The sequence below is a fragment of the Myotis yumanensis genome, unplaced genomic scaffold (assembly GCF_028538775.1).
Source record: "Myotis yumanensis isolate MYYU_CA2020_CCGP unplaced genomic scaffold, mMyoYum1.0.hap1 SCAF_12, whole genome shotgun sequence".
NCBI lineage: Eukaryota > Metazoa > Chordata > Mammalia > Chiroptera > Vespertilionidae > Myotis > Myotis yumanensis.
The window spans coordinates 54,490,102-54,562,190 of NW_027223763.1; the positions used below are offsets into that span (position 1 = coordinate 54,490,102).

General features: G+C 38.2%; 1 protein-coding gene across 1 annotated transcript; it reads left to right on the forward strand.

The window, feature by feature from the left end:
- Nucleotides 1–13,663: 13,663 nt before the first annotated feature.
- Nucleotides 13,664–56,322, forward strand: LURAP1L (leucine rich adaptor protein 1 like). Its single transcript, XM_070431677.1, has 2 exons — nt 13,664–14,667; nt 54,174–56,322. Exons 1-2 carry the CDS (start codon nt 14,362–14,364, stop codon nt 54,546–54,548), a joined length of 681 nt encoding a protein of 226 aa, XP_070287778.1. The 5' UTR covers nt 13,664–14,361; the 3' UTR covers nt 54,549–56,322.
- Nucleotides 56,323–72,089: the final 15,767 nt, after the last annotated feature.

A 72,089-nucleotide genomic window follows, 5' to 3' on the forward strand; every position in this document is an offset into this window, starting at 1 on the left:
GCTATTCTAACTGCAATGAGAAATTTTATTTATGATGACTTGGCACATCTGTAGAATAGGTAAGATATTTTTCATGCTGTGGAGATCAGAATAATTTAGAACTCGGGCCAGAAGTAATGGAGCCATTATAGGATCTTAAGAGGGTGAAAAGCATTTTTTTTAGGAAAACTACTTGGAAACAGCATTATGCAAGGTGGAGGAGAAAGAAAACAGTAAAGAAGGGAAATCAGTTTCGATCCAATTGTGATCATGTAATCATGAGGTGATGAGCCTAATCACCAGATAAAAAATGTTTTTTTTTAAAGTCAGTGGGGTTTAATGATTAATTGACTGTAAGAGTAAAAGGGACAGAGACACAGTAAATATCCCCAAACTCCTAAATGTGTGAGAGAGGTTGAGCTCATAAATTGTGGTGCCATAAATTAAGGAAGTACAGAAAGTAGTTGGCTTAAGGAAAATGACAATTTAATTTTGTACATGATGATTTTGCATAGCATGAGGTAGTAGAAAGAACATATTATTATTATTCTAAAAATTTTTTTATTGATTTCAGAGTGGAAGGGAGAGGGAGAAAGAGATAGAAAATCAATGATGAGAGAGAATCATCCATCTGCTGCCTCCTGCATGCCCCCCACTGGGGACTGAGCCTGCAATCTGGGCATGTGCCCTGACCAGGAATCTAACCAGTGACCTCTTGGTTCTGGATTCATGCTCAACCACTGAGCCACACCCAGCTAGGCTGCAAGAACATACTATTAATGATAGAATAAGCGAAGCCTCTAGTTCTGTGCAGAGCATGACAAAGGTACTTGGATGTTCAATTTTTATTTTTATTAAATCAATTGACATATCTGGGTATTTATGTTTCCTAAACTATTAAAAGGGCACATGAATTCCTGCTATAATTATCACACTATGTGCATAAAATAAGATGGTGATTGTTAGAACTGTTATTGTCAAATCACAATTGTCAAATCTTTTCCTAAGTTATAAATCAGAGACCAGGGGCAAAGGAATACATTTTTGCCTGATGCATAAAAAGGTAATTTTTCTCCTCTTTTTAGGCTCTTACAGAAGGTTGCTCTCCCATATTCACTTTCAAAGGAATAAAAGACAATAAAACTATAGAGAACACCGAATTTATTTTCTGGGGGGAAAAACAGAAACCCTAGGATAGGCTGAGCTTTCTTCTGTCAACCTATTACCTCTATTTTCCTAACTACAAAATAAGAACAAGACATCCCCTAACCATGAACATACCTGTTCTACAAGCTTCAGCAAACATGAGAATAGGGATGCTTAACAGGTAGAAGAGGGAGAAAGTGATGCTGGCCTACAAGGACATATGGCTTTCTAAATTAGAGCAGATCTACAAGGAGCTAAAACCAAGAACCAAGGAGAAGGAAGGAGCCTAGTCACAGGGAATTTTTATTAAAAGGGGAGAAAGCACTCAATAATGGTGAAGTGCAAGGACTCTGGAATCAGAGAGAAAAGTGTTCATCTTGAGACAAAACACAGCTCCTAGCTGTGGTGGCCACAGGAAAACTACTGAATTTAGCTAAGTCCACAAACTGAACATGGGTTTCATAAGAGAATCTACCTTCTCTAATTGTAGAAAGTAAGTACTCAATAAATGCTAGCTAACATTATTTAAAAGGAAACACTGTGAAATCTACTTTAATCAGCATGAGAACACCACTAATTTCTAGCCTTTAAATATAGGAACAGAAAAAGAAAACACAGGCGGGGGGGCAAGGTAAGGAAGGGGAGGAAAGGTAAGAAAGGAGATGAGACAAGACAGCAGCAAGGATAGGTAAAGAAGGAGAAATGTGATAAAAATGAGAAAATGTGGGAGAAAAGTGACAGGAAACATTGGAAAGAAGAGTGGTAAAAGAGAAATAGGAAAGGATTCTTAAAATTAATACTTACAATTCGAAATTTTCATATATAATTTCTTTGTTATTTAAATAGAAGCAGGACCAAATAAAATACAATTCTGAATGAAACTGGAAAGAAATGTGAATGGAAAGCTTAATTGGGGAGTGGGGGATAGGGGCGGAAAGGGCCTGGGTGTTGGCCATATGAGAATTGATTAATAGGGTGAAATATGACTTCATCTCATTCTTTCCTATGCCTTTTTTCATATTTCTATAGCTATATAAAAATGCTTGTTTAAATAATGTGCATTGCAAGCTTTCTTAGACAAATACGGTTTGCCCTTTATACACTATTTTAAATAAAGTACACTTATATAATTAGGAATGGTATATAATACAAAGTAAAGATATTATATTACACCAGGAAACTTAAGTTCTATAAAACAGAGGCCACATTCCAGCAAACTAAAAAATCTTTCTTTATAATCCCTATTCAGACACAATTTAGAATGAGGTAATGCCAGGTTATATGTCAACTAAACCATTCTTTCAATGAATCTCTGACCCAAATGCCTAAAGAAATCTGTCTGAAGTTAATGGCATGCTGCAGAAATGAATACACTCTGTGGTCTATTTATTACAGATTACTACAGTTCTCACACAGGAACCAAAAATAATTTAAGTTACTCACATTATGCTTAGAAAATAAATATTAATGAATGATGATGGTTCATTGAGTTAGGGCTTAATGCAATTTTCTTGTGAGCTGAGAATATCTTCATACAGATTGAGATTTACACGTTTAGTGACCAGAGACTTTTGCAAACTTTTAATGTGTAAGACATGAACATTCAGGGTTGGCCAGAGGGAAACTGTGTGGTACCTGTGTTATATTTGATGACTCATCACCTCTCAACCCTCTCTACATCCCACACACCCAGAGGTACTGACCCAGGGACTCATAGTTTTGGCTTCATCCTTTTCTATAATATTATCTTTTATCTCAATCCCTCCTTTGCAATTATTTGCTACCCAACATGGTATAACACAAACCAGACTAAAGAGTTCCTGAACATTCATGGATTGAATTTCTGGGTAATATATTTAAAATTGAAAGGTATTGTTCTTTTTATTTTTAAATAAAGTTCAGTGGTAGTGCTGTGAGGAAGATAATTTCGCTAGATCATGTATTAAATATATAGAGAACTAGTTTTTTATGTCACATGTAGCCTGCTTTTGACTATTTTACTCCATGTTGCATCAGGTAATAATCCTGGCCAATTTCTAGAGTTATCTTCTGCTCCCTACTTGAAGGAGTTATTCCAAAGTCAGATCCAGAGTAGGGAGCCTACTTCATTATGGGAGAAGTGGAACACATATTTGCCATGAGGTAGCCAGAGATCGATATTATTGGCACTCTATAGCATTAGGGTTTTAATAGTTATATTAGCAAAGCTACTTGGAAAATTAAGATATTAAGTTATTAAATGACATTTGCACTTATTAAAACACCCAGGATTCCCCTTAAAAATATTCCACTTAATTTCTTTCTTTAGGGTTAAAAAAACCCAACTGTTATAAAAGGCATTCATAAACATTTAATAATAAAATGGGAAGCACTAAAAAAAGATTTTATTTTATTTTATTTTTTTGTTACTTTTTTTTTTATTGCTTAAAGCATTACAAAGGGTATTACATATGTGTCCTTTTTTTTCCCCGCCCTTGACAATACCCTGGCTTCCCCTACCCGCCAGTGTCTTATGTCCATTGGTTATGCTCATATGCATGCATACAAGTCCTTCGGTTGATCTCTTACCCCCTTCCCTCCTGCCCCCCAACCCTCCCCGGCCTTCCCACTGCAGTTTGACAATCTGTGTGAGGCAGCTCTGCCTCTGTATCTATTATTGTTCAAAAGTTTATAATGGTCTCTATTATCCATGAATGAGTGAGATCATGTGGTATTTTTCCTTCATTGACTGGCTTATTTCACTTAGCATAATGCTCTCCAGCTCCATCCATGCCCTTGCAAATTGTAAGAGTTCCTTCTTTTAAAAAAAGATTTTAAAGCAATGTTCTGAGAACCTTCCCATAATTTCACCACAAAGTGAAAGCTTCTTCATTATTTGATAACTATGCATATATATTTGAAATGAATTTAGGTGACTATTTTATACCTCCATGTATATGTGTTGAATATGTGGGCATGTGTGTGTATGTGTGTGTGTGTGTGTGTGTGTGTGTATTTGAACATGTGGACACCAACTTTTTTTTTTAGTTTTTTAAAGATTAAACAACATACTAGCAATATTTCTCATCTTACTGGTAAGTAAAGTACTATTAAGTATTTCTATCAATGGTTGCAGAGTTGTCCAAACTAGGGCTATACACTATACATAATTTATTTACCTAATTGCTTATGACCATTTATATAGCTGCTTTTGCTTGCTTGGTTGTTTTTCTTTGTGATTTGTATTGAACAGATTTATAAATAAATCTCCCCACATATTGCTGATCATCTTTTTAGAGATAAATTTCTAGAAAAGAAATTGCTGAGTCTAATGGCATGCCTGATTTAAAAATGTGATCATTGGTCCTCTAAAAATGTTACCAGTTTACATGCACACCAATAATATATTTAATTCACCCAGGATATAATCACAACTCAGGTGTTTTTAAATGTTAGAAAGTAAATAAATAAATAAGTAAATACTTTGCTTTCTGTTTTTTTTTCCTTGCAAAGGAACTGTAACAACCTACTTACAAGTAATCAAAAGGTGTCTTTTCAGAATCCCACTATTCACCCAAAATCATCTCTAGCAAAAACAAACAAAGAAACAAACAGAACTGAGAGAGAAAATGAGGATGAGAGGTGTTTCTGCTGCAAATTTTTACACAGCTGTCAAATGAGATTGGTTGCTATTGTAGCAAGAGTGACCATACCTGTCTGTGTGAAACTGGTGGGTTTTCACCTGTCAGGAGAGCTCTCCCATTCTCTCCCACACTTGCTCTCCCTCCCCTCTCCCTTTTCTTTCCTCCTTTCCTCCCTCCCTCTCCCTGTCTCCTTCTGAGGCCATATCTTGTGCTATGGCACCTCCAATATTTATGATCACATCTCTTTAATTGACCTCTAAGAACCGGCATTGACTCACACACTCAATCGAAATGTGAAGTGGTTCTGGTAGAACATAATGAAGTTTAAATAACTCCAGCAACGTTCTTAAAACAAACGTCAAAGTGTTTGAACTACCAAAGTATAGCCTAGGATTATAAGCCAAAGGTTACTATGGAATTGAGGGTCAGCTCCCACAAAATCAGCTACAACACATGGGTAAGCAATTACACCCTCACTGCCTTTTAGTTTCTGAAATGGCAGGGTGCCTTGGGTTCCCCCCACCCCTGTGACTTTGCCATGCCCTTGGCATTTGCCACATCAGACTGGCAAGGGAAGTTTCCCTGGTCAAAAGGTCATGAAACCTTCTGCTGAGCCAAGATTATTGCACAAGCTCCCATACAGCACCCTTTCATGACTGCTTTGCTCCTCCAACTCTTTCATTTCCTTTAGGGCCATCCCCTTATAAACCAAAGAGTTAACCCCCACACCTATTCAGATCTGGGGTCCACTAAGTGCCACATTCAGTCTCAAGTCCTGGCCCTGTGCTAGAAGAGGAAAGGATGATCCATATGAAATCAGAGGTGGAACATGGGAACAGCTTCAGAGAATATCCTAATATCCCTTAATGACTCATTATATATAAACCTTCCATGAGTGCACTTATTTTTAAAATCCATTTTAATTTTTATCTCTACCTCACTTAGAATATGAATTCTCCCAAAACATCAGAAGCAGTAACTTGATATTGGCTTCTTAAAATTTAAGTTTGGCCCAGCTGGTGTGGCTCAGTGGTTGAGCATCAACCCATGAACCGAGGTCACCAGTTTGATTCCTGGTCAGGGCACATGCCCAGGTTTCAGACTCAGGGGCATATAGGAGGTAACCTATCGATGTTTCTATCTCTCTATCTCTCTCCCTTCCTCTCTCTCTAAAAAATATTTTTTAAAATGTTCAGCAGTAGACACCCTTAAATATTCTGAAGGAGGGCTAACACCCATCTGTAAGTAATGGAAACAACATGAGTTGGGGAGTAAAATATAACTTGAGACAAATCCCGGCTTCCCCACTTGATGCCAGTGAACACTGGGCCAGTATGTTCATCTTCTGGGGCTTCACATTACTCTTATGAGAGCAAGTTAATATCCCTTGTTTCTCTGGGTTGGTATGAGGATTAAATGATACAAAATCTGTGATTTGTGCTGCTCTGATTTAAACGTGTTTTTCTACTTCAAAAAATGTTCTTGCTGATGCATCAAATGAATATAATAACCAGTAACTATCTGCCTTAATATTTCAAAGACATAATTACAGTATTTATCTTTTATATAAGGTACATAGACTCAAAAATAACTCATTATGGTCACAAAAGTATTCATATTGAGTCATACCTACTTCTGGAAGAAAAATGACATTCATATTCTCTCTCTCTTCTCTCTCTCTCCTCCCCCTCTTCATGCATCCAGCAAGGCTAGTTAATAGCTTAAGAAGACTAACTTTCAGCTGTAGAGTAATACTCTTAACTCAGAAGACTACAATCTGAAATTCTAATATGGGGACTTGCTGAGTTTTAACTCCCAAATAATGCTAACTCACTCATGTGTGTCTTTACATAGAATCTCTTGTGATGTTTATAAAGTTTAAAAAATGCATACAAACTTGTAGTCCTTATTCTCAAGACTACCGAAAAGCATGTCTGCCTTGCCTTCCACAACTGTAACACTCCGGATAATGAGAAGCTAGAAGCCTCAACTATGGAGAAGAACTGAGCTCTTCACAAGACACTGCCAGAAATGGGCATTGAACACGAAGCCATGGCCTCCATGGGAATTCTGTGGCATGTGCCACATCTACAGGTCAGACCCTTCTGTGGGAAATCGTAGGTCTCTCTGAACTTCTCAGACACCGTCCTCTCTGCGCGTGGTCACCCTGCTTTTCTCTGCCCTCACTGGGGCTCTAGTCCAGCATGCTTACCTCCATGCTGTGTAAAATCAAACACTTGTAATAAAATCTGTGAAGTCTTTTTTATATCAAATCCAAAAGGATGTCTCTAAGCTAGGACATGGAAATAGGAGATTTCTTTAGGCCCTTTATGTTTGTTTTCATATTTACACTATCTGTTGTTAGACCCCACCTCATATTTGATTTTAGAAATCATCAAGGTGTTTGGTAAAATATATCAAAGGTGGATTCTATAAATCATGTCCATAACTATGCCACTGGATTACAGGATAAGAATGTTTCTGTGATCAAAGTTTTCTAGCTTATAAAAGAGCATACTTTAATAAAAAGCTGACAGTTGTTCTATCTAACCGTAGGTGATTATGACTATAGGGGTAAACTAGCCTGTCATTTTTAATACCTTTTTTCCCTGGTTAGGAAAAAGCCTGTTATCTATTTCTTTCCTGTGGCTTTAAGCATTCAAGGCTGCATCCGTAGTTTGAAATCAGCCACAGTGGAATAGGTATGCCATGAAAATTGTCAAAAGCTACAAATCAGTTCTTTATATATTTTCAGAGAGATAGTTATAAGCATTTACCAGCATGCCATTGAAATACAACCTATAGTCTATTTTATAAGCCAAACTGGGACGGCTACGAAGGAACGCACCCAGGTTAGCTTCACTGAAGAGGTCTTTTTCCTGGGTCCCGCTTTGCACATTTCAGAAGGAATTCAGAGCTCAGCAAAACAAGTAAAAGCAAATAAAGGACTCTTTACACATAACGAAGGCAGAGAGATTTGACAGGGATTGCGAAGAGGGGATAAGGCTGACTTAGATACTGGTGACCTACTTTTAGTATTGTCTACTAAATCTCGCAGAGAAGTGTTTAGCTCTGATTATAAATATTAATTAGATTCCAATCAGAGTACTATTTAAAGGATCTGTGCTTCTTAGGGAGAGGCATTTCAGATGATAGATAGATAGATAGATAGATAGATAGATAGATAGATAGATGCAGTGATATATATATATATATATGGCATACACGTGCATAAGTAGCTCAGGTATGTAATAAACTAGATGATTCTATATGCTCTAAGAGACCCAGCTATAAAACAGGTGAATGAAATCACCCTATAAATAGACAGGATAAAATCTTTGCAACTTTACTATGAATGGAAAGGATCAACATTCTTTAAGGGTTTTTTTGTTGTTGTTGTTTTTGTTTGTTTGTTTGTTTTAATATATTTTTATTGATTTCAGAGAAGAAGGGAGAGGGAGAGAGAGATAGAAACATCAATGATGATGGAGAATCTTTGATCAGCTCTCTCTTGCACACCCCTACTGGGGATCGAGCCCACAACCTGGGCATGTGCCCTTGACTGGAATCAAACCCGGAACCCTTCAGTCTGCAGGCCGACGCTCTGTCCACTGAGCCAAACCAGGTAGGGCCAACATTCTTTACTTTTGTATGACATCTTCTTTGTTAAGCACATCATCAGCTAAACAAAAATATTTATAGAAACAGCATCCCTACACATTTAAAACAAAGTTCCAAAGAAGCTGATACCCATTAAATAGTTACTTCTTAAAAGTCTTAAGAGTAATTTGACGCAGTAAGCTGCTTGCTATTATTCTGCACTGTGGGGAATGGAGTCTCAGGTTAGAGAATCTGCCCTAGTCCTTGAACTTGGTGCCAGCAAGATCTGGGAATGCTGAAAACCTTGAATCAGTGCCTGGGAGAAGGTGGAAGGTCTTTTTTCTTTTAACCACAATGCCAGCAGAGTAAGGAGTGGCATTACTCACACCATACAGTCTTGCTGAATCTACTATTGCTATAAGTCTCATACCAGAAAATGTTCTAAGCATGGAATGTGTGAAGCATATACCACACCACTCTGTTTTGGGAGGAATGAGACATTCTTTTAAAATCTGTCATCTCAGTCCAACAATGTTCCTATTAAATTAGCCACTGGATTGTGTTGTATTGTGCGAGTCTTTTGGAATGATAAATAAGAGGCTTCCTTTCCTTCTCTGGAAACACAATTCAACAGGGGAAGAAATTCAGTTTCTTAAAGTTCTCCATAGTTTAATACCCATACTTAGATTCTTTAGTCTAAATAGAAACAAAGGCAAATCTAGTTCACATATAAGGCAGTTAGAAAAGGAAGCACATGTAAGGTAGTTCTGGGTCTAAAAAATGTACCACAAACACAAAAACTATAACTACTTTCATAATTTTATTTTTCAACATATCAGTCTTGGAGAAACACCCTGAGTGTAGGTTGTTGCTGGCAGGTGCTCTTAATTAAGGAAATAAGAACTGATTAGAGATGGACAAGAAAGGTTGAATCAGAAACGAAGTGCTTTTAAGATTGACTTTATATATATATACAAGGCTAAGTGTCCATCCTTCCCTCTGACATGCACTGATCACCAGGGGCCAGATGCTAAACGCAGGAGCTGCCATGATGCCCACTGGCCATTAAAAAATAAACAGCACCACGGACCTGGCACCAACAAACCAACACTCAGCTTCCCCTAGTGGGACACAAGCCCCACCACTGCCCCGGAGCAACACCTCACCAAATCGCAGCCGAAGCTGCCAAGACCCCATGACACAAAATGTGGCCCACAGCCCAGCCCAGCTCAAATGTGGTTGCTGTGGGCGCCAGGTAATGACGTCATGTACAACACCCAGCTTCCTCTCCCTAGTGACTAGCCTCCTTGCAGTTTCTTCAGCCCAGGAACCTGACTTGCTTTATAGACAGGTGCAAACATTTTATAGTTTAACCAAATGTTTGTGAAGCATTTTCATGTGCCTCATCTCCTTTGATCCTCACAGAAGACCTGGAGAAGGTAGATAGGAGACTCAGAATCCTGATCGTGAATTTGGTTGACACTTCTATTATAGGGAAAGGGCGAATAGTGATATTAAAATATTTCTTCTAATTAATTTCCTTTCAATGTGCATGAATCCGTGCACTGGGACACTCATTAAAATATAAAATGGGCCCTAACTGGTTTGGCTCAGTGGATAGGGCGTCAGCCTGTGGACTGAAGGGTCCCGGGTTCGATTCCAGTCAAGGGCATGTACCTTGGTTGCGGGTACATCCCTAGTGGGGGGTGTACAAGAGGCAGCTGATCGATATTTCTCTCTCATCAATGTTTCTAACTCTCTATCCCTTTCCTTTCCTCTCTATAAAAAATCAAATATAATGGTTGCTCTGGTGCCCTAGCTGGTTTGGCTCACTGGATAGAGCATCAGCCTGCAGACTGAAGGGTCCCAGGCTCGATTCTGGTCAAGGGCACGTGTAGGGAGCGGCTAGAGGGTTAAGCCTTGAACTGACCTGTTGGCAAAGCCACAAACAAGTCCCAGTTTAGAGGGCACAGCCCTCTTAGCATAATTAGGCTTGACCTTATGGCTCCCTAGATCCTTCCTAGGTAGCTAATGGGCTGTGGAAGATGCAGCAAGTACTACCAAAACAAGTGAGACTCACAAGAACATTATAACTATGGTGACCACTACTTTGTTTACCTCTGGCTCTCAAATAAAGGCTCAGCTTCCTGTCTGGACCTCTCTCTGAGGCCTCAGCCAGGCACAGGAAGATCCACCTACCCAGCTTATTCTCTCTGTCTGTGTTTTCTACATCCTTCGCCGCCTGCCCTGAAGCTCACCTAACCCTTGGCTGAGCTGGCCTGGCACAGGCACGTACCTAGGTTGAAGGCTTGATCCCTGGCCCTGGTCTGGGTGCCTGGGGAGGCAACCAACCAATGTGTCTCTCCATTCAATGGAAAAATATCCTTGAGATTAACAAAAAATAAAAATATAGCCCTGGCTGGTTTGGCTCAGATAGAGCGTTGGCCTGTGGACTAAAGGGTCCCGAGTTCGATTCCCCCGTCAGGGGCACATGCCCAGGTTGCAGGCTTGATCCCCAGTAGGGTGTGCAGGAGGCAGCTGTTCAATGATTCTCTCTCATCACTGATGTTTCTATCTCTCTCTCTCCCTTCCTCTCTGAAATCAATAAAAATATATTTTTTAAGAATATAATATAAATAAATGGTTGCTCTGAAGTGCTTTTCCTTATTTTTTCTCAGTTCTTCCTGTGTGTCCACTTCATCTCATTAATACCCTCAATCACTCCTACCCCTACTCCCCATCCTGGACCAAGTTCTTGCAACTAATTCCTCTAGTCAAGATGTGCAATTAACATACCAGGATAACAGCAATGGGTTAAACTCCTCACACATTTTCTTTTCTTAATCATGGAAGAATCCTAAAAAGAAGCAACAATAGTCTCAAGATCCAAAGGTAAAAAGACCCTTATTTTTTTTAACATTTTGGAAAGGAATGTTCTGGGATCAGACTATATAAAGCAGTAATGACAGGGTTAACACAATCTATTAGAGGCCTAATAAGAGTTCTCTGATTCTAGTATGTGTTTTATCCAAATCTATATCTATATCTATATATTTCTTGATTTCAGAGAGGAAGGGAGAGGGAGAGAGAGAGAGAAAGAGACATCAATGATGAGAGAGAATCACTGATTGGCTGCCTCTTGCGTGCCCCCTATTGGAGATTAAGCATAAAACCCAGGCATGTGCCCTGATAGGGAACTGAATCATGTCATGACCTCCTGGTTTATGGGTTGATGCTCAACCACTATGCCAGTGGTCGGCAAACTGCGGCTCGTGAGCCACATGCAGCACTTTGGCCCCTTGAGTGTGGCTCTTCCACAAAATACCACGTGCGGGTGTGCATGTACAGTGTGATTGAAACTTTGTGGCCCATGCGCAGAAGTCGGTATTTTGTGGAAGAGCCACACTCAAGGGGCTAAAGAGCCACATGTGGCTCGTGAGCCGCAGTTTGCCGACCACTGCACTAAGCCATACCAGCTGGATTGATTCTAAAATGTTTTGAAAATTAGCATTTCAGCATTCAAAATGTCTGTTTTTTTAAAATATATTTTTATTGATTTCAGGGAGGAAGGGAGAGGGAGAGAGAGAAACATCAATGATGAGAGAGAATTATTGATCAGCTGCCTCCAGCACGCCCCCTACTGGGGATTGAGCCTGCAACCTGGGCATGTGCCCTTGACTGGAATCGAACCCAGAACCCTTGAGTCCTCAGGTTGATGCTCCAACCACTGAGCAAAACCACCTAGGGCAAAATGTCTCTATTTTAAACAAAATGTCATAAAGCATTAAACTGAGAAAATGTAAAAGTCTTAACATTTGTTTTATATTGTACTGGCACAAAGTATTACTTTCAATATAGGTCATATTTTTAATTTCAGAGGAATTTTCTCTGCTGACCTTTAAAAGGCAAAATTTTTTTTTTCTATTTTTGAGTTTTCACCAGTATCAAATACTAATTTTATTGTCTGTGACTCACAGCAAAGGAAGTGTTCCTTTTTTGTAGATTATATTGATGATAACTTGACAATAAACTTTTTAAATTGACCAAGTTCAAGGTAGATATTGTATTTGTAAGTTACTCTTCTCAGCCAACTCTATTATGAACTTTGTAAGGGTTTTATAATTTTTTAAAAACCTGTTCTTGACTGAGATGCAAGCCTTCCATAATTACATGTCACAGTGCAACTCTTACGCAATGGGCCTGTGGTTTTCCAAATTTAGTACAAAGCATGTAGTTTTATCAGTGAGTTGAGATTTAGTCTTGTTCTCCTTTGATTCCATAAATGGTTGTTCCAACTTTAAAAAGGGCCACCTAATTTACAACTATTCTCTATTTTTTTTAAGAGTGAGAAATAACACAAATATTTGACATGCTGACAAGAGAACTTCAGCAACTTTCTCCCTGCCCTGAAATACGTCACTCAGAAGCCTCGTTTCCTATCCCTAGACTTTCTAGATGAGTCTAGAAACAAACTCTCAGAAATGTCCATGAAGTTACAAGTGTTGACAAAACCTGAATGATGCCTCTGGGAATGGAGGGTCAGAAGGACTGATACCACAAATACTTATTCGTCCCGGAAATAGGAGGGCCATATTTCCAAATATTCCAATGGAGCCCTAGAATTAGACTTTACTGTGTTGAAAATGGTATCCTCCACTTGAAGATATTAGCATAAATTTCATGTTGAATCAAACCTATAATCCATAATAACTTCCCTGGTAGAAGTATCTCAGATCAACAGACTGGCATGCTCTTAACTAGTTGAAAATAAAAACGATTAAAGACAGCTTTTTGACTAGTTATGCTCAATATTTTCCCTCCATAATTAAAGTTAAAAGCATCTCAGCAACTTCCCCCTTTTAAAATCCATAGCTGTCTTCAATAATCACATGCATTATTCTGGCTATTTAATTCTTCACTTCTGCTTGTAGTGACATACTGTTGCATTAGGTAAGACCATTAATTTTGGTTGTACAGTCTCACTTGGTTACTTTTCATTCGTCTAAAATTATCAGGAAAGGCTTTTAAAGTTATATTTTTGCCTTGGGAAGGTGGGATGGGGTAGGACACCACCCTTAAAGTCATTATTCTGCCTCTAATATTCGCTAACTGTTGTAAAGGTTGTAGGTGCCAGGCAATTCCGCCCGGAAAACTGAAATCTAATACTCCTATTAGGAACTCCCAACTAAAACAGGGCGCTGAAACTGTTGCCGGCAGCAGGGGTGCGGAACCGTGCTGCTCTTCTTGCCTAGGATATACGGTACAGGGGTACAGGGGTTGGCCCTGGCTCGGTCCACCTGCCAGCGCCGTTTAAAGTTTCTGAGGCTCTCAAGAACACAATGACTTGGATCAAACGGCCTAAATGGCAAGAAGGGTATTTCTACTGCATCCAGGAAGCCCTTAAACTCCTGCGGACTACCTCCTTGCAGGCGTCCATGCACTCGCCCGCCCTCTATCACTGACCAGAGATGATTTCTGAGGATCCCTTGAAAGCCTGGAGCTTTATGGCTGGAAAATGAAACGACGCTGGAGTGTGGCCACATCATTATTTTGTGTCGCGCGGGACCAGATGGGCAGTCAGTGAATGGCGCAGGGATGTGATGGACAGTTTTATAATGTGATTTCCCCCCAGAAAGCTAAAGCCGGCTTCCTTTCCCTCTATTTCCTCTCGGTCTGTAGTACTTGCGTTCTCCCCCGCTCTGCAAGATCAATTAACTCAACTTCGCCGTGGAGTGGCCAAGAGGGAAGAGGGTGAATTGGTCTCTCTCTCTAATCTTGGTAAGAGTCGGAGGAGTGACGGCGACCAGGGGACTGCGGCGGGGACCCGGAGCGCCCTGTGCAGATTGCAGGGTGGATACGCGCAGGCGGTTATGGAGCGGACGGTGCTCTGGACCCGCCGCGGATAGACACCCTGGCGGCTGGAGGGGCCCTCTGACCTCGGGGCCGACTTAGCAGCCGCTGCCACCTCGCAGCCGCAGCATTTTCCTGCCATTATCGCCGCTCTTGAGAAGTCATGGAAGACGCGACAGTGCCAGACCTCAGAGACATCGAGCTGAAGCTGGGGCGCAAAGTGCCGGAGAGCCTAGTGCGCTCGCTGCGCGGGGAGGAGCCGGTTCCCCTGGAAAGGATCAGGGACCCCTGTGGGGGGAGCAGCGGCGGCGGGGGCGGCTGTAGCAGCAGCAGCAGCTGCTGCAGCCTCCCTCCCTCCTTGTCGTCCTCCTCTTCGTCCTCCCCAACCTCGGGCTCCCCGGGAAGACGGAGCCACTCCAGCACCCTGGAGAGGCTGGAAACCAAGCTGCACCTCCTCAGGCAAGAGATGGTGAGTGCGGTGCGCCGCCGGTGGGCATGGGGGCCTCCCCGGCAAAATGCAGAGATCGGAGCTGGGAAGGTAGGGCCTGGGAAAGAGGGTGGCGAGGGCTGCAGGGGTGGGTTCAGGTGCGTGGGAGAAGAGGGGGAGAGGAGCGCACAGGGGGTGCAGGTCTGGAGGCAGCCGCTGTAAGGCTTGTTTACCCCGGACTTTGCTCGGTTCACGGTTTGCCAAGACAGCAGAGCCTGCTCTGTTCTGTGCATTTTGATTGCAAGGACTTGGTGCTCCCTGGCTGCGTCCATCATTTAGCGGCCAGAGCGCAGTCCCCCGGCACCAATCCCCCCCCCCCCCCCCCCCCCCCCCCCCCCCCCCCCGGGTTTGCGGTTACTACCGAAGCATCTGGGGCCTGCTGCGAGCCATTCACACTTTAGGTTCAAAAAGGTGGCTCAGGCCATTGCGCTTATTACGGAAACACTTCCGGGTTTGCCGAGAGGTGGCGCCGCGGGGTCCCTGCAGCCTGGCTGCCTGACTTGCTCGCTCACTCCTCTCCCACCTCCATGGCCTCCGCCCCTTGGTGCAGCTGCTGTTCCGAGGCCACTGTTGAGCTGATTCTCCACAGCTGGTTCGGAAAACAATGGCCCACTCCTCCTGTCCTTGATGTTCTCATGAATAGCTTGCTACACTGTTTTGATCCAAGAGAGCAGGTGATCTCCAGGCCCAGGGATTTGCTAATAACCACTTCCTCCCCTTCCCCCTCAGTCCTCAATCTGCAATTGTTTTCTGTGCTGTTTGCAAATGTTAGCCCAAGAAAGGGAGGGTGGGAGGAGGAGGGGGACAGGGAACACTCCTTATTCCGGATGGATTTAGATAAAGGCACTTGCCATAAGCTCTTGTGCAAGTCACTTCTCTGCGGCCTCAGTGTATTTGTACAACGAAGTGGTTGGAGGAAATGACTCCTTCCTGAATATTTTGAGTAAAATGACAACAAATCAACAGCATTTTCTACCAGGTTGGGGAGAAGGACAGTTGCAACAGGGGCCTCCTTGAAGGATGATTGGAAGGATTTTCTACGTAAATGATGCTGTCTGCTGGAACTTTGCATTAAAAAGAAGTAACCAGAGGTGTTTCCCTCCTCTCTTTCTGCAATTGGAACACTCTGGAGGGAATGGATTCCACAGCCTAGAGTAATCTTGGCAATCATATGAGCACAAAAAGCCAGTCTTCAAGATCTGTCCCATGTTCAGAATTTTCACCACATGAAGGCTCTAGGAAACACTAAAAACCTCTCTCAAGTTCTTTAAAGCCATTCTATAGCTTGTATGTCTCAAGTATTCATTTTTTCCCTACATGGAGTGCCCAGGTGTTTAAAAATATATATAGTTATAGCCCAAGCCCCATGCCTCAGTTGGTTGGAGCATCCTCTGGTGAACCAGGAGGTTGTGGGTTCAATTCCCTGTCAGGGCACATACCTAGGTTGCGGGTTTGATCCACAGTGGGGGCCCATTTGGGAGGCAACTGATCAATGTTTCTCTCATATCTAGGTTCCCCTCTCTCTTTTTCTGTCCTTCCCGCTCTCTTTAAAAATAAATAAAAACAGTCCTAGCTAGTTTGGCTCAGTGGATAGAGCATCAGCCTGTGGACTAAGGTCCAGATTTGATTCCGGTCAAGGGCACATGCCCGGGTTGCAGGCTCAATCCCCAGTAGGAGGTGTGCAGGAGGCAGCCAATGATTCTCATCATTGATGTTTCTATCTCTTTCTCTCTCCCTCTTTCTTCCCTCTGAAATCAATAAAATATATATTTAAAAATAAATAAAATAAAAATAAATAAAAACATATCCTCAGGTGAGAAATATATATATATATGTGTGTGTGCATGCACGCATATGAATAGGTAGTTGTATGTGTATATATTCATGCATCATGTGTAATGCAAATGATTTTATACTATACTTATGTTTCACTGTCCAGATACACAGGTTATACATATTATTCAACAAGTATTTATTAAGCATTTATTATACCTGTTAAGTAACTGGCTGCTGAAAGTACAAAATGAAAAAGTCAAGGAGCCTCTCTATTAAGGCTCTCCAATTTCTTGTACTCATTTGCCATTTATTATTTTTAGTTTATTAAGCCAAATGTGTTCTGTAACTCCGTAGGTTAAAAAAAAAGCATCTGGTTATTAACAACTAAAGACACTACTAAGGAGGAAAATTTCCTCCTATTCTTCTCGGTTCTTTGGCTGGTCTAACAAGTAAATTGACATAAGACAGATTAACAGGGGAAAAACAAATTTAATTTCTTATGTAAGGTAACCCCAATAAAATGTGAGACACAGGGTCAAGTGAGGCAGTTGAGGCGTACTTGCCTCTCTGAGAAAAGTAATGGAATAGGGCACTAGGGCTTCAAAGGGGAGAAAGGTAGTTCTCAGGCCAAGAAGAAGAGCAGATGTTTGGAAATTAGATGTTTGCCTGGCTAACAGACCGGCTGTTCAGATAAAAGTTATCTCTGGTAATAGCTCTCTTTCTGAACCAGGCCCCTATCTACATTCTTTTAGGTAGTTAAGGGAGAAGTAAATTTTTTTCTCCAGCCTGCTGGGTCTTGATTGTCTTCAGCTCAAAATAATCCAAATTCCAAAGTGGTATATATAGAGGTCATGTATTCTCTTCCTCTTCAACACTTTCCAGATATATCTGTTTTTCCTAATGAAAATGTTATAGAGTTAATAAAAATCTATTTCCCCAAGCCAGATCTTGCTATGTGCAATGATTATGGTATCTTAATAAATAAACTTTAAAAAGCAAAGAGAACAGTAACAGCAGAGGCACATTGCTAAATTGACTATTCATTATATTTTCTATGTGAAGCATCTATGCACTTAGGAGAATTCATGCCAGAACAGATGTCTTGTGTTCCATTATGTACTCTAATAAAGGTCTCCATTGAGCACATGATAACACTGGCTATGAGACGTGAGAGAGAAGGTATATTTCCTGGCCAATGAGAGAGTTTCCCCCCAATTTGCATACCTCTCTGGGTGCTCAGCTTTAGCATAGTTGCAAAGCAACAGATTTGTTTTCATGTAGACTTGGCAGTTTTCTCATAAACATGAAACAGATGCAATTCTTCCTATCTTCCCCTAGTGTCTCCATGTAGAGAAGCTGAGCTATGATCTCTTAATCATGATTTTTATGTCCTTGTCTATCCTCTACCATGAGCATTGGGTTAACCTTCTTGGTATTATGTATGACCCCATATTTCATGCTCATTATTTTGAGTTGTTCACAGATTTTTCTTCTGGATAGTCTAGAATTGTCAGGCTTTGATCTTGCCTTCATAACTCCTACCTAAGATGTACCTTAGCCATGCACACACCTTTCTAGAGACTTCCAGGAATTAGCCTCCTTTTCCTATTAGAATGGATGTGTATACCTTGGACACAATACAGCATAGCCTTGCAGGGAAATAGTCTTAAGATTCTTTACATACACATGACTTTATCATTGTCTCTCTCATCTCCTTTTATGCTTTTATGCATAATTTCCTTAACTCTTATTAGTTAATGTTATAATCCATGCTCATAGAGGCCTGTGAAATGCATTGTAATGGAAGAAAGTTGAAAAAGATTGAACAGGGGGGAGAATCTGTTTCTGTGATCAAATTTCTTAATGTCGAAACTCTTATTAACAACAGAAATAGCACTATACATAATAGAGGTGTAGGAAGGAAAATATTGCAAAAGAAATTTTTCAGGAATATATTTGATACGACAGGCCAATTCAAGGTAACCATCAGGATGTTTGGGGGAGGGAGAAAATTTTCCCTTGTGTAAAGTATTTTGATTTTTAATTTAAAGATGAGGAAATTTGACAATACAATAAAAAATGAAGAGATACACATAGGAAATATATGATAAAATTGGAAATAGATTTCAGACCTCTTGTACAAATTATGTCCAATAATATTTGTTCACCACTTTTCAGTTCACAGAGTGTTTTAATATCTATCATATCATTTGCATAAGACCATACTGGGAAAGGAATTCTTTTACAAATGTGATCATTGTGGCTTAGAGAAGGTTGAGAAAGCAGGCCAAGGTCACACAGCTAATTAGTGGACAGAATCACAACTTAACTCATATCATCTGAATCCATGTACTGTGTTTTTATGAACATTCTGGTCTGTATCCCAATAATTTCCCTTCAAAATATAGTTTTTTATACATCTGTAATATGTTACCACTCCCTAAAATACTAAGAGACCAATCTAAAGAATCCCTCAGGATGCATGCCAGGGGTTGTTTCATACAGGAGTTCATTCAATAATCAACAAATATTTATTGAGTGCCTACTATGTACTAGGTCTGCCTCAAGGCCTTGGGAATATAGAACAAAAGGCCTACTTTAAAAAGCCAGTCATCCAAGGTCTATGAAATTATTTGAAATTTTCTTCCTACTCTCTATGCAAAGACTCCTTTTTTTGGAGGGGGGTGGCACCAATACATTGTTATGAGTATTATACTTCTTTCAGTGCATAAAGATTCCTTTTGCAAAATTTTCTTAAAAGTGGAACTTTAAGCATTACTTATCAAATACTATTACTCTAAGTTCTAGAATATCTCAGAATATCCAAATATTTTCCAATAATTATAAACAATCTTGGTCAGAACCTGCATTTGATTTCTTAGTGATTAATTTTATATTGCACTTTTACAGTATGTGTAAAGAGTTTTAGTGCTACTTCAATGCATCCATTTCATACATCTAGCTTGAGCGTGAAAATTATCTACATCAATTTACTCTGGAAGAAATTTGAAATGCAGGAGATTATAAAAGCAATTACTAAAGAACGAGAACCTGGAATTAGAAGGAGTCTAATACACCTTCCCACATTTGCCTTCCTACATAATTACTGTTTACAGAATCAAAGTAGAGTTTGTAAAGAAGTACGTATTACTTGTAGATGCCATATTCTGGATTTTAGTCAACTCTTTATTATGTTGGGATGGTTATTGCAGTGCCATTATAAAAACTAATTTGAAAATATTGTGTCCTGATTTCCATATTTTTGCCAATTATTTGCATACCAGCTATGTAGTAGTGAGGTAAAAACAATCTCAAGTTAGTTATTTTTTTTCCTACTATTAAAGCATTTAAACACCTCACCCAATTCATCAACTCTTGCTTTAATAAAGTTTTCTAGGCAAATACAGTAGTAGACACAAATGCAGATACATCAAGTGATACTGGAACATAAATCAAAATGTTATTTTTCAGAGGGAAGGTGGGGTGCGAGGGTGGGGAGTGATTAGCAGGAAACTCATATGCATATATGCATAGCCCTTGGACAGACAATCCTGTGGCGAAGGCCTGGGAGGGGCAGGTGTGGGGTGGAGGGGGTCAATGGGAAAAACAAAAAAAAACAAAAACAAAGGGGATATCTGTAATACTTTCAACTATACATTTAAAATAATAATAATAATAGTAAAAAAATGTTACTGATACTTTTTCTCACTGATCTTTTTCATGTGTGTACCCTGTGTTAAATGGCTTACTTATTTTGTAGTAAAACGAAAAATTATTGCCCCAACTGGTTTGGCTCAGTGGATAGAGCCTCGGCCTGCAGACTGAAGGGTCCCAGGTTCAATTCTGGTCAAGAGCATGTACCTTGATTGCGGGCACATCCCCAGTAGGAGGCGTGCAGGAGGCAGCTGATCTATGTTTCTAACTCTCTCTCTCCCTTCCTCTCTGTAAAATCAATAAAACTTATTTTTATTGAAAAAAAAGAAAAATTATCTTAAATGTCCTCAAAAAGAATTTTACTACACGAACTTCACACTTGCATCAGCAATACTTCAACTTAAGTAGGCAACAAGATTTATATCATGGTTTCTAAAATTTAGTTATTTTTTTAAGTTGGACAAAAAACTTAAGGAAAACCCTTTGATATATAATTGAGAAGCTTAAAGTAGAAGGCAACTTCTTTGATGAGTTCACAAGAGAGATGAAAAGATAAAAAGGGAATATAATTTGGCCAGAGAAAGATTACAAACAAATACATCAGCAGGTGTGTGATGCGATGGTGGAGATTACACATAAACGTTGAGACTAACAGATAAAGCTGAGGAGATTTCTCACAGCAAATGTGCCTTGTACAAGGAATTAAAAGTGCTAATAACTACATAAATTATAGGCTTAATATTAGGGATAAAGACATAAAAGAGATCAGGAAATCTGATTCCTAACAGTAGTTTCTTCTGTCATGTTGTGCATGGAGTATTATTAAACTTCCTTACTCTAGTAAACAAATCTTGTTGAAACATGTTTCCTTACACAGTGGCTCAAAATTAATGGCAGTGCAGGCAGAGATAGTAATGTTACACAGACAGAATGCCGAGGATTTATACATAACGTGAAAACAGTGACATTTCCAAAAAATGGATGAGCCCGGCCCTGTCCCAAGGAATGTATGTTGAATGATTGGTACACTCATGAGGAACATATTCTGACCAAAAAGAATTACCTTTCATTTTTATTCTAGTTACACAACCATACTGCCCCGACCTTGAGAGACCACATTTTACGCCAATTTTAAAACTGGTTGTGTTCACTGGGGTGATTGCATGCATAAAAACACCTTTTACCGTCCACTTTGTAGTGGTGAGTCACAATGAAAAGGCTTTTTCACACACTAAGGCTTTAGCTTTTAAGATACGACTTCTGAAACTGGGCTTTATGTCTGGAGTTCTCTGGGGTCCCTGAGAATGTGTTTCTATTTCTTTGAAGGACATTTTTTTGTTGTTCTTCTTTAAAGGTTAATATTCACTACTCATGTGGTGGACCTCCGGTTGGCTGGAACCTTCAGCGGCTTTGGAATCAGACAAGCTAGGATTCCAGTCACGTCTAGAACAAGACAGGACACAAACCAACAGGGCCCAGCAGGCTGTCTCGGCCCAACACTCTATCCCTGCAGAGACTTTAGCTCATCTTCCATGGTCCCTCATGCTAGCCTTGGCTCTTTCACTCACTGGTATGTGGCACTGCGCAAGTTATAATACCATTTCTGAGCAAGTTATAATACAGTTTCTTTTTCACATAGGGATAAAGGCATCTCTACCAAGGCGCCGTATGAACTCAATGAAATGAGAAAATCAGTTATTACATAGGCATTCAAAAACAGTGAGAATGATGACAGTTAACAGCTACTGTATTATGTCAATTACATGGCTGTTCTGTTGACTTTAGACAAGAAGCCCTAGATGGGCAATGCTGCTTTGCGACACATGAAAGCTTAAGCACCGCTTCTACCAAACTGACTATCATAGCTTCAACCATGTCACTAGATCTTCCATAGGGACCGAATTTCTATACAAAAGCAAAAAAGAAATGTGGGTAGCCTTTCCCCAGCTCCAGTGCAAGCAGAGTACAGTAGCATAGGTTAATGAACCTAATTTCCAGTATCCTAGGTAGTCTGAGGAACTGGAGACTACTTAGAATGAGACCTTTCATTCATTCATTCATTCATTGTGAATTTATTTGGGTGACATAGGTTAATAAAATTGTATAGGTTCCAGGTGTGCAATTATAATACATCATCTATATATTGTCTGGTGTTCAGCACCCCAAGTCAGGTCTTCCATCACCATATAATGAGATCTTTCTGTGTGCCAGGTACTCTGTTAAACATGTTATATGTATCATCTCATTGAAACCTTATAGTTATCGTAACTAAACATAATTTTCACAGTTATCTTATAGATGAAGTACTAAGGTTTATTGTTAATGCTTAAGATTACCAAGATAGTAAGGAGATGAGCTAGGTTGTAGTCAGTATCTGAGCTTTTTTTTTTTTTTTAATTTACCTTTATTGTTGAAAGTAATATAGATGTACCCTTTCTTTCCCCATTGACCCCTTCTAGCCTCCCTCCTCCCCACAGGATCTGAACTTTTAACCATGACTGTAGTATTACATTTCATGCTTGAGAGTACCTCTATGCTTTTGTTGACACCCAGAATTAAATGTATATATCTGCTTTCCTTTCAGAATTTCAAAATATTAAATAGTTTAAATTATATCCTTATTTACCATAAGCTCTCCCAGGAGGAATAACTAAAGACATGGATGTTTATATGTAGCTATTTTTTATTATTATGTCTATTTAGTATCCAATTTCTATGTATGTTAAAATGGCTATACCAACATGTACTTTTTTTTTTTTTTTTTTACCAAAGTTAGACATAGTTTATCTGTCTTAGGAAAAAACTGGTGCTACCAGCCCAACCACTCTTTTAAAAAAAATTATCTTTATTGTTAAAAGTATTAGAGATGTCCTCCTTCCCCCCCCCCCCCCCTGCCATTGACTCCCTCCACCCCACTGCCGCCCTCCACTACAGGCCTTTACTGTACTAGTCTGTGTCCATGGGTTACACATATATGCATATGTTCATTTTACAGATAAGGAAACTGGCTTACAGAGGTTAAGTAACTTGACTAAGTCACTAGAATTGGTTTCTCAGCCATTTATTCAAACAAGGGCCACTGTGAGCCTGGCTACATGGCGGATCCAAATTACTCACAAATCATACTATATGTGAGTACCATGAAGTATGCTCATTTGCTGTGAATGCACATTTTTACAATAATTTCATCACACATCTACCAATGGATCCATTGTTATTTCTTCAAAAACATTATTGTTTCCTTTTTTTAAATTAAAGATATGCTTTTTCATTATAAAACTTCCAGAAATTGCCGAAACCAGTTTGGCTCAGTGGACAGAGCGTTGGCCTGCGGACTGAAAGGTCCCGGGTTCGATTCCGGTCAAGGGCATGTACCTGGGTTGCGGGCACATCCCCAGTAGGAGATGTGCAGGAGGCGGCTGATCGATGTTTCTCTCCCATCGATGTTTCTAACTCTCTATCCCTCTCCCTTCCTCTCTGTAAAAAATCAACAAAATATATTAAAAAAAAAAACTTCCAGAAATATAGACATTGAAAAAGGAAAACAAAAGTCTCCCTTCACTTATTCTCAATACTTTAGCTCCCCCATATTACTCTATACCCCAAAGGAAACTGCTGTTGAAGTTTGGTATGAATCCTCTCAGGCCTTTTTCAATCTCTTTGCATATATATATATATATATATATATATATACATACACACACACACACACACACACACACACATATACATTCACATAATTTTGGTGTTTTAGATTTCATTTTCCTTCATCTGACATGCACTGGATGATTACATTATGCCAGTTAGTACTGTAAACAGTTTTCATGTATATGTTGTTCTGTTCTCACCCCTCACCCACTTTTGAGGTAGGCACTGTGAGGTGTTAGGTAATACAAACAGATTCCTGATAGAACTTAAGAAATGTTTATCTAGTTAATTTTTATCCTATTTTATCACTTCTCATATAAACCTCAACCAGTTACTAATTAAAAAACTGCCTTGGTTGGGTCAGGCAGAATGTCCATTGCAGTTAAGCCTATATTCTAACTGACACATCTTAGTCTTCAAAATGTTAATCCCATCAGTCAGGAGTCGGGCACACTGGACTGCCTTTAGGGGTGATAGTTCAATCCTGACCTCTGATGCCTTATGATTAATTTCAGATTTTCAGGGGATAATTTCCCTCATTTCTAAGTTCTAGGGGGCACATCACATTCATATGCATGTCCTCCTCTACTATCAGCATCAGCTTTTCTTGAATAATTTTTAAGATTTAAAAAAGATTTGATGGATACCATGGATTCTTTTTATGCAAACTAAAAAAATGATCAGAATTACCTGTTTGTAATTAAAATTATGGAATTTTCTCTCTGTATGTTAACTTAGGACTTAAGTCTCCAACTTTCCATATATTGAGAAGAAATCGAGAAGAAAAGTCCCTCCTCACAAGTCACTTTATCACAAGTTGGTGATAAAGTCCAACTTGTAAGGCTGCTCAATTCAGATACCGGTAGTTCCTTTGCTGACAATTCAATGATAAATAGGTCCGATTGGCTTTTCATTGGTGTGGTTAACTTTGTTTCTAAATGTTCTTTTAATTTCATAAAATCTTAAATTATGATGATTAAATTCTTACATGCAGTCATTGAAACATGCAAACAGTATAAAATGATCTAAAGTGGAAAGTACTAGAAAAAGTTCCCCACATCCCTTTACCCAATTTCCCCTCCTTAGAGACAACTACTAAGAATAATATTTTATGTATCCTCCTAGAAATTTTCTGAACACATGAAAGCATACCTCTGGTTTCTTACATACTTTAGCTATAATTATACATGTATTTTTGTGACTATACGTGCATGCATAATTTTCAAACTGAAACTCTTAGGAGCTCATGTTGCAGCTAATTTTCTAGATTCAGCAAACACTCTGGTATTGATTATAGGTATATATTGCTTCAAAGCATAACTTACAGTGCTGCCACTTCGGATAGATTACTGACAAAGTACAGCAGTCAGAGAGAATCACTCTATTTGTATACAAATATTGCAATTGATGAGGCAAAAATACAGAGTCAATAATCTCTAGAAATAGAAAAGAGCATCATAGGGTGCTCTCCCTCCAGGGGTCACTCCCATGCCATTCCCTCCCCCCTCTCCTTCCCACATAATCACGGATCTCCTAAACTCCAAGGGACCCCATGAGACTTGGAACCAGGGGAGAATGGGCAGGGACAGCTAGGTCCCAGGGTGCTCTCCCTCCAGGGAGCACACCCAGGCCATTCCCTTCCCCTTCTCCTCTCCCCACAGGTGTGCATTTCCTAACCTCCAAGGAACTGCACGAGTCTTGCAACCAGGGGAGCAATGGGCAGAGGCAGCTCATCCCAGGCTAACCCCCGAACCTGACTCCAAGGTCCCTTTTTCTCTGACTTCCTGGTGAGCCAAGGCAGCCCAGCCCAGGCTCTCCTGTCGCTTCTTCTATGCCCTTCCTTGTTTTACTGTCCTACGTATATTTTTTTCAGTCATCAATAAATTCTTGCTTGCTTCTCTACTACTACTACTACTACTAATAATAATAATAATAATAATAACAACAACAAAGAAAAGAGCATCAAAGGCCTTAAGGTAGAAAGAAACTATAGAGGTCATCTAGACCAATTCCCTACTGGCATGCTAGTCAGCTGATTATTTTTTTCTTCAACTTCTTCAGTGATGGGTACTTCCCTGGCTCACAAGACAGAACATTCCATGTTCAGATACTTCTATTCATTATCATTGTTAATTGGCAATTCCAGTTATTCATCAAAAAACAAACTCTACAATCATTCACTATGGGGAAAAATGCTCTAGCATGTGTGTCTACAAGCCATGGATTTATAACCTCAGATGAAAGCTCTCCAGTGTAAAACACAATAAAAGCTCAATGAGTTCCTCCTGGGTTTCTGGGTCTATGTGTAAAACAAAGGACTTTCTTGCCTTTCTTGCAAAATGAGAAAAGAATGACAAGGCCATGTCTTGGCAAGAGTGGAGAGAAACAGGCAGTCTTCTCACAGGGGCCAGAAGTGTGTATGTTCAAGGTGCCTTTAGAGGTAAACTTGACACTGTATTTAAAAAAGGAAAAAAAAATATTCTTTGACATAGCAATTCTGGTGCCAGGAATATTTAGGATAAATATAGAAATTTACTTACCCTAAGGAAATAATGAATATGCACACAAAAATATAGTCTGTAATTTTGGTATTATTCATGATTAAAAAATAAAAATAATCTAAATGACCAATAATGGTAGGTAGGTTATTTATGTGCATATAATAGAAATTTGTTTAGCTATTTAAATTATATTTTAAAATTACTAGAGGCCCGGTGCACAAATTTGTGCATGGGTGGGGTCCCCAGGCCTGGCTGGTGATCAGGGTCATCAGGCTGTCTCACCCAATCCCAACCGGGGCTGGGCCAATTGGGTTCTGCCAGCCGGGGGTGAAGGACAGGGGGAAGGACTGCAGGAGGTTGGCCAGCCAGCTGGGGGGAGGGACCTCGGGAGGTTGGCCAGTCAGTGGGGTGGAGGGACCACAGGGGGGTGGCCGGCCTGCCAGAGTAGGGGGCAGATGGGAGGAGGGACCACGGGAGGTTGGCCAGTCAGTGGGGTGGAGGGACCGTGGGAGGTTGGCCGGCCTGACGGAGTAGGGGGCAGATGGGAGGAGGGACCATGGGAGGTTGGCCGGCCACGGGCAGGAATGAGGGAGGTTGGCTGGCTCTGAAAGGTTGGCTGTGGGAGTGCACTAACCACCAGGGGGGCAGCTCCTGCATTGAGTGTCTGTCCCCTGGTGGTGGGTATGAGTCATAGCGACTGGTCGACCGGTCATTCCAGTCATAAGGGTCGCTTAGGCTTTTATATATATAGATTTATGAACAGCAAAAAGTTTTGGATATAATATGCTTAGGAAAAAAGGTTGGAGATAAAAATATCCTATAATATTCAGAGTGGTATCATTGGGTGGTGGAGTTATAGGTGATATGTTTTTTTTGTTTTTCTGTTTAGCTCTTGTTTCATCTGATTCCTCTACACCAAGTATGTCAAATTTGCGGCCCACAGTCCACATGCAGCCCACAGCAAATACTCATGATCGAGTACTCATTTATGTCAGCCCTTTGTATTCAGCATGTCTCTATCGAAATAAACCTACGTTTCTATGAAAATTGAAGCTTTTGTTTTTTTGCAGCCCACATAAACTTAAACCTTATTTATTTGGCCCATGTTAGCTGTTGAGTTTGAGATGCTTGCTCTACACTGAGTATATTTTGTATTTTGTTAAGAAAAAAAAATGATAGATAGAATTAAAAAATAAAAAAATTAAAGAATATGTGCTTCAGAATAAGGTAGAGTTGAAGTCAAGGAATTATAGCTCTGCCTTTTATCAGCTAAATGCCTTTCAGAGTTTAATATATATAAAATAGCTGGCATTCAGCCTGCTAAACAGAAAGAGCTCATTAAGCAATAGTTTTTCTGTCCTGCCCATTTGATTAATAGCTTAACTTTTTGGTGCTTATAAGAAAAGATGAGATTAGAATTATTTCTACTACTCATTTTTCTCTCTCTTCCCTTTATTCCATTTCAAAGAAAAAGGGAGTATGACTACATGTAAAATAGCTTCTTGTCCTACACATACTAAGTCTGAGTTGCTAAGTTTGGCACTGAGCGCCTTTGCATAGAAGTAATACCTGGAATGCTTAGTGCCTACGTAAGAATTGGCCACTTCAACTTAGGAACGTCCTCCCTGTAGAATAAGGTGCATTAAAAACCAAGGGACCCTTGTGATTTTAGTCACAGTAGCTGATGCTAAACATGGACAAGTTCACCAAAGGAAGGTAATGAACTTGTCTGCTACTCTCAGAAATATTTACACGCATTCTATAGTCTCTTCACATGAGTGGAGAATATTAGGACTCGGATAGATGTTTATATACATTTTTAGACAGAAAATTGCCTTTTCTCTCCTAAACTCTTAAGGGTCCCCAGGAGACTTGCAACCAGGGGTGCAATGGGCAGCAGCCGCTCCTCTCAGGCTTAACCCATGAATCTGGTCCCATGGCCCCCTTTTCTCTGACTTTTCAGTGAGCTGACAGCAGCCCTGCCACAGCTCACTTCTTTCCTGCAATGTTTCTAGGGAGCCACCGCCCAGGTTCTCTCCTGCTGCTTCTACCCTAAGCCGTTTCTTGTTTCGCTGTTCCCAGCTTTCATAAACACACTCTCCAAATTAAAGAAAAACATGGCAGACATGCTATTACTTTACTTCTAAATACCTCAGTGAGTATTTCTCCAACGAGAACAGTTACAGGGCATAAATGTCCTTCCTCCCTCTTGCAGAATCGCAGTCATAATTAATGACATCCATCCTTTTCCTGCTGAGTTCAGACCTTCCCTAAGAATATCTTTGAAAGGACACTAGAAGTGGCTACTTCACATCGACCAGACCAGCATTCAGTTAGACAATATAGCAGGGTCTACCTGAAGCATACTAGGGGCAATCGGAAAACGCCCTCAACTTCTCACCTTCCTGTTGACCTAATGCCAGAAATTCTATTCTCACAAAATCATCTTTTCAGCCAGAGTTTATGTTCCCTGTGAAAATATGAAGTAGCAGCTGGAAGATTTTGGAGCATAGGTGGTATCCAGTAAATACATTTGAATGCCGGATACAGTAACAACACTATTGCCTTCTAATATTTGAACTGTATGGGAACAGGGATTTGAAGAGCCCGTTTTGTTAAGTGAGAGAAAAGGTCACAGGAAAAGAATATAATTTTTTACCATTTTTGTCTAAGAAAAGATGTCTCCTGTGAGTCGTTATTTTGCACTATACATCGTAGTTTACAAAGCATTTTCACATATGCTATCTTCTTTCCTCAGTCCTAAAGTTAATGATGTTATAATGCTTCAAAGATGAATATAACATTTGCTAACTATGTTTCAATGCAATGTCTGTAGCTATATTTGCTAGAATACTGTATTTGCCCAATAAATGCGACTAGTCTCCTGCCTAATGCTATAGTTACTTGACCAAAGAAGTAATGACTCAAGCTCTACTATCACTGTCATCATGTGCTAAACTCCTTTGGAGAGTTACATTTAATAGAAATATTCTTACGTTGAATTAACTCTTGAAAAACATCCACTTGTTTTTCCTTTAATCTGGCTATGTTTATACTTTGCCAAGAACCATGCATGCCCTGACAACTCCGATGAAATGAAATATAATTTTAACTTTCATATTCTACTTCTTGAGTTTATTACTCCATTTTTAAATTTGTGTTTGTGTTTGCTTTTCAATGTAATATTTGTTCCAATTATCCCTTACTTGGGAGTTCTTAAAAATCAGTTTGGGGATGTCAGAATGAGTATGTGAGAAGAAAGTCAGGATAACTAAGAAATTTATGGTCTTCTTTACATGTGGTTTTGTCAGTGGGGAATAAATGAACTAGAACTTGACAAAGATTATTTTGGTAAATTTTGGATTTTCATGATGAATGCAGATTATGCATTGTTTTAATAGGGACCAAACTTAAAGACTTAAGAATGGGTCATAACATTTCCCCCCATTCTTGTTGGTTACATTCCCTCCAATGCCATCCTTCAGAAGTAGCCTTGGAAATTATGTACATTTCATGTCTATAAACATGTATCCTGCTTCAAGGTAATCTTGTACCACAGGGAAATGAAATCTGTACCGTCTATACCAGTACACTTAATGTAAAATAAAACTATTTTCTTAGATGTTTGTATTGGTATGATATCTTTGGTTTATCACTTAAACAAGTTGTTTTTTATTAGCAAACAAATTTGTTGTACATGAGCTTGATCTATACTTTGGAGTACATTTAAACTGATAAACATTCTTTTTAAAAATATATATATATTATTGATTTTTTTACAGAGAGGAAGGGAGAGGGATAGAGAGTTAGAAACATCGATGAGAGAGAAACACTGATCAGCTGCCTCCTGCACACCCCCTATTGGGGATGTGCCCGCAACCAAGGTACATGCCCTTGACCGGAATCGAACCTGGGACTCTTCAGTCCACAGGCTGATGCTCTAGCCACTGAGCCAAACTGGTCAGGGCTGATAAACATTCTTTATGTAATGGTAAGCATTTTTTGGATGTATTTGGTTATTCAGTGGCAGTAATTTTTAATTACTCTCCTTTCCAACCATGTTAAACTTTACATTTATAAGTGAAATTAAAAGATTAATTTTACAGAACATGGAAAACTTATTTAGTGAAGCAACTGACTACTTCTGCTCATATGTGGATTCTTATGTGGATTCATACATGATGAAGTCAGGAATTTTGAGATCTTAATGATTGTCATGTATTATATTGATGTACACTGTAAACTTACTATAATTATTATATTATTATAATGATGAATACTGTAACTTTAAAGAGCAACTAACAAGGCAGTGAAAAAAGCTTTCTCAAGCAGTGCTTCTTTCAGCCATGATAGAAAGTAATCTTTTTCATGAACCATAGCTTTACTTGGCATCAGACATGGAAAATCAACATGCTTGGAAGCACACTGCCAGCACAAAATGGAACCGCTCGAACATTTTTATTTGATTAATAAATTAAATGAGCTCTGAATATGATCATTAGCAGTCAAAAAATAAATAACAAGAATGAACTCATAAATGGATGCTACTTTCTGTATTGGAGCCTTTTAAATAATCATAGCACAACCATCTTATCTTATTGGCATTGATAAGCAAGTGGGTTGAAATGATTATTGTTAGACTCTGTAACACTGTTTTATTTAAAACCACTAAGCATTAAGTCTCCTAGGAGCACTATCAAATGCTCACATCGCTGAGTTGGAAATCGAGATAGGGAGTGATTTACAGTAGATAAAGACAAGGCCAGGATTTTCCATTTCCCAAATTGGTTGTTTTGAGTGTCATGGAGTGGCCAATATAAATAGAGGAAAAGAATTTGCATTTACACTTAAATTCCAAAAGTTCAGACATCATTACTGGGGATGATCAGCAATTTCATAACATGAAGGGTTGGGTTATTTTTGTTTTCTGTCAGTCTTAAAACAAACTGATTCTATTTGGATTTCACCCAAAATTCTCAAGGAGTAATATACTTTTTCTTTTTTTTTACTTTTACATTTTTTTACATCATTGAGTTAATTTTGTGGCAATAGTATCAAATCACTTGAAAAAGTTATCCTCTCTATGAAAATAATCCAATGCCTTTTTGTAAGCAGATTTTGGTGCTATTCATACTATCTAACTCTTCTAAGAACAAATATTACATGATTCACATACTTGGAAATGAGTCTAACAGGAATCTATTTGCCATCTCTTGACTTCACACATGAAATTAATTTGACCCAGCCAAAAACCTTGGTTGTTCCAATTAAACACTGATGATGCATATCTGTAGTAAATATACATATTTCCAAAGCCTCAACCCCTGCTGGGCCTTAAAGACAGATGGAAACTCTCAGTTGCACACCATTTAACTATGTAAATACCCACCCTGGGCACGGTTCACCACCTCTGCTTCTAGAAATGTTACTATAACAGTAATCAAGTGAATGCAACACATATTTTTAAGCACAAACCACATCCCACTCCTGTATAGGCCCCAGAAGAAATACAGTTGAAGACACGGATTTCAGATTACTTGCAAACCAATGAGGTTATTAGTAAAACAATAGCAATATTTAACCGCCATGCTATTAAAAATTCTGGTCTAATTCCAAAGGCCCACGATCTGTAATAACATATAATTTTTATATCAAGCAAATTACATCTATCATAACCATTCAATACTATGCCTAAGACCTGGTCATTTACATCTTCATGTACAACTCCAGCCCCACCTAAGTTCCTCAGATGTGCCATGTGTACTCTTAGTTCTTGACATTTGTATAGGTTGTTCTTTTTGCCTGGATATTTCTTCCTTTCCCAGTGCTGTCCCTCACATCTCATCCAGTCAACTCTGACTTTTATCCTCCAAGTCATACCACGGATAACATTGTACTACTATGTATTTTTCTCATTTTTTACTTTTTATATCCCTCTCTAGAACATGAGTTCTTGCATAGCTAAAACCATGTCCAATATATTTCATCTCTATACATTTAGCAGAGTATAAGAGCTCGGTACTGGAGAAGTAAATTAGTAAAGCTGTCTAGAAAGTGCCCTGCAAAGAACTGGTTTTATAGGAGGGTAACCATAGGTAGAGGGAAAATTTGCCTGGGCAAATTTGGGGTAGAATAAGCACTTGTTAGTTAGGAATCTGTAATGAGAATGATGGAGGCAGGTGAGAAGGTTATGTGGGAATTAGTGTTGTAATGAGATAGGAAAGGTAAAACAATCACAATTAATAGAGAATTCTCAGCTTGAATATGGTTGGATAAGCAATAAGGACCAATTGTAGTTGTTATTTGAGGAAGTTGTGTAATAAAAGCTGTTATATTTTTGCATACTTACTCATTTTTTTCCTTAAGATTTTCTTCTTGAGAACTAAACAGTTCCATGTGTTTTTTATTATGGGATCCTTAAAGTATGCTGTACTTTTGAAATACTCATAAACAAGAAAGCATACTGTTGATTACTAAGGAATTCAAGTATGCAATAAAATAAAAAATGACAAAAATATTTTTGGAACAAGGGAAGAGAGAAGGTTATACTTGTACAAGATATAAATATTCCAAAATGTTTGTTTTCTTCCTATCAGATATAATTCCACGATTCCATAGGTTTTATAATTACACAATAAATTAATGTAAGTTGCCTTTATTAGAAAGTTGATATTTTCTAAACAAAAATATTTAATAATTTAATGTTTTAATCATTCAAGTGGCATTGAATGATCAGCTACTTATATAAATTTTCATGTTTATGATTATGTGATTTATCTTGTAATTAAGGTTTTTTCTCATTAAAATGTAATATACACTCCTGATAGTTATTTTAGAAAGTACATAAGTATAAGTGGGAGGCAAAAATAATGATTATATTACCCAAGGCCATTATTATATAATTTTTGTCTTATTATATTAAATTATTTTTTTTCTGTAATTTTCCTTTGCAGTGTTGAAATTCTAATATATGCCTTATATATTTCTTTTTTGTAGAGCCTATATTTTTGCTTGGCATTGTATCATAAACCTTTTCCTATGTGATTTTCCTAAACCTAATTGTTAACTGCCTGAGTGAGATTCCATTTTTTGTGCATTTCTCTGATATTGGATATTTAACTTGTTCCTTATATTTCTGTCGTGATGATACAACAGTTCAGGTTATTTCCTTAACAATTCCTAAGCTGAGGGAATAAATGTCATTCCTTTTGCAACATAATTTTCTAATTAATTTTTTTGGTCAGACTGAATATTCTAGTAGGTTTTTGTTAAGGGGACCATGAATGCTGTCTCCTGGGCTCTTGCATAGGGAAAGGAAGCAGGTAGGCCATGGGGTTCAGAGCCAGGGAGGTCTAGGTCTGAATCCTGGCTCCATCACTCCGTGGTTGTAGGACAGTGGCAAATTACAGATCCTCTCTGAGTTGCAATTTAATAAAATATACTATTAGAGTTTTTATGAAGATTAGGTGGAAACAATTTGAATTACTTGTTATAGTGCCTGGAACTAATGCTTTATTAAAGGCTAGTTATTACTGTTTATGCTGTTATTAATGTTGTTGGAATTTTTTGCTATCACTATGGAAATTAACCTGGATTCGTTAAAATTTTCTATGTGGGATTACAAACACAATAATTAAAACAGCAAATGCCTCCACTATCGCTAACATGCATTGTTACCAGGATTCTTCCTATATCTGCCATCAACCCTGGGGGCTTTACCTGTGAGAACTATGGTTATTTCCTAGAATTCAATACACCACCTCCAGGTGTTCTCTACCTACTTCCTGAGCAGTTAATTCTGATAATTGCAAAACCAGCCTAGAAAGATTTTATTGTTATTACCAAAAATTGACAATGGCAACCACACTGATTAATTTATAAAAGCAGCACATACAGAGTGTTAGGAGAGACCAATGCCAAGTTTTAGGCGATTGCAGGAGTTTCATTTCTTTTTAAAAAAAATATTTTTTTCTTGATTTTTAGAGAGAGAGTGAGAAACAGAAACATCAATGAGAGAGGGACATCTTCATTGGGTGCCTCATGCACCCACCCTTACTGGGGATTAAGTAGGCAACCTGGGCATGTGCCCTGACCTGGAATCGAACCAGTGACCTCTTGGTTCCTGAGTTGACACTCAACCCCTGAGCCACACCAGCTGGGCAGAAGTTACATTTTTGAATCAAGAGACAGATAATAGGGAAAGAAAAATGGCTATTACTTTTAGAGACACCCAAATACAACACTGCTTATACTTTTTAAGCTGCATCCACCAAGATTTTAATTAGTAGAAAATAACCTCGAATTCTAGGTAAAGTTTGAGCTTTAATTGCAGTAACTTTGTCTTCTTTTTCTGTATTATAATTTAGGATAAACTTTTAAGTTTTAACTTTAGAAAATTCTTCAAGGATTTTATGTGAGTAGGAGTCATATATTTTCTTTAATAGAGAGATTAAATCAACCCAAATAGAGCCTTATTTAGATAATTCATACCCAAGGGAAAACATGATCTGGCATCATCTTTGCTAATTATATGGCAAGCAGTTATATCCAGTAAAACCCAGCAATTATTTAGTATAATTTTTTATCAACTGAGTTTATGAATTGTATTTATGGAAGGAATTCCAAATAGAAAATGAAACATTCCTTAAAAAATGAATAGTTATTTAGGTGCTAGTTCACTGGGAAGCATTCCATCTTAGGGTATTTCTATAATGTTTTATGGGTATTGAGTCAAAGTTTTATTATAAGCATCATTCTTATGTTTAATTTATAATAAAAAGCATGTGTAATTATACTATAAAATTTTAAATGTTTCATAGATGAAATTTCAATGTAATGGTAGGAGAAGTCATCATCTGAGCAAAAATAGTGAAACCCTTGGTAATGTTATGAATCTGGGTGCCTGGACATGTCCTGATGCATTCATCATGTACCATCTGCTCCAGTAATTCTTGCCATCAGCTGCCATAGCTTGTCAGTGGGTACTGTAGATTCCTACCTATATATCTACCTTTATTCATTCTAGGATGGATTTTTCTGCATGGCTGTGACATGAAACATACTAGCAAACTACAAGTCCTATATTTTAATAGGACATTTAAAAGCTATAGGGAAGTTAGGACCCGGTTAAGTCTGCATTACTTTGTTTTCTTCTCCATGCTTTCCACCTGATGTGATAAGAACTGAGAAAAGTGAACCACCCTATTCCCACTAGTTCTTTTTAAATGTAGTGACCCATCTGTTGCCATATGCCAGGCATCTGCTTTTATCATCCTCATTTGTGATCCTTCAGAGATAGAAGTGATAAATTAACATGGAATTTATGCTAATTTTTACTGCTACTGCAAACCATTTAATCTGGCAGCAGTGATTTTCAGATGTAAGGAAATGCAAGAGGATAAGAATAGAAACAACAATGTATTCCCAGCTACATTTTTTGAATAGGTGTACAACTTTTAGATAATTGTAGTGTCTACATAACTCCATTTTTTAAACTTTTCATTTAATTTATTGGGGTGACATTGGTTAATAAAACGATGTAAGTTTCAGGTGTACAATCCTATAATACATCACCTGTATATTGTCTTCCTCCATCACCATTTCTCCTCCCTATATCTACTCTTTTATCTCCCTCCACCCTTCCCCTCAAGTTTTTCCTCTTTGCTTCATCCCTTCACCTTTGTCACCCAGCCCCACAACCTCCCTCCCCTCTGAAAGCTGTCTGTCTGTTCTCTGTATCGATGAGTCTGTTTCTATTTTGTTTGTTATTTTGTTCATTAAATTCCAGATGAGTGAAATCTTATGGTATCTGTCTTTCTCTAACTGGCTTATTTTCACTTAGCATAATACTGTCCAGGTCCATCAATGCTGTAAGATTTCCTTCTTTTTTTATGAGTAATCCATTGTATAAATGTACCACTGCTTTTCTGTCCCCTCATCTACTGATGGTTACTTGGGCATAGCTCCATTTCTTTAACAGCAAAATGTGAGGAGTGATTCTTGATTGTAAAATATGTTGAGATTACATCAAAGTACATTAAATCAAAGTGGTATCATATCGAGTGGGCAAAAATAGGTTTACAGTTGTGAGTACATGAGTTTATTACTTATTAAGTATTGTTTATTTTCCTTATGAGCAACTGTAAATCTACTTTTGCCCCTAGAGTTGTTAATGAATACTTACATAGGCCAGTGCCTGTTTAATCCAAGTTGTAGAATTGTATCTTTTTATTTTTTTAAATATTTTTTTTTATTGATTTCAGATAGGAAGGGAGAGGGAGAGAGAGATAGAAACATCAGTGATAAGAATCTTTGATCAGCTGTCTCCCGTACACCCCCTACTGGAGATCCAGCCCACAACCCAGGCATGTGCCATTGACCGGAATTAAACCTCAAACCCTTCAGTCCACAGGTCAACACTCTATCCAAACCAGCTAGGGCTAGAATTTTATTTTTTTAAAAAGATGATTCATTTTTAACCAATTCTAAATTGTCAACAGAAAGTTGATAGAATATCAATTTATACCACACTGATCATACCACAATATAGATTAAAAAATTGATGTAGAGAAAAAATTAAGTAATATTAAAACCTAAGAAGCTAATTAGGGGAAGAATTGCATGGTATTTCTGGTTTTAAATATCCAAACCCATACTTTTTTTCTAGGGTACCAATCTGTTTGGGATACCATTTTCCTACACTGTTTTTATTTTCGACTTCATAAAAATACTAGAGGCCTGATGCACAAAATTCGTGCAAGGGTCTCGGCCCTCACAGCTGTGGCTTCATCTGGAAGGTCGTCTGGATGGTCAATCTGCTATTTGGTCTAATTAGCATATTAGCTCTTTTATTATATAAGATAGCAAAGAAATGCCCAAACATACTGAGTCAAAAATAAAAACAAACAAAAATAAAACAATATATACTATAGTATATATATATATATATATATATATATATATATATTGTTTTATTTAATTTTACGAAAAGCACTTAGGTAAACTATTTCTATATGATTATAATAAATTATATTATGATAGAAAACAATATTAAATTATGATTAGAGTGGCATAATCAATGTATGAGCAAGAATCTGTTAAGATCATCTGACTGTCTTATATCTTTGTAATTTTCACAATGGGAAAAAAAAAACCAGTGCCTGTGTGGTAGTTTCTCTTGACAGGCTCAAACAGAAAATAAAATTTAGTTTTTTGACTAGGCATAGAGCTAATTGTGATACTAAGGTATAAAAGCAACTGCAAATATTTAGGGTTTTACATAATGATAATTATGTAATTCTTATTATTGGTACAAAAATATTTTCCTAACGAGTATAAGCTGAGAAAGTGATCTAATTACTATAATAATCATACTGCAATTCCACATAGCACCTTTCATTCAAAACCATCTATTACTAATTGTTATAATTATAAATAATCATCACACGCTATGGATGTAGCTGCATCTCTCTGAAGTAGCATCGGGATATTATTTTAATGGTAGTTAAGTATATTAAAGATGGCAAAAGCTGTTCAGAAACTTGCTCATGAAGTGAATTAGGAGTACCTAGAAGTATTTCTTAGAAATATGTATCCTGTTCCTTAGCATGGAGCACCAGATCTTTTTTTTTTCTCCTAAAGGGAAATCTGGGATTTTCTAATCACCCATCATTTTAAGAAACTTTTACTACATTATCTTCATTAAACTGCTATTAGAATACAGCTTACAAAGGAACATTTGTTTTAAGAACATTTTTAAATGGACTCAACTAAAACAAAGTGTGTTTAGCAATTAGGTGAGGAACAATTAATGTGATTGCATTTGAAAGGCAAGAAACAAACTTCTTTTGTGTCCATTAAAAACACAAAACAGGAAAAATACACAGACAGACCTTCAGAGAAACTTAAGTATGTCCCTAAATTGGGAGAACACAAAACCCAAGAGGAAGAACATATTTGTCATGAGAATTTTAAGAACAATGAGATGGGGTTTATGGGCAGGAAATGGGAGATCAGAATAAGAATTTGGAGTCAAGACCTTTGCCTTTCTATGTCAGATACTTGAAAAGCACTTCACCCCATCTTTGTGCTTCTGATGGAAAATAGCCTTGCTTCCCATATACAGATGGACTCTGAATTCTCAGCAGATTCTCCCCAAGACTGAATCTACCACTTTGGATTCTGGAGAATGAAATAATAGCTTACTCACAGTTTAGCAAAATTATTCTTGGAAGAGGTAGCATCTGCTCCAGAAAGCAATGGCCTCATGTCAATCTAAGCTGCAGTCCTTGTCTAACTTCCGTAGACAGTCAAGTTATTTTTTTCTTTAACATCATTTGTTGTTGCAGTTAGTAAATGTTTGCCCAAACAGATCTGAGATCCTAATGAAACCCCCTTACGCTCTTTTAGGTCAACTCCAAGTCAGTAACCCAGATCACAGCAGTGAGGTAGTACTCTGATAAAGAGCTTCTGTTTCAGACAATGCGGTGAGCTGTTCTATGGGATGGACCATCTCATCATTGCTGAGTGACCCTTGCTCAACACTTCAGACATGGCATGCCTCCAGATTACCTTCCCACATTCTAGATCTAGTCCCCCAGTCTCTCTGGCTGTCTTGCCACTTCCTGAGCATGAAATGAATTTTTACTTACTGTATGTATGTATGTATGTATGTATGTACTGAACTTTTACCTCTTTAGGCCTTCACTTATTTTCCTCATTGCAGCTTCAAATAATTAGGTCTTTCTTTGCATAGGCCACCCCTACCCACCTCTCTCTATCCAGATCCATTTTTCAAAATTATTCAACTGCCATATATTCTTTTCCCAAAGAACAGTAACCCATACTTATCCTCTGCTACATTACCACGTACATATGTACCTGTTTTTTCCTCTCTCATCCATTTCTTCACTCAACATATGTTTACTGATTTGCCATGTACTAATAATCCTAGTTAGGAACTAAGATTGATGACCTGGCTAATGTGGCCCAGTGGTTGAATATCAACCCATGAAGCAGGAGGTCACGGTTTGATTCCAAGTCAGGTCACAATCCCTAGTAGGGGGTGTGCAGGAGGCAGCCAATTACTGATTCCCTCTCATCATTGATGTTTCGATCCCTCTCTCTCTCTCCCTTCCTCTCTCTGAAATGAATACAAACATATTAAAACATACACACACAAAAAAAAACAACACAAAAGAAACTAGAATTGATGGATAGGATAGACCAACTGCATTAGAGTAGTTAATTCATGCTTAACACTTTTTTGTCAGTTGTCTTTATATTCAGTTATTACCTATGTGCTTGTTTCTCCCATATCTTTAAAATTTATCTTGAAAATTCCCTTGTTCACATGTAAACTCTTTCTAATGTAGTCATCTCTCAGAATCAAACTCTAAGATCATTTTAACTATGCTCCATTAGACACATAGATAAATCTCGTTTTTTGTGCAAATTGTAAGCTGATCATACACTGTTAATGTGCTATACCCAGGAATCAAGACATTTTAGGGCTGGAAGGAATTTTAAAGATGATCTCCAGTATTCTCATCTAACAGACAGAAAAACAGAGGCTTGGGAAGATTAGGTTGATAACTTGTTACAAGTCACTGGTTGTTAGTAATGGAACCAAGACCAGAACCAAAATTTTATTTTCCTTGCTAGTCTCACTAAACTACATCATCATTTGGTAGTTGGGTCACGGGCATCATTGGAGTAAATAAATAACAAATCAGCCATCACCTCTGTTTTAAATTTCTTTGATTATCATTTCTCCTGGAAATGGATCAATATAGATATAAACATGACAAAATACATCGCATTTAAAAGAGAGCAATCTCTCACATATCCAGGTAAAATCATCTACATTAATTAAAGTAAAATTTTAGGAGCATACTAAATTGGAAAAAAATGAATGTAATATTTTAGGCAAGGTTATTTTAATGTCTATAATACATTTTATTTAAAATAAATCAAACAATAATTTTTAAATGGTATCATGCAAAGGAATAGTTTAAACACTTTCATTTCTAAAAGACTAAAGAGAGTAGCACATAAATTTAGTCCTTGACAATCTTCAAGTGCCAGAGATATCATTAAGTTATTTGTGGAAAATAAAATGTGGACAGCTCAGTAAGATTATGAACACTGAGTTATCACAATTCTTGGTATGTGCTCAATCACAGGTAATCAGAGAGATAAATCCACTGGAAATAACAAATCCATTCCTTCCTCATAGAATTCACCTTGGTTCACACTGAGAAGACAGTTTATTCTTATTTGAAATATTAAATTTAGGGTATTAAATGTTCTCTTATTGCAATACGGGTAAAATAAAGAAGATAAGAAGTGATTAAAGATAAAAAAAAAAGTTAGAACTAGGGACAGATACTTAACAGAAACTTTTGTTGCAACACTTTTAAGTTTCTTTACATCACCTGCGTTATCTGTACTGCTCTGGGCCCAAATGCCTCTGTGCCAGATCTAACAGATTTCTGTCTGTGGCTACCTTTTTCAAAACAACAACAACAAAATAACAGTCAAAAACATGACTCATACAAATAGCTCACATATAGGCTAAATATTTATTTAATTTTTTAGTGAGTTGAACCATCAGGATGGAAAAGATGGATAAAGGAAGGAATAGAGGAGCAGAGAACAAATAGTCCATTGGAAAGAGGCTGAGTAAACAAATCCACCAGGAAGCACCTTTTTTTATACCTGCAAGTCTGGGAACCCACAGCAACAGAGTATCTAAATCCAGCATGCCTGTTTTTGTAAAAATTTTTATTGGAACACAGGCATGCCCAATCATTTACCAAGACTGCTATCTACCAGTCCTCCAAGGCACTTGCAGAGACCTCAAAGAATAGTTTGGGGGTAAAAGACATCTTAAATGATTTTCAACCTGAATTTAGGGTTTTTTCTTCGGAAGGCAAAATTAAAAGGGTTTAAGTGTTATTTGAGTAGATTTAATTATTTGATTAAAGCACTCTCAGATGTGTCTGAAAACAAGGAATAGCTATAGTTTGGAGTAAGATTACAACATAATTTTAAGTAACCTCCTTTTTTTCCTTCTCTCTCTCTTTAAGCTAGAACAAAGCACTGAAACTTTCAGGTTAGATACTATGAAATCTCTATCTGAGCAGATTACAGAAAATAATAACTTTTTACTATCGCTCCACAAGAGCAAACTAAATTCTTCTAAGCCAATTTTTCATTCCAACAGAGGACAAAGAAAAGAAAACTAGTTCTAGCTTTGCATTAATACATTTATTGACAAGCTCTTTTGAAAACTTCTCCTAATAAGTCCATCTAAACTGAGCAAATTTTACCAACATTTTGATATATTTTATTACTTTCAGAATTATTATTTGTAGATATTAGGATTCAAGGCAAACACAGATTTTACGTTTGTTTGTTTTGTATATTCAGTTTTCTACATAAAGTCAAGTTCTGTCCTTCACTATGTTCTTTCACATTCTGAACAATTTGCCTGGCCGGCCTGGCTCAGTGGTTGAGCATCGACCTATGAACCAGGAGGTCATGGTTCAGTTTGCGGTCAGGGGGGATGTGCAGGAGACAGCTGATCAATGAGTCTCTCCCAACATCGATGTTGCTATTTCTCTTCCTCTCTAAAATCAATAAAAATATTTTTGAAAATAAACAATTTTCATTAAGAATAAAATACTCTCCTTTTTGATATACAAAACCATTATTTTAGTTCCAGTTCTTTGCCATGATTATTCCCAGTGTAGTCTCAACTGCACGACGACTAAGCTATCATTTTTTAATCAAATTTACTAATCTTTCAGAGAGAAACTGTAGAATAATCACAGTCTGTCATATACATGTTAGCATTTTAGCAGTCCAGCAAAGCTTATATACTACATTATAAGACCTCCACAGCCAAAAACATATTTTTCACACCTTTGTAGGTGGCAAAATTAATATGTTCATTAAAATCACCCAAAGATATAGTCACTTTATTATTATAAAATAAAAGCAAAGGTATCAGCCCTAGTCAGTTTGGCTCAGTGGCTAGCCTCAGCCCAAGCACTGAAGGGTCCAATCAAGGGCATGTACCTCAGTTGCAGGCTTGATTTCAGTCCCTGGACGGGTCTGGGAGGCAACCAATCGATGTGTCTCTCTCACATTGATGTTTCTCTCTCTCTCTGTTTCTCTCCTTTCCCTTCCATGCTCTTTAAAAACCAATGGAAAAATATCCTCAGGTGAGGATTAACAACAACAACAACAAAAACCCCCAAAGATATCAATAACAATTGGTGACCAGTGTTTCAATAGTCTGTCCTCCTTAGAAATTATACACATACCCATATGTTTTTGTTTATTAACTTGATATTACTCTAAGTTCTAAATAAATATCTTGCAAATTATGTTTAACCTGGTACAGTACAGAAAATTATTACAGTTGAATTAAAAAGACTAAGAAAGAATTATAATTACATATATTTTACAATACATAATTGCATATTTTCTTAATCTTACATAATATATGGAAGTCACATTAGCTTATCAGTAACCGAGTATAGTAAATTGAGGAAGTTAAAATTAACTAGTCTCCTTATTAGATAATAAATCCAAATCTCAAAAACTTAAATTATGTTTATTCCCCATATTGAAGAAATCAAGAAAAAGACACTTAGCTATTTATAACCTAAAATTATGAAAACAATTCATCTCTAAAGATTCACTTTGATTCTTCCACAAAAATGCTTCTGAGTTAGTATTGTCTGTAAGGAAGTTTTATTGTTGTTTTTCCTTTAAAAGGTCAGTGCATTCAGTGTATTAGAGTTCTTTTTTTTTTTTCTTGCTTAAAATTCTGGTAATATTAAATTTTTGCAAGTATTTGTTAGCTTCTATAATTAGATTTTTTAAGAGACTAATTTAATTCATTAATGTACTCTAGATGTAGAAAAATATTTCATTTTCTAATCATGAGCAGTAAAAGGTTTTTTCGATTAAATGCTCCACCATCAACAGGACTTGAAACTTCAATTCTACCACCTCAGGCACAGGGCACTAGAAAACACAGAACACACATGCTCAAAGGGTTGTTCTCCTACTCCGTGGAAATAGAATATTTTCTACACGGATTTGAGCGCACCAATAGACAAACAATATAGACCAACTAGCATATTTGTTGTTGGTCAAGAATCTGAAACAACAGCAGCTAAACAAACCAGAACAAAAAGAACCAGACCAGAAGAAAACTGAGAGTCAGAAAAGGTCAAGTTCTATTTCTGTTGATGAGTCACTCAAGAAGTCTCTTTGTGGGCAACTCTGTTTAACCAGTCCTAGCAGGTAAGCAAAGTATAATGTTCAAAAAGATGAAAACATGACCCTCTTACAAACCCAGAGGGAGCACATGTCGCAGATTTACTTAGCTCATTTAATGAGAGAACAAGCAAGACGGTGTGGACATGAGAAACGTCCAAACATGTAGAGAATTTTATATTAGAGTTTACATGAGCAAAAAATAATGACAATAATTGCTGGGAAGCAAGATCTCAAATGCTCCAGGGAATGACAGTTTTGAAATTAACAAGGAAGATTACTTTCTCCAAGCAAGGTGGGGCTTAGATTACTGGATAGTGAACAAAATTACGTGCTCTCTTGAGGGTGGTTATGCTTATTTCAAAGGTGTGGTTAACCTAGATGCACTCAAAAAAATGTACAGGTTTTGCTTAAGGCCAAGATAAACCTTCTGCTAAAGAAGTTATGTGCCTAGGGCATGACGGCCAATCATGACCTTCCCAGTTAGAAGTTTGTGATCAGATCACCCTGTGAGATTACTTTCTGGTGATGATTTGGCTGGTTCAAAAGAGAATTAGAGGAAAGGTTGATATATTTTCTGAAAAAGACATATGAAATCATTTTGTTAAGTTAGAGTTTCTCTGAGCAAATGTTTAATGTCTAGCAGGATAGTAAAACCATAGCCTTTGAGATTATTTTTTAGCTAGACAAAAGTCATTTTCATGTCATCCGGATGCAAGTCTATAAGCCAAGTTCTAACTTGATAAATCTGGGCCACATTAATAGTAAATAGCAGGTCACATAAGGGTAATCCCATAGATAATTAAAATAATGCTTTGCTGGGCCTCTAAGGCCCTCAAAGAGATATTCAAATTATTTACATATCTTCAAGGCCATTGATTCTCTCTTTGGTTGTGTCCAGTCTACTGACATATTCATTTACATTACAGTGATTTTTACTTAGAGTATTTCCTTTTGATTCTTTGGATTTCCATCTTCCTGCTTTTTTTTTTATCTACCTGTTCTTGCATATTGCCCACGCAAGAACATATTTTTATTAGATCCCTTAGCATATTAGCATAACTATTTTAAATTTTCAGTCTAATAATTCCAAAATCTGTGCCATATCTGAGACTATCATTTCTCTTTTGGGTATTAAACCACCTTTTTTTAGGAAGAAGAAAGGTTAACCCGTGGGAGATGCAGATGGCCCCTCAATGAACATGTTTTTGTCTTCATCAATAAATATTTACCTATTTGTTCTATGTTTTACTTTTTTTCAAACTATGAAACAATGTTTTAATAAAGCAGCATTCCATCAATAGAGTGGTCCATTAGCCGTTACCCAAAATTATCCACAAGTAAAAAGATCTCAGGCACTTACTACTCAAAGTGTGGTCCATTTACCAAAAGCATTGGTGTATTCCTTATTCATGCTGCATAACACTCTAAAACTTGGCAAGGTAAACAGCAAACGTTATCTCACAGCTTCTGTGAGTAAGAGTTTGGGCACAGATTCACTGCGCGCCTCCGGCTCAGAGTTTCTTAGCATTAAGTCTGCAATCACCCTGTCTGTTTGGGCTGCAGTCACCTTAAGGCTGGATTCAGGGAGGACCTGCTTCCAAACTTACTCGCACAACCTGTAGCAGTTGGCAGCCTAGCTTCTGGCTTAGCTGTTGTCCAGTGATAGTAGTTCCTTATCATGTAAATCTCACAAGAGAACAGCCCACAGCCTGGCAGATGGCTCTCATTAGAGCAAGTAATATGCCCAGACAGAAACCACAGTCTTTTTGTTACCTTTTCTCAGGAGTGACATCCCATCATTTCACCATATTCTGTTCCTCAGAAATAAGCTGATAGGCCAGTTCACAAACAAGGGCAGGGAACTCTGCAAAGATGTAGATACACCGGGGAAGAGGGGATCTTGGCAGATATCTTAAAGGTTGCTATCTCTACTGGCATCAGCTGGGAACTTGTTAGAAATCCAGGATGACAGAACAGTGAAGAGAATCTGAATTTGAACAAGATTCCACAGTGATCTGTATGCGTATTAAAGGTTGAGAAGAGCTGTTCTAGAGCGCAAGGCCCATGCACCTTATCCTGTTGCACAGACTATTTCCTCACCTAATTTTACTCAGTTAATATTACTTTCTAATGAGTGCAAAGATAAGTCTTCCTTGCAGTGCAGTAGTCCCCTACTCAACACATCGGAAAAAACTATGGCTGCAGATAGCAGATTAGAGATAGAATTAAGAGAATGAGGGAGAAAAGCGGGGCATAAGGACTGACAAACAGATCTAATCTGAAAATCAAGAAATTACTAAAAGAAAAAAAATACTGAAAGAGACGTTACATATTTGGGTGGGAAGGATGTCTGGAATCATGTAAAAAAAGAGATTTAGATGCTATTTCCTCAGCACCCTTAAGTGCACTGCTGAATAACTACGCATTAGAAATATTCTGTTTATACTTGATTCTGCATGGTTCTGTTTACCTAGAGAAGTGTGTAGCATATTTTATTAGAAATATATCCAGCAAAAATTATAATATCAAAGCACAAATGCTTGACTTTCAAATTTATTATTCCTTTACCAAGTACATTTTATATCTCAGTGATGCTTAAAAAATAATCTATATTCAATATTTAAAATCTTTTCATAAAAAATACTAATAACTTTTACCTGGCCAATGTGGCTCAGTGGTTGAGCATCGACCTATGCACCAAAGAGGTCACCAGTTCGATTCCCTGTGAGGGCACATGCCCAGGTTGTAGGCTCCATCCCCAGTAAGGGATGCGCAGGAGGCAGCCAATCGATGTTGATGTTTCTTTCTCATTGATGCTTCTATCTCTCCTTCTCCCTTCCTTTCTCTCTAAAATCAATAAAAACATTTTTAAAAAAACACTAATAACTTTGGTCTAAACATTTTACATTTTCCTCAAATTCTAGTTATTGGAAAAGATAAATTACATTGGCCTTTTAATCCTTTATAGCAGTGGTTCTCAACTGGGGGTCGAACGACCCTTTCACAGGGGTCGCCTAAGACCATCGGAAAACACATATATAATTACATATTGTTTTGTGATTAATCACTATGCTTTAATTATGTTCAATTTGTAACAATGAAAATACATCCTGCATATCAGATATTTACATTACGATTCATAACAGTAGCAGAATTATAGTTATGAAGTAACAACGAAAATAATTTTATGGTTGGGGGTCACCACAACATGAGGAACTGTATTAAAGGGTTGTGGCATTAGGAAGGTTGAGAACCACTGCTTTATAGGAAAATAAATGCCCTAAGGGAGAAATGAAAGCCTCTGATTTACTTATCAAAAAATGTAGTAGCTTAGGTTAAGCCTTTATTCTGCACCTTCAGTGGGATACTAGAGCCAACTCCTACTGGCCTGTGTGATGTGTTTGCTAAATTTTCAGTTTTATGAACTAGTTTTTAGTCACAGTCACTCTTATACCTTAAAGTGTGTATTTATATAAACCTACAAATGAATAAGTTATATGAAAAGTAAGGTAATAAGTACTCAAAACACATTACTTGGTAATTATTTACTACATTTTACTATTAGTTATTTTCTGAGGTTATTTAAAACATTTATTATTTCTATTGGGTGCAATACTATCTAATGCTGAACTACTGAGAATCTCTTTCCAACTCTATGCCTAGTTATATCACATTGGTAGATTGAAACTGACCATGGTAGGAGTATTGACAGCACAGAAACTGGAAGACACTATAAATCAGAACTTGACCTTTATTTTGTGGCCATAAAACAGTGATGGGGAAAATGTGAATACTGCAGATTAAACTGAAAAGGGGGCCGAGTCTTTAGCTATCACATATCAACAGCACACGCAGAAAGGGAACTATTCTTCACATATTCAAAACCCATTATCCAATTTAGCAAAGTTGCTCACACCACTGACAAACCAGCAAGGTGCAGACATAACAAGTGCCGAGGCACATATAACAGGTTTCAGTTTAGCACATATAATTTGTACTGGTGTGAAAAATAGTTTAGCAGTAGATCACGTATGAGATTTAATGACAGAATTATTGAGAAAAGAGCTCGTGGATTAGGAGCAATTCTATTTGTTGAATTGTGGTTGAACTGCAACCACAGGTTCAGTTTAGCAAAAATGAACAAACGCATTCTGTGAGACTCAATTAGTTACATGAAATTCACAAGAAAAGGCACTACATATTTTAGTGTTATTTGTAAAGTGTGTGCTACACATCTTTTATGCTGGTACAATTTCTATTACGTGTGTGTGTGTGTGTGTGTATGTGTGTGTGTGTGTGTAGTTTTCCAGGGAGCCAGTTGTTAAGCATCTATCCGCTTATCCTCCCTTCCCTCCCACTGTAAGCACAGCTACTACATATCACAGAGGAGCACTTTACATACCCCAGTCTTCCATGTAAAAATACCATTTTAAGTTCTAAATTAGAAAAATGCACATGGTACAAATGTGGGGAGTCAGTGTTTCTGTTACATCATTCCAAAGAATTTCAACCCAGGTGATTACACTCTGCATGTATGTATTGAAAGCACTCAGGAAGCCAATCTCACTACATTAGGATATGGGAAAGGAATTGACTTCACAGGCATCTAAGATTCCGTTGGACCTAAAACCTGAGGGAACAAGGCTGAAGACTCCTATCCAACCAGCAGAAACCGTCCAGATCTCAGGAGCAGGCCTGGTGGCTGGAATTTATGTTGAAGACTCGGGAGGGTCACATGTGCCCCTTTCACATAAACCAGATGCAGCTTTTGAATTTATCAAAACAACATCCATCAGTCAACTGTGCTGCTGATAGTGTTTTTATGTATGTAATTTCGTCTTTGGGGAAATAACTCTTCTATAAGGTCTTGGGAAAAGAGTGAACTGTTTTAGTTATTGTTCAGTTCCCCAAATAAACAACATAAATGGAGGGAGACAAAGACTGATATAAAAATGGAATCCTCTGTTGCCCAATTAGAAACAAATTGTGTTGTCAGTTTTTAACTGAAAAAACAAACGGAGGAAAAGCTCTGGTGGAACCTCACGGACTTGTGGATGGCTTGTCCCCTGAAGCGTTCATTCCAAAGCAAAGGCTGTGGGTGGGAACGCACAGTCTTCTAGACCGCACGGACAACAGCATCCTTGCAGATCCTCTGCGAAAAGAGTTAGCAGAGTGCTTCACACATAAAGCTATTCATAAAATGCTGGACATGTGAAGGGTGGGCAGGCAGAAAAATCTCCTGTGATCCTCAAATGGAGGATGTGGTGAATTTAGAGAGGGAGCAAATTTGGACACAAGAAGGTTATGCAAAGTGAACATGCAGATAAACTGGGATGAACTGCTGGAAAAACAATATTCCAAGCATATTTGAAACAGCTCTTTCCTTTAGTGCATACAGATGCTTTTGATTATGTTTGTATATTTAGAAATAAATATGGCTAGAAAAGAGCTTCCCCCAACTGCACATCTGAAAACAATGTTGATTGGTTTCTTCTGATTTAAAACCGGGATTAGAGCATCATGTTAAAAAGCAAATCTAATCTGGCTTCCTTTCTGCTTGTTCATTATTATGGACCTGCTTGAAAAGTAGTCTTTCTCCCTTCTAATTCAGATGACAGCCTGCTGGATGTTTGGGATTTAGGTCATGGATACTGTGGCTTTTACAGTAGAAATTCTGATGAATCCATCCTCATAAATAAAAGGGGAGAAACAGTAATAGAGAGCTTTGAGAGAGAGATGAGAACATGGTGCTAACCCAGCCTGTAGTCTGACAAGAAAGAGTAATGGCCTTATCTGGAAGACACAATTCTGCAGTCCAAGTGCACACTGCAGTCAATACACAGGCATGTTAAAGAGGATATGCATGTTTATCTTGGAGTAGAACACAATATGATTTTTATTTCAACCCAAATGGTAAGAGCTAAAATTTCTATCACTGCATTCACATAGAGCTTACACTTCTGGCCTTAGCCATGAGTTTTTACCAGCTAAGTCTTTTGCTGGAGATACTGAGCAGCAAAAGCGGTGTACCTTGTCTCCTCTATAATTTGCGGAATTTTCTCATAGCAGAAACAATTTAGTGAGCAAATGGCCACAGGAAAGGCAAAGGATCGGAGACAACGTCAGGGTGGAGGGAGATACTGAGATGATCTATCCTACAGAATCTTCTTATCAAATAACATCTTAATACCAAAAGCAGACACAAGTGACAGCTGGGTCCCTCAGCTGAGTTAAATCTTCTTTACTGGGCAGAAATCAGTCTTTGTTCACAGACTGTTTTGCCACATCCACCGAGTCCAGTGGCTCACTGCAGCTCAGACAACACCCAGGATGTGGTTTTCAGGCCTATGCGCCAGGCCACTTTGCCCAGAGGTCACGTAGGTCGACAGAGGCAGTGGCAGGTTCCTCATTTACCACCACAAAAGAAGTTGGCTAGTTTGTCACTCCCTCATTCATTGAAAATGTGATTGCATTCTCTCTTTCTGGGATTCCATTGAGCCAATTTGTAACCTTTGGATTCTTTCAGTATTAACATGAGAGTCTGAAAGAAAACATAGATCTGGAAAAGTTTACCATTAAGAATATTTGCTCTTTCAAGATCCTTCATTTCAAGTTCTGCCACAGACCCAATTCACCTCCCGTTTAAAAGTGGTATGAAATGTCAGCATTCATTCCATCTAAAGTGCAGCAACTAAGGGCCAGAGTGGGAGAGAGGGAGCCGGGAGAGAGGAAGGGGCAGCCACTTTGAGGGATCAATTCACGCAAACCTTTTTTTGGTCAATGTCCTATGTGTGTGTTTGCTCCCTGTGTGTAACTCATTGCATCAAGTGTTTGCAGAACACCTGTGCTGTGCTCGTACCCATTATTGCCTCCAAACAAACACAGTAATGTTTGGAGTGTGATTCACACCTTGAAATCCACTTCCTTTCAGAGATACTAGCTTGTAATCTGCACACTGAAGATAGGAATAACCCTGCACCAGTTTCTCGGTGTCCCAATCCTGTGAATGGAGAGGCGTGGGATTGCACGCTGGCAGCGTCTCAACACTGAAGTGCTCTTTCCAGAAGCTGCCTCTGACTGTGACATGATTTACTTAAATAAAAAAAATGTATTTTCTTCTAGAAGCAAACATGTCACTGGCCCACAGCAGAACCCAAGGGAGGGGCGCTCCTGACAGATGGTCCAATCTGGCAAAATCATTCAGCCCTTGAATGAACGCTAATTGAGCACCTACTATGTGCCAAGACTCTTGTACGTCCTGAGCACAGAGCAGTGAAGAGGACACTAAGTCCTGTGCACTCTGTGGTACTTCCATGCCAATGGGGGAGACAGAAAACAAGTGGAAAATAAGAAGCAGAATGATTCCAACGAGTGATAAATATTATGAAGGGAGCAGAAAGCCCAGAAATGTGGTGTGGGGGTTGGATATCATGTCCCCTCTCCAAAGTAGGGACACAGATTCAGATCATAAGGAGGGCCTCCCACCTCTCGCCATTCTCAGAGTAAGGTTACGGGACCTTAGAAGACCTCAGGTGAAAGAACTGCATAGTCTCCTGCCAACATAGCCATTCTCTCTCTCTCTCTCTCTCTCTCTCTCTCTCTCTCTCTCTCTCTCTCTCTCTCTCCCTCGTCTACTCTCTTCCTAATCGACGGTCAGACTTCATAAGGACTGAGATGAATAATAGTGAGAAAAGGTGGGGCAGCTACTGGAGACTGCAGTGACACTGTGATTTAGTTCTGCGGTGGTGGATTGCTCATACTTCCAAGGGTCATCAGCAGTAGCATAGCCACACCTTGGTTCCAGGAGAAAGCAGTGAGTATGAAGCAAGCTGCCTGCAGCTCCAGGAAATGGATGGGCAGCGTGTGAACCGGCTGGCCCAGGGCTCCCACAGTGGGAAGCTGTTTACTCTCTCACCAAGGACAGAGAGTGAGACACAGTTGATCTGTGATCATGATCAGCCAGATCAACGCGTTCTAACTGACCCGCTTTCGTCAGTTTTTTTTCCCCCAACTGTGGTTCAATGGCCTGTGAATGTTTGCTTTCAGGAGAAAAGAATTTTTTTATTTAAATAAATCATGTCACGGTCAAAGGAAGCTTTTGTTGCTTCAGAGTCTACTCCCCTCTTATTCATATTGTGCAATGAATTTTTTTTTAAATTGTATTTGATGCAGCCACTGTGTGGCTCAGGCAAAATTTGCTAAAATGTTATCTTAAGTGTGTTTTAACCCTTGAGTGACACAGTTTTCTGGGAATGTGTATTATTATGTTTTGAGATCCCCAAATTACGACTATTTGTAAAAGAGAAAAAATCAATCATTGCTTATGACACGCCTAAAAGAGATGGAAGAAATAGGAGACATGGCTTCTTTCTTAAAGGCACTTTAAATTTAGTCAAGAAACAGCTCAAAGACACAATCATAGGTAGCAATGTATGACCGTAGAAAATTAAGCTAAACTGTGAGATATAAACTAATAGGACTTCAGAGGAGGCTGGAATTAGCAAGTAGGGTTGATGGAAGAGGTGGGAACTGGAGGATGGAGTGGATTTAGGGAAGAAGACAGTAAAAGTATTTCAAGTGAAGGGAATAGCAGGGACACACCCAGAGCTGAGCCTAAGCTGGGAGACTTGCCTGGGACAGGGTGGGAATGTGAACAGATGCAGCTGTGCTCATTTGGGAAATGGTCTCATTTACAGTGTATTGCACCAGCATTTATACTGCACCAGCAATGGGCACAGCGGGTTTTCTCAGCTACAGTTGCCTGACTGAAGACATTTGCAAGACTTTGGCTCATCCTGACTTTCTATGCTCCTCAGTGGACTAAGGCAAATTGTTGCTGATTTGTAAATATTTGTTGTATTACAGTATCTTGATGGCTCATGGGGTGTATGGGTGAATTGGAACATAAAAACTGCCAGAAAGTCTCCTTCTCCAACAGGTCACTGCAAGGTCATTGAGATGACTCCACAAATAGAAATGCTAGTATATGATGATATAATGATTCCTTAATTTCTACACATTTCCCCTCTTAGACCTGCTAAGTTTACATCCTTCTGTTTGTGAACACCTCAGTGAAATGATTTCACTGGTTACCTTCCACAGAATTTGTTCTCAGTGCTCTCTCGGAAAAGATAAGGAAATCACCCAATCGCTTTATTGAATATCCTATCAAAATGAAGGCTTTTTAAATTGTACTTTGTGCTTTTTATATTTATACATCTATATTTTATCCTGTAATCTTAGATCTTTGAAGTCCCTGGTAGAAATTCCATCTCTCCTAATGTTTGTTCACCACATTCACTAAATGCAAAGTTTGCCTTCAGTTATGGATTAACTCCTAACCAGGAAATATTTTTTACAAAAATGCATGCGTAGATTTGAAGACAATAGGCTCCTTTCTTCCTTATGGCTTGAGTCACTTGTGACTGAGTGCCTTTGAAAATTCTAGAAACCTATAAATTTGAATTAGCCATGGATGTTAAAGAGAATTAGCAAAGCTCAGACTCTTGGGTTAAAAGATTCCAACTGAAAAAAACAAAAACAAAAAACAGGAATCCATTTCAAACCATAAAGAATGTGACTAGGACCCCTGGTGGCCAAACATGTCCCTGCCTCCCAGTCCAGGCACTGGAGTCTTTATAGGAGCCCCATCTCTCCAGCTCCAAGAACAAAGGGAATGAGGAGAGTTCGTGCAGCCCCCCTTTTCCCACCTTCCCCAGAACCACCACACACCTGATGTTAGCAAGTGTTCCGCTGAAGTGTAAGACCCACAAAGGAATTACGTTTTGTGGCTTTAAAGACAGATTTCTCCAAGGTAGCTTAGATTTATCAGAAGAAATGCACACCGAGAAGGCACTTAGGGGAGTTTTAGAACCTTCTCAGAATTCCATGTCCCAATTTTGATCGGGGCTGCCCCATCTTGTAAAGTATATCAGCCTAGTATAATGGTACCCTTTTGGATTCCAGGAATATTACAGCAATTTGGTTCCTCTTAGAAATAAGGCATTATTGAGTACTATATATGTTCATAAATCATAAAGAGAACAGACCTCTTCTGTACTCTCAAATCTTTTCTGTTTCTTCATCTGGAAAATGGGGATAAAAATAATATACCTGTGGTATAGAATTACTGTAACGAGTGTTGAGCTTCTATAATGATGCCTGGCATGTTATCACTCAAAAAGCTAGAAGCTGCAACAGGATTATGATAATTCCTAATTTCTACACATTTCTCCTCTCCCCACCTCTTAGCATCCACCCACATATTCTCAAGTAAACTTGGATAAACTATTAATTGGGCCAAAGAGAGCATACGTGTTTTAGCTGGAACCTGATATTCAGTATGAAATTTCCAGGCATCTTGGTCAGGGTCAGGGATGCAGTGGGAGTTTCATTGTCTCTTTTGGAGCCTGATGCGTCCGGCGGGAAGCGAGCTCCTTGATTATGACTCCTGCCATGGGTCAGCCGTTTTCAAAAACATCCTGAGATCGAGTGAATTTAGTCTACGGATTTAAAATCACGGGCTGAAGAAGAGAGAATCCAAATGAATGTTGGGTCTTGCACAAACGTAGACTCACTGGAAGGTCTTTCCTCTCTCCCTCTTCTCTGCAGGTTAATCTCAGAGCCACGGACGCCAGGCTCATGCGTCAGCTGCTTGTGATCAACGAGAGCATTGAGTCCATCAAGTGGATGATCGAAGAGAAAGCCACCATCACCAGCCGAGGCAGCAGTCTCAGTGGCAGCCTGTGCAGCTTACTGGAGAGTCAGAGCACCTCCCTCCACGGCAGCTACAATAGCCTACACGATGGCAGCGACGGGCTGGATGGCATCTCCGTGGGGAGCTATCTGGACACCTTGGCAGATGATGTGCCAGGCCATCACACCCCGTCAGACTTGGACCAGTTCAGTGACAGCTCCGTCACGGAGGACTCCCAAGCACTGCGCAAGCATCCCAAATTGGATTCTGAATACTACTGCTTTGGCTGATGACCCAGGTTTTTTGCATGGGTTTAGTGTGCAATTAACTTGTATTTATCTCTCTTCTCTGCTGCTATATTTTTGGTGTGATTTTTTTTTTACATGATAACCTTTAAAAAAAAAGGAAGCATATTTTGAAACTGCTTGATGATATTTCTGTTGCTCCTAATATTTCTAATCTGGATTCATCTATTTTTCTCTTTTACATCTCTATTTTTATTTATTACGATGATTTTTTTTTTCCTCGCCCTTCTTTTCCAGTGGCACAAAGAAAGAAGGGGGAAAGAATAAGCAATAACTATGTTTTTGCTTTTGTTTTCAGAGCAAGGGGTCAGGGATGACATCAAAAACTTTGCTAAATTTTGCAATAAACCAAAGTCTGATAACAGCTAATTGTGTTGCTTGCATTCCTAAATGACTCCAAGTGTCATTGTCTAGAAGATACTGAGGTTTATTACTGTTTACAGAGTACACTGAACAAAATGCCTGGGACCACGTTAGGCATTATTTCCAGTCCACAACTTCCTAGCCTAACAATCAACAAAACTGTTAGTCACGTATTTTTATGGCAATCATTTGGAAGACTCAACGATATGAAATCTATTCAGTTCAACTTTGTATTCATAGCGTAGATCAGCACTTTCTCATCAGTGATTCCTTCATTTTTTTTATTTTTATTTTTTTTAATCCTCACCCAAAGATATGTTCCCATTGATTTTTAGAGAGAGTGGAAGAGAGGGAAAGACAGAGAGAAACATTAATGTGAGAGAAACACATCGATTGGTTGCCTCCTGCATGAGCCCTGACCAGGGCCCAGGCCAGGGAGGAGCCTGCAACGGAGGTACGTGCCCTTGACCAGAATCAACCTGGGACCCTTTGGTCTGCAGGCTGACGCTCTATCTACTGAGCTAAACTGGCTAGGGCTTCTCATCAGTGATGCTAACTGAAACGGTAGACTATGTTGTGTGGTAATATTTGATTATCCCAAATTTCAAAGATAATTGAGATGAGATATGATGGTGATTAGAGGTTAAGCCTCAGGGGTGAGGAACATCCAGCCCGCAGGCCATATAAAGCCCATGAAATCATTTGGTCTGGCCCTGCTAAGGCATTAGGGGTGAGTTAATTAAATGTTTAACCAAATATAACAGCTAATTTTTAAGTTGATAACTTTGTATTCCTCCGAATAATGTTATAAATACCCAAATGGCCTTTGGCTGAAAAATGGTTCCCCACCCCTGGGTTAGGGGGTCCTAAATTTAATTGTATTTTGAGATTTTCTTAACATTCACTTATATGCATTTTGCAATTGCAATCAGATATATAAAAACTTAGATAATACATATGAATGGATGGATAGATATATTACATGCAAAGCAGAATCACTATTCACTTATATGATATCATTTCATCCTGCAGTGGATAAATAATCTCTTAATTTTGATGTGATTTTATTAATCCTCCACATTTCCTTTACCTTAATGATTCCTAGTGAGTTAATCTGTTGAGATGTCAAACTGTATTTTGTAATGATACATGTTTCTGCACAAAATATTTTACAATATGAATCAAAAAGTATTCCTATTTAAACTAAAAAATGTCCATATTCAAGACATGGTTTCCCCAAAATGTCCTTTGTTACTGTGTACCTATAACACACTTGTCAAATGTATTGTTTGTTTCCAGGACATATATTATTCAATTTACGATTAAAATCTATAGGGTCTATATTCTACACTGGTCCTTTTTCATAAACTTCTTGATATAATGTTCATCACAACAATTTCATAATGTGGGGATTGTCTCCCTTCTATGTTTGAGAAACTAAGATATACAGAAGGTAGGTAAATGGGTCAAATCACCCAGTCAGGGTCAGAACTGGGATTTGAATTTGGGTATGTCTTATTCCTAACAATAACACTCAGTAGACTCTTCTGTATCTATTGAACTTAAATAATAAAGTACCAATGAGAAAGCAAGTATAAGCCGATGACAACAAGAAAAAAGTAACGAACCATTTCCCTTCCAATCACTGGGACCTGCATTTTCCAATTCTGAGCTTCCAAACCCATTGTTGAAATCACATGTCCAGAGTCAGGTTGGTGCCTGTAGGCGAATCAGGCTGTTGACCCTACGCCAACTGTTCCTCATGTACTTCACTCTTTCTGCTTTCTTTTACATTCCCTTAATGAAAGCTGGTTGGTTGGCTATTTTGTTTGGATTTAATCTGAAGTTAAAGCAAGCAATTTTTAGCACACATGACCTAGTTGAGAAAACATTCTTAGAAATATGACTGATAAATTTCAAACAGAGGGTAATGAAATATGTAACCCTATGTCTGCACCACTGCAAGGAGAGTGTCCCCAATAAGAGGGAGGTGGGCAGAGAGTGAGACTATATGAAGCATCAAGAGCAAATTCTAACCCCTTCAAAACCCAGCATTTGCCTAGATCAAGCCAGACACACGGAAGATGATTTGCATCCTCGGATCACAGTTTCAGATGGTAAATTCAATCTGGCAAATTTCCTTTTACACCCTCCTTTTTCCAATCTGCTTCCCCTGCTTTTGTCTATCCCATACCTTCTATAAGTCCCCCTTCTGTAGAAAGGAAATGAAAAAGCATAGGAGTATACTCTGAAAGAAATGTGGAATAGTTTTCATTTATACATTATATTTTAAAGAACCTGTAATAAACTTTGGCAGAGTATGTAAGGATAAAAAATTTTTGGCTCTGTGAGTTCCAATGTTTTATGTGCTTTACAGTTATGCCTACTTTTTTCAAAAGATACCAAATATGGACTCAAGTGATTTTGACATATGGAGTCACATATAAGCCAACAATGTTTTGATAGTTGAGTTTACAAAGAGGAGGGGAATATGAAGTTATACAACACTAATTAATTACTAACATATTCATTGGTCTCAAGAGAACAAATGCATTTCCTGCTAAAGAATCCCCATAACTAATGCCTGACCTGCAGCATTTGATGTTCGCTCTCTGTCAGCACCATAAGGAAATGGGGTAGAAACGTTAAGGCAATGGTGCCTTTCAAACTATTCTGCGTGGACTGAGTTGTGTTCTCCCAGGAAAACAGAATTTCCCTCCGTTAAATTAATCTCTCCATGTTTATAGACTTGTTTGTCTTGTGAGAGGGAGATAATTGAAGGTATGGAATTTAGACAGCTTAAAGCTAGTACACTGTGAGAGTTTTGCAAAGAAATGAACTCTAGATGACTAATGCAGAAGTCTTGACTGGACTTCAAAGAAACTCCAATATTTATACTACCAGCCAGCCCCAAATTCCATAGCATAGTTTTAAGTATTTGTCAAAGTTAAGAAATGCAGTGAGGAGTCTTTGCCGTTTGGCGGATTATAAAGGCCCTTGGGGTTCCATGAATAACTTCAATCAGGCATCTGAGTCCCCAACTCATCAGAACACAAGCGTCCATGATGCCAAAATAAGTGGTTATTTTGGGGCACTCATCTTACTGGCATCTCAGCAGCAGCGAACACATTTGATAACTTTTATTTATTTCTTTTTAATGTATTGCTTTTAAAGAGAGAGTAGAGGGAGGGGGAAGGAGGAAGGGAGGGAGGGAGGGAGGGAGGGATTGATTTGCTGTTCCACTTACTTATGCATTCATTGGTTGGTTCTTGTATGTGCTCTGATCAAGAATCAAACCTGCAACTTTGGCAAATCAGGATGATACTCTACCCAACTGAGCTACACAGCCAGGGCTGATCACCCCTTTCTTTACTTTTCTTTTTTTTTTAATTTTATTTTTTATTGATTTCAGAGAGGAAGGGAGAGGGAGAGAGAAAGAAACATCAATGATGAGAGAGAATCATTGATCGGCTGCTTCCTGCATGCCCCCTACTGGGGATGAAGCCTGCAGCCCAGGCATGTGCCCTGACCGGAACCGAACTATGACCTTCTGGTTCATAGGTCCACGCTCAACCACTGAGCCACGTGGGCCAGGCTTGCCCCTTTCTTAAAAGACTGTCTTTATTTGGCCTCACTCTCTCTTGGATCCACTCATTCCCCACTGCCCGCTTGTGAGCAAACCCCGGGGCTTATTTCTTTTCAGATTTCTGACCTTCAGACAAGAGAGTACCTCAGCTCAATGCTGGCACCTCTTCTCTTCCCTGGGACTCCATTCAGCTCCACAGTTTTAAATGTCACCTAGGTGCTAAGATTCCCAAAAGTGCACCTCTGGCCCCAGTCTCTCCCTTGAACTCAAGTCCCCAGGTCCATCTGCCCACACAGCATCTCTGCTTAGTGTCTGATCAGCAACTCAATGTAAACATATCCAAAACTGAAAATGTGTTATGGTCTGTAGTCTTCCCCAGTTCAAAACATGATGCCTCCACTCACAAATGCTCAGCCCAAATCCGTGCAGTCATTTTTAACTGCCATCTCTCACACCACAACCAATCCTTCATGCAAATCACATGAGTTCTACTTTAGAAAAAAATTCAGAGCCGTGGCTGATGTTGCTCAGTGGTTAGAGTGTTGGCCCTTGCACCGAAGGCTCTCAGGTTCGATTCTCAATCAGGGGCTCAAAAATGAGTTGCAGGTTGCATCCTGGCTCTGACTGGGACACATGCAGGAGGCAACCAATCAATGTCTGTCTGTCTGTCTGTCTGTCTCTCTCTCTCTCTCTCTCTCTCTCTCTCCCTCTTCCCCTCCCTCCCTCCCTCCAACCCACCCCTTCCCTTCCACTCTCTCTGGAAAGCAATGGAAATATCCTCAGGTGAGAATTTAAAAAAAAATTTTGGAATGAGCTACGAATTCATATTACCACTGTTACCACTCTATGCCAAGTCAGCATCATTTCTCCCTGGGACCACTGCAATAGCCCTGTCTTGTCTCCTTGCTTCCACCTTTACTTTCCTGCAGGTAGTAGCCAACATAGCAACCAGATCATCTTTTAAAATACAAGTCATATTTTTGCCAGCCTGTGTTGCAACTATGTAATGTACTTCCATCTCCCTCTCAGTGTAATCCAACTCTTCACAACAGATTACAAAATACTACGCAACCTGTCCTTTCTACCTGTCTGACCTCTTCTTAGTCCATTCTTCCACCTCTCATTGTGAACCTCATTGCCATCCTTTCTATTCCTTAAAAATCTCAAACCCCCTGCATGTTCCCACCTCAGAATCTGTTCATTTATCATTTCCTCTTAATGAAATTTCTTCTCCCAAATATTTATGTCTTGATTCCTCTGTTCTGTTTGGTCTCCAGTCAAATGGCACCTTGTTTGGAAGGACTTCTCACATAGCACACCCGGCAAATTCTGTACTTACCCTGGATGATGTTTCTTCATGTCATCCATCACCTAATACTATTGCGTGTGTGTATATACTCTGCTTCCCTACACTAGAATGTAAGGTCTGTGAGGATGAGAACTGTGTTTTATTCACTGCTGTATCTCTTAGAAGAGTGTCTGTCACGTAGCAAATGCCAAATACATGTTATTTTTACTAAAACAATTATTGAACATTTACTGGGTGCCTTCCTGGTACCAGGCAATGACTCCACCAGGTCTTGGGGATGCAGAAAGAAGGGAGGCATAAACTTCACTTTGAAATACCTCATTTGTATAGTATGTATCTTTGGTAGGAAAGATAATGCTCCGCCTGCACCTCCCCAAAGATGCCCATGTCCTAATTCCTGGGATCTGCGACTACATGGCAAAAGGAACTTTGCAGACACGACCAAGTTAAGGGTCTTGAGATGGGAAGGTGATGCTGGATTATGCAAGGGCGTCCACTGTAATTACAAGGATCCTTACAAGAGAGAGGCAGCGGTGTGAGGGAGAGAGGTGTGACCATGTTATACTTTTGGCTGCGAGAGAAGAGCCACAAGTCAAGAAATGCAAGAAGCTTCCAGTCGCTGAAAAAGGAAAGACACAGGCATTCGCTAGAGCCATGTTGACACCCGATTTTAGCTGAGTGAGACCCACTGTGGACTTCTGAAGTCTAAAATGGGTCTGACTCAGCTAAACTCAGCTGTCAACAGGGTTGTTTTCAGCCACTCAGTTTGTAGTGATTTGTTAATGTGGCAAAGGAATACCAATTTGGGGAAGTGGAAGAAGGATGCTGCCTTAACAAATACCTAATCATGTGGACATGGCATTGGAATTCAGTAAGGAGCAAATACAGAATGAATTTTGAGGAGCATGACAGAAAAAGCCTAGCTTGCTTTGAACAGACTATTGGTAGAAATATGGATTTGAATGCCCCTGCTAATCAAGAGCCAGGAGGAAGCCAGAAGCACAGAAGAGAAGATCTACGCTGTCTTAGAGACACTGAAATCATCAGAAGCTGATGATTGGTAGGGAAGATAGTAAAAGCACCGCTGCTACGGGCTCAGAAGCAAATGAAAAACACATTACTGGAAACTGGAAGAAAGAGAAGTCGTGTTATGTAGTAGCAGAGAGTTTAGCAGAACTGTGTCTCTCAGTTATATGAAAGGCGTAACTTGTAACTAATGAACTTGATATTTTTCTGAGGAGATTCCCAAGCAAAGTGGTTAAAGATGTGGCTTGGTTTCTCCCGGCTTCTTCCAGGAAAATGCAAGAGGAAAGATGTGAGGAGGAGGGAAGAACTCAATCCAAAAGGAAGCAGGACTTGATGAAATGGGATATTCTTGGCAACCAGATAGCAAAAGACGCTAAAATCAGGAGCATCACTTTCAAGAAAAAGTGTTCTGGATACAAAGCCAAGGGTGTGGCTGGATGACCTTTGTCTAATGTCTCCGAAGGCTCAGAGGGTCTGGGTATTCAGTCACAGAGATGTCTCTTTAAAGAGAATAGGCATGTGATTCATGGATCCCCCCGCCCCCCCCCCAGCCTTGTCAGCAGAACACAAAATTAAAGATATGATTATCTAAGAAAGGCCCAGGGTGGAGCTTCTTTTCTAACGGGGTGGATTCCTGTGACATGCCAAGGAAACTCATAAGGGTCTTGAAATTCTTATACTAGCAGAAACATTGCCAGTTAGGAGCCAGGCTGGTAAAACTAATCAGCATCAAATACATGCTGCTTCTGATGAAAACTGGAGGATGACTAGAAGGTTGGATTCTCAACCTCAGAGGGAAAAGTCAGAAATCCAGAGGACAGAGCTGAAAACCACAGAGGATTAGTCCCAGGCTTTTAAACCGAACACTGATGCCTCAGCTGCATTTTAAAGCTGCTTGGGAATGTTGGTGCTCCCCCCCCCCTTTTCTCCCTTTTTGAATAGAGAGCTCTATAACTGGTACCCCACACCTGTCTTACCATTGTATTTTGGGAGCAAATAACTTGTTTCTTGAGTTTCCTAGTTTTGCACATGAAGAGGAATTCTCCCTCAGAATGGATTAAACCCAGAGTCTCACCCATACTTGATTTAGATGAAGAAATGTAGGCCTTTTGAGATGAAATTTAAATGAGGTTTTAAACTCAATAAAGTTGAGGCTTTATTGAATTGAGACATTTGGAAATTTTGGAATGGGGTGAATGCAATTTGCATACGAGATGGGCATGCATCGTGGGGGTACAGAGAGTGAACTATGATATGCAGTGTAATGACATCCCTAAGGTGTCTCCATCCTAATCTTTAAAACCTATGAATGTTCCCTTGTGTTACCTTACAAATACAGTGCCTTACATGTGTCCTTCTCTGCTTTAGTCTATGCTTTATCGCCAAAGAGGAAAATATGTACCTGAACAAGAACGAGTTCTGGGCTAAATTATGAGAGGCTAGATTAAGATTTGGCCAACTGCCCACTTTTACAAATAATGTTTTAAGAAAACTCCTGTGGGACCAAACTCCCATTCCTCTGACTTCATGAATAAACATGATGAATTATATAAATATTCCTGGTCTCCTCGCAGCAAAATTGACACCAGTATCAGCCTCTACTCTGGGAGGAAGTCCTGAAAGTATATCTTTCCGAGAAGCACGCGCTTAGGAGGGCGAGTTGGGCCATGTTACATGGCAGATCAGCTGTGTGCCCTATAATCTCCCAGCACAGTGGTTAAGTGCGAGAGCAGCCATTCTTAAAAGCTAGGTATTTTAGCCTTAGCTGGTTTGGCTTAGTGGACAGAGTGTCGGCCTGTGGACTGAAGGGGCCTGGGCTCCATTCCGATCAAGGGCACCTGTCCGGGTTGCAGGCTCAATCCCCAGTGGGAGGCGTGCAGGATGCACGTGATCAATGATTCTCTCTCATCACTGATGTTTCTGTCTCTCTCTCCCTCTCCCTTCCTCTCTGAAATCAATAAAAAATATATTTAATTAAAAAAACTAGTTATTTTAATTTCCGTAAGATAATTTTCATTTGCTTATTTCTTTAATGATTCATAATTCATTTGGAGTTACTGTATCTTGAAGTGTTTATTATTTGATGGCCATTTGTTTGAAGACCTGTTAAGTTTCAAGTACATTTTCCGTACTGACAAAAAAGGATATTATAAAGGTATTTACAATTATTGGTTTCAATAAAACGCATTTGTAGCTAGTAACACTTGCCTCCTTTTCTCTTTATTTTCAATGCTACCTCAACCACAGCCAAAAATAAAAATTGTTATAAAATATTTTTAGTTGTTTATGTCGAAAAAACATGTTTCCTGCCCATCTGTAGCTTATAATATAAAGAAAAATAAAGAAAGGCAATTACAAAATAGTATGATAGATGTAAATAAGGACCATGGTCCAATATGCAAAGAGGTATTGTTAAATTCATGCAGAAATCAGTAAATTATATCCTTGAAATATATCAAAAGTATACCTCAAGGAGGTTTATTTTATTCACTTTCATTAAGACAAACATAATAAAATCATTTCTGCATAAATCTTAATCACCACCATTAAATTGTGCTTTAATCCTGGGCCATTTCCTAAGAGAACTATTTAAATTAATTCTAATAAATTGATGGTTTAGAGTTTGTCACAGATCCCATGTTAACATAGCACTCATTTGTTACTTGTTCCAAGAAGATGAATTTATTAAACAGAATCAGTATAAATACAAAAGTGAGCAAAAATACCTATTTCCTTGATTTTTTTTTTTTTTAAGTTTTCAAAAAATATATTTTTTTTAATTTTTCGCTAAAAGTATTACAAAGGGTATTACATAAGTGTCCTTTCCCCCCCCCCCCCCCATTTCCTTGATTTTTACCAGACATTGAATACCAGAAACTGCATCACGTGAAATACTGTTCTGTGGGGAGAATCTGATGACCTCAGGTATGGTAGCAACTCCATGCTATCTCTGTCCTTGGTAAATCTCTAAATAAATTACTCAAGTTCATTCCAATAGTCATGGTCAGATCTAAGATTTTAACTTAAGCTTTACAGACTCCAAAAGTTCTCACAGCATGCAAATTACAGTACAAAAACATTACACTAACTCAATGTGTCTTTTCTTAGCTTGAGATGTACCAAAAGAATATTTGTCTGCATACAGTTATATTTATAGCCAATATGCCTTTGGTATGGTCCAATATCATTTAAGTCTGAAAGATTTAAATCTAGTTTTCCAAAGCAGAAGGATTTCTCAGGGCAACTATAGAAATGCTATAGAGGTACTATAGAAGCAGAGAAAGGAAGTAGACAGAAATGGATTTTTCACAGGGTTTCAATTCCTTGCACAACAAGATATAGTTTCTATTTGGATTTCATTGACTGGTGCATCAACTTTACACTATTTCTATGTAATCATAGTTATCATTGTTGAGATGTTTAGCAGAGCACTCCCATTAAACACACATTCTTTCAGATCTCCTCACCCATCACTCGGGATGAATGTGTAGCACGCTTAACCTCAGGTTTGGTCAAGCCACGCCAGGGCCAGTGCTGGGACCCTATCTCATCCACCTGTCCTTAGAGTGCCGGATTCCAAACACTGCCCAAGGTTGGCATCTTTCAAGTTGCTAGCATCATGCACAGAGCCTGTGTGTCCAACGTGGGTGGAAGAATTGTCAGAGCCTGCATTATTTCATATCTAACTAATGACAGATCATGGACCAGTAGGGAAACGCTGCATTCTTCATGTTTTTAGATTATTCTCAAGAGTAATTTACTACAATTATTTGACATAAGCCAAATCCACCTATAAATCAAATATACTTTTAGCTATCAACTCTGCATTTTTCCTTCTCATGCAAAGGAATATATATATGAGAACTCATAAAATCTCCTACTCCTTTATCACAGATGCATTCCAGCTTCTTGTCCCTTTGCCTTCCTCTCAAAGCATTGTCTCTGTAATTTTAATTGAGGATTCTTTGCAAACAGAAGAGTGATGACTCTCAATCTGAACATTTTGTCAGTCATAAAAAGTGGACTGAGGTAGCTATTCTGCTGGACCCTCAAAGACCTAATTTTTTTTTTTTTAAATTCAGAGATGATAAGTGTTAGGTCTTGAAGGGCTGCAAGAGAACATGTAGAGTAATCCATCACTTTGGATACGAAAAATGAGGAATTGGGGAACTTGTACTGTATGATAGATAGTTCAGCCAAGTTGCCTTTTCAAATTATGTTTCAGAAAATGATCTGACCCACACTTACCTCAATAAACAAAAATAATAAACTCAATTTAAAGTATAAATATAAAAAGGAAAAAGAAGGACATTTAAGGACTGATATGGGATGTTCATTAACCTGCAGTTAAGGAGTGGTAGAAGTGTGTAGTAAAAGGCACTGGTTTGAGAGTATTTCTGTTCTGCTAATTCCTAGTTGCATGAACAGAGAAGTGTCTCAGTTTTCTCATTTGTAAAACAAGCATAATGAAACCCGCCTCATGGAATTGTTGAAGGATTAATATTTGGAAATTACCCTCAATTCTAAATGAGAGCTTTGCTGGGTAGAGTAATCTTGGTTGTAGGTCCTTACTATTCATCACTTTGAATACAGTGGGGCCTTGACTTACGAGTTTAATTCGTTCCGTGACGGAGCTCGTAACTCAAATTACTCGTATGTCAAATCATAATGTGAACGAGTGAGACACATGATGCTGGGATGATGTTGTGGCGTTCACTGTGATGTTCGCTGCGCCAACTAGCGGTGGGGTATCTGAAGCTGGCAAGTAACCTGAATTTTAGCTCGCAACTCAAAGCAAAATATCGGCCGGCTCCTATCTCGAAAAACTCGTTAGTCGGGACACTCGTAAGTCAAGGCCCCAATCTACTACCTTACACATGGAAACACTTAATAAATCATGTTACTATCATTATAATAAATAATTTAGTAAAGGGATCTGTTTATATCTAAGGAGGAAGAAATTCAGATGGGCCCATCCTAGGGAGTATAATTTAGATTCATATACTATTGTGACCAATCCAATAATCACTTCCAAATAACTCCTCTATAGAGATTGCAGAAGTTAAACTGTTGCATTTGTAGCCACCCTTGCAGCTAGCCATGGCTACGAGACAAAATTTTGGCCAATAAGCTGTGTACATAAATCTGACAAGGGTTTTTGGAAAACATTTTGCTGACTTTGAGCTGTTTATATAAACCATTCCTGAATGCAGAATATTCTGAGCTTTTGACAACCTTATTTCCTATGGCAGTTGTAAGACTCTTGCGAGAAAAGGCACTAACTGTGCAACTTGCATTTCTACGACTGATAACACAGTGCCAGCAGTGAATTACACAAACGAAACAGTTGTTTTCCTTCTGTCCTCACAGTCATCATTATGCAGCTAATAAATCTGGAGATTTTTTTTTAAAGCAAAACACGTTTTTGCTTTTATAGTACATGCTTTACAGTAATAGTTAAGCCTTTAAAATGATGAGAAGATGCTAAATTCAGATTCTGTTTTCTCAATTTTAGTTTCTGGACCCCAACCAAGGTGCACAGAAAATTCTTTAGACATCCAGACTTTCTAAAAAATTGTTAATTTGCTGTTTCAAATTTCACTTGGAGCTATGTTTAAGAAAAAATGGAAAAAAAATATTTATATAATGTGTCACTTTCTTATTTTAAGTCCCTTACAGATACAATACCAAGTGCGGCGTTGGTGGTATAGTGGTGAGCATAGCTGCCTTCCAGATACAATACCAGGTAGGTGATTACTTACTTTGGTAGATTTACTATAGAATGAAAAACAAAGCCAATATAAGTAAGAGTGAAGTTAAAAATGTACCATACCTGACCTACTTTTCCTACTAGGTTTGTCCAATCAATCAGTGCGAAAATGATAGGTGACAAAATGATGGCTGGGGATACCATTGACAGTCACATACACCATTTATCAGAGAGATCATTTTAATTGAATAGAAGTTCACCAAATGATTTACCAAAAATCTATCGTGACTCTACCTCCTTCCAAATTTTTACTACCCATAGAACTTTGGAACATTAAAATTCCTGTGGATTTTCATTGGCATGACTCCAGGCTTAAATATTTGCCAGCAGTTAGGGTGAAAAGCTCATTAAATTGATGACTAGGGACTCCCACTTGAGTTAATGAGAGGCACAATGAAAACAACCCCACATTCTGAAAGACTGGCAGTTCTATGAAAATGGCTGAAATCTCTGAACTCCAAGATGACCAACTAATTAGAAATGTTAAATTCTCAAGTCTTTCAAAGAACTTGCAAAGTTAGACAAGTTGAGTCCATTGAATGCTGTGTTGGAAAAATAAAAATAATCACTGTTTAAAAAAGTCTTTTTCCATTTCAGGTTCTTATGTTTGATGAGGAACATATTTGAACCTACAGGCTTTGAAGGCCTTAAGAATTCAATTTCAAAGTTTGACTTAGGAATTGGGAACAGAAATGCTATATATATATGGTTTTAATCACAAGATTGTATCTTAAGCGTTCTACAGGGAAATCCAATAACTAATCGCTGGGGTCACTGTGATTTGTTACCTGGGAATTACTTGGTTTTAAATGAAACAATTCACTTTTAAATAAATATTGTGATCCATTCTTTCTTTTAGTGATGCAAATACACATTCTTGCAGAGGCTTGTGTTTCTAATTATGAAAGTCTACCCTATTTCATATTTCACTAAGAAGAAATAACTACAAAACATGTTATTTTTTTAATGTAAAATGTCCTTTTAGTCATAGTTTTTCTATAGTTTTATACTATAGCATACTGCCTTTAAGAACTTTCTACTAGGAATAAGGACACATACGTAATACTTTAATCAATCAATCAATCAATCAATAAAATTTTCTACTGCAGAATAATTTCCTTACCTTAGCATTCATATGCTTCATCTGCCCAATATCATCTTTGCAAAGTAAGAGCAGACATCCTTCCCAACGGGAAGAGCAAAAAGATTAGGAATTTCATAAATATTTAAGAGATAAACCATAGAAAAAAATTCTTACTAAAGATTTTCTTAATAATAAAGGTCAATAGTAAGCCCATGGTAAAAAGCTACAAATCATGCAAAACAGCCAAGGTCCAGAGGCCAGGAGATCATCAGAAAAAGACCACACTAGAGACTACATCAGAACACAAAGCTAAAAGTATGCAGCCTTGACAGAGGAGAGAGCTTTGGATTCAAACTGGGAAAGAGGGGAAACACATCCACATCCAGAACAGCAGGCAGTTCTAAAGACCTGCAAAGGCCTGGCTCAGGAGGGAGTCAAGCCAGGGCAATGAGCCCGGGAAAGGATCACACGCACTGTTCTCACCTTGAAGACTGATCTGCTATTCTCTGAATATGCCTTGAAAATAGAATAGCCATGCCTTTGCTCTGCTTTCTCCATCATCCAGAATGCCATTCCCTCTGCTCTCTACCCATACAAATCCATTTATCTTTGAAGACCTATCTTCTCCAGGTAGCAGTCAGCTTTTCTATTAACCTGTGGCATTCATTAACCATACCACATGCTTTGGTACTTAAGAATTCTCTATAATCCTGGCCAGGAGTGTCATCCCAAACACCAAAAGTTCAATCACTGGTCGGGGTGTATACAGGAGGCAACCGATTGATGTTTCTTTTTCACATCTCTCTCTCTCTCTCTCTCTCTCTCTCTCTCTCTCTCTCTTTCTCTCTCTCTAATAAACATCCTTGGGTTATGATTAAAAATAATAATTTGCTATAATATGATGTGAATATATGTGTATGTGAGTATATGTATGTATAAGCAATTTAAGGGTGAAACATAAATGTTTAGCTCTTCATTGCTTAGAATGTTATATATTTCATAATATTTATTCTCACTATGTGTTCAAAGGATATTTCTAGAAGCAGTTTAGTTGAATTTATTGTTAAGCTCTCCTAAATAAAAGTAATTTCACAGTCATTAAAATCAACAGGAAAAAAGTATTAGTATGATCAACATGTTGTCATTATTCAAATTATCTCTACTATATGGTAAAAACAAAAAATGAGGCCAGAATTAAAACATATCAAAGAAAGGAACAAAAGGAAGTTATATAATATTGTGGTTAGAACATTAAAAACTACTAAAAGTTTAAATTAATAAAAGAGTTAATAAAGCAAATGAGTACATCAATATTTTTTAATATGTGTATTATTTTGTTATATGTCACAGTCATTTCAGAGATGTACCAGGAGATACCACTTACAATAAGAAAAAACCATAAAATATTTAAGAATAATTTCAATGAGAAATAATTCAACCTACCTGAAAAAAGAAAAACTATAAAACTTTCCAAAAGTTACAATATAAAACTTGGAAAACTGTAAAACTGTAATTATGTAAATTTTTCTAATCTATGTATGTTTATGGAACTAAATACGAAGATAATATTGATTGATGTAGAAGAAACAAAACAAAAAGAATCGGATCTAAATTTCATCTAACAGGAAACTTGTCAAAAATATGAAAGAACATATTCAGCAAATGAAGAATAATAGAAAAAAGTTCCCTACCATATAATAAGCCTTTTAATTAAGAGCTATAATAAATAAAACAATGTGTTGCTGGTGCAAAAAAACAACAACACACAAACGCAAGATACCTGGAATGGAATAAATAAAATTATAGATTAAGATTTAATATTTATAAAAGGAGCATCTGAAAATAATAGAAAAATTAGTTTATTTAATCAATGACACTGAGATAACAAAAATCTGTTTTAGGTCTACAACTCACACTAAACACTAAAATAAATCTCACATGTATTATAGTGTTACTTTGAAAATAACTATAGGCGAGTTAGAGAATAAAACATTTAAATTTAAACATATTAGCATAAAAATAAGATATCAAAATAATGAAAAACTTTATATATGAAAGTTAAAATTGAAATTTAGAACAAGGTAAGTAGGTTGAGGGGAATAATTGCACCAAATGATATAATAAAAAGAATTAGAAAAAAAACTCTTCAATATCCCAGTAAATAAATATCCCATGAATATTCTTCAATATCCCATGAAAACTTCGAAAAGGGGAGCTCAATTAATAAAATACATAGGACCCTAGCTGGTTTGGCTCAGTGGATAGAGCGTTGGCCTGTGGACTGAAGGGTACCAGGTCCAATTCCAAGCAAGGGCACATGCCCGGGTTATGGGACCGACCCGCAGTGGGGGGCATACAGGAGGCAGCTGATCAATGGTTCTTTCTCATCATTGATGTTTCTATCTCTCTTTCCCTCTCCCTTCTTCTCTGAAATCAATGAAAATATATTTAAAATAAAATACATAGGAAAAGTAACCTTAGTAGTAATGAAATAATGACCAAAAATATGGGTCCATTTTGCTTCTCCAAATTTTCAAAAATATATTGGTACACATAAATTGCTGATATCCAAGTAAATGTGTATTATTCTTTACAATTTCAAAGTATTTTATTATTATTATTATTATTATTATTATTATTTTGTTAATTCTCATCCAAGGATATTTTTTCCATTAATTTTTAGAGAGGAAGGGAGGGATAGAGACAGAGAGAAATATTGATGTGGCAAAGACACAGCGATTGGTTGTCTCCTACATGTGCCCTGACTAGGGCTGGGGATGGATCCTGCAACCAGGGTACATGCCCTTAACCGGAATTGAACATGTGACCCTTATGTCGGCAGGCTGACGCTCTAACCACTGAGAAAACTGGCTAGAGCAACTTGAAAGTATAAATGTAAAAAAATTGAAAGTAAAACTACATAAAATAATTCTCCAAGGGAGGAGAAAGCCGTTAAGTGCAAAGATGTTTACCATAACATTAGTTAAACTAATGAGGTAGAAATAAGCTAAATATCAACCAATAGGGAAATGTTAATTAAACTGTACTGCATGCACTGGAACTGATACTACTATTAATTATGATAATGATGATGATAATGAAGTTTACACAGTAAAATAAAAACATTTGTATGAAGTATAAAATTATAATGATTCTGTTTATTAAGAATGACTACAACTTTGTCAAGAAATATGTGCATGTGTGAAATTTATTATATGTATCATTGTGGTGCTTTTCCCATTTGTATTATGAAATGCTGTAACATTGCAGTTACATTTTTAAATTAAATATAACTTAAAAGGTTTGCCAAATTTACCCTAGGTTGTACCAATTAATCAGTCCCTTAAAGAGTCCATTTTCCAGCACATTTACCAACTCTGGTTATTACATCACATTTTAACTTTTTGGTTTAGTCTAAAAATTATTTTTCATTGTTATTTTTTCATTCTATTTCCTTAATATTTAGTGAGGTTGAACATCTGTTGGTCCTAATTGGCCATTCACTTCTCTTCTATGATTACACTGTTTATCTTTTCTCACTTTATTGATATTTTCCTTATGATTAAGTAGATTATTTTCTATACTTAAGGTAAAAAAAATTTAAAATACATGTATTATATTTTTTAAAGGCTATTTTAAGTGTGAAGACTTAGATTTTATGGCACATGTGGATACCTTATCATTGGTTCACAAATAGAAATGTATCTCTATTGTTCTATAGTTTATAAAGCATTTTCACATACATCATTTGATATGTATATGTATTTATTTCATGAATTACATTTTAGGTTGTTCTGGGAAATGTCAAATTTAACTTATTGTAAGTGTGAGATTCTTATATTATAGTGAGAAGTTCTTTAGACTCATAGTCAATGGTTCTAAGTTTCATTCTGAAGATTGCTCTTGCGAGCTATATGATCATCTGCAAAACAGTTTTCTCATGCACTAAATTGAAAATAATCTTTGAATGCTGTGTGAGGAGTAAATCAGACTGCATTATTTAGCTGTCAAATACCCTACAAGTGCTAGGGAACATACTTCCTACTTTATTTATGACATGGTTCTGCAGTACTCTACAGAAAGCAGCACTAGAGGGACACTCTTTTATTTACTTATTTTTATTGATTTTAGAGAGAGAAAGAGAAACATCGATTTGTTGTCCCACTTACTTATGCATTCATTGGTTGGCTCCCGCATGTGCCCTGACCAGGGATCAAACCCCCAACTTTGGTGCACCGGGATAATGCTCTAACCAACGGAGTTACCTGGCAAGGGTGAGAAGCTCTTGTATAAATTATTTTGTATTTATTGTTTGGTGGTTGTGATATCTATGAAGCATTTGAAAGACTTTGGAATGAAATCTATAATAATAAAAGCATAATATGCTA

What these genes read in the sequence shown, in the direction of transcription:
- LURAP1L (XM_070431677.1), top strand. Translation starts at nt 14,362, where the DNA reads ATGGAAGACGCGACAGTGCCAGACCTCAGAGACATCGAGCTGAAGCTG. An exon ending in ACCTCCTCAGGCAAGAGATG is followed by an intron (nt 14,668 to 54,173) that starts GTGAGTGCGGTG and finishes TCTTCTCTGCAG; the next exon opens with GTTAATCTCAGAGCCACGGA.